Source organism: Girardinichthys multiradiatus, chromosome 15 (genome assembly GCF_021462225.1).
Source record: "Girardinichthys multiradiatus isolate DD_20200921_A chromosome 15, DD_fGirMul_XY1, whole genome shotgun sequence".
NCBI lineage: Eukaryota > Metazoa > Chordata > Actinopteri > Cyprinodontiformes > Goodeidae > Girardinichthys > Girardinichthys multiradiatus.
In genome coordinates this window covers 27,623,492-27,695,580 of record NC_061808.1, presented here as the reverse complement: position 1 = coordinate 27,695,580, position 72,089 = coordinate 27,623,492, and the positions used below count along the sequence as shown (strand labels likewise).

Genomic DNA, 72,089 nt, shown 5'->3' with positions numbered 1-72,089 from the left:
GACCTGAAGGCCAGCATGCCGAATGGCGATTTGTGCAAGATTTACAGGCAGTAAACAAAGCCATGGTACCACACGCCCCATCTGTCCCCAATCCCCACACTATTTTGTCCCAAATTCCTCCAGATGCAAACTTTTTTTCTGTTGTGGATCTTTCAAATGCATTTTTCTCCGTCCCATTGCATCCTGATAGCCACTTTTGGTTTGCATTTGAGTTTGATAGTAAACCTTACACTTTTACTAGACTGTGTCAAGGTTATTGTAAAAGTCCCACTATCTACAATGCTGCACTGAGAGATTATTTGGCTGATTTGCATCTTATTGAAGGTTCTGTCCTTCTTCAGTATGTGGATGACCTTTTAATTTGTGCACCAACTGAGCAGCAATGCAAATCAGACACTTTGAAATTGTTACATCACCTTTGTGCTAAGGGACATAAAGACTCCCTGTCAAAACTGCAATTTACTCAAAGTAAACTTACTTTCTTGGGACATGTGATTTCAGCTGCCTCCCATTCTTTGTCCACTGAGCGCACTCAAGCAGTCGTCAACATTCCTAAACCGCGCACAAAAAAATAAAATTATGTCCTTAGTGGGAATGACTTCTTATTGTCGTTCATTCATTCCCAGTTACTCTGTTCTGGAAAGTCCTTTGTCTTCTTTGATCTATGGGAAAAATCTCTCTGCCCAGGATTGCAATACCTGGACACCTGAGGCAGAAAAAGCATTTCAAGACTTAAAAAATGCACTCCAGCTTTGGTTTTGCCCCATCCTGCAAAACCTTTTATTCATCTGGTGGATGAAAAAAGTTTCATGTCCTCCGTCCTCCTACAACATCATGGTGGACACCTTAAACCTATTGCTTTTTTCTCTTCTAAACTTGATGCAGTAGCTGCAGGCTGCCCCAGATGTCTCAGAGCTGTGGCAGCAGCAGAAAAAGCTGTTGAGGCTTCCAGAGACATTGTGGGCTATTCTCCTTTAACATTGTATGTGCCACATGCTGTATTGATTATTCTCCTTGAACAAAAAACATCACATCTTTCAGCTGCACGTTGGCTGTGTTACACTTCTGTCCTTCTTGACATGTCCAGCATCACTGTAAAGCGTTGCACCACTCTAAACCCAGCCACTCCTTCCAACTGCTGATGATGGGGACCCTCATTCTTTTGCTGAAGTGCTACAGATTGTCTGTACTCCCAGACCAGACCGCTCTGATGAACCTATTCCAAACTCTGACCTCACCTTGTACATTGATGGGTGTTCCCGTCGCTCAGACTCGGGTGCAAACTTGGTGGGCTTAGCTGTATGCTCAGATTTTGAAGTCCTAATGTCAGGCCCTTTACCACCAAATTTTTCTGCACAAACTGCAGAACTGGTGGCTTTAACAAAAGCCTACAAATTGGCTGAAACGAAGTCTGTTACCATTTATACTGACAGTCAGTACTCATTTGGCGCATTGTGGAAACATCGCTCCTTTTTAAAGTCTGACGGTAAACCTATTCTTAATGCTACTCAGGTCTCTGACCTTCTGGATGCCATTTTGTTGCCCTCTAAAATAGGTGTTGTTAAATGCACTGCTCACTCACTCCTGTTTCCCTGGGAAACACCTCAGCTGACGCAGCTGCAAAAACCGCTGCTACTCTTCCTCTTTCGGCTGCTTTTCTGTCCTCACCGTCGACCCCCGAACCCTCTTTATTTTTAATTGAAATGCAGTTCTTTCCCTTGCCAGTAGAGAAACAGCTCTGACAATGCAATGGACGTTCTAACTCTGAAAAAGGGTGGTTTTCAGCTGATGGAAAACCTTGCCTCCTCAAAATTATTCCCCTGGTTTGCAAAGTGGAGTCATGAGTTAGACCATGTCTCCAAAAGGGGAATGCTTGATATGGTAACACAACAGTGGATCACAAAAGGATTTACAGTGGAAAACCACTGTAAAAAATATTTTATTTGTGCCTCGCACAATCCTAGTATAATTCAGACAGAAGGGTTGGAAGCTCATCCTCCACCTGAAGGCCCTTTTCAACATCTAATGATGGATTTCATTGAACTAACACCTTCTGCAGGTAAGAAATACTGTCTAGTGGTGGTTGACATGTTCTCTACGTGGGTAGAGGCGTTCCCATCAATCAGGCAGACAGTAGTGCAGTAGCAAAGGTGTTACTCTCTGAAAGGTGTTACTCTCTGAAATAATTCCCTGATGGGGAATACCACAGATCATCAGTAGTGATAATGGCACACATTTTGTAAATAAAGCTTTACAGGAAATGAGCTAAGTACTGGGTTTCACATCAAAAACACATTGTGCCTATCATCTCCAGTCTGGACGGGCTGTAGAGAGAGAGAATGGCACACTCAAGATTAAATGTTTTAAAATGTGTGGGGAGACAGGTCCCTCATGGAAAAAAACTGAAAAAAAGAATGCTTGGACACTGCTAGCATGATGGACAGGTTTATGGTGTGGCTCCCACAAAAACGTAAAAAAGAAAATGAAGTATCACCAAAACACCTTCCTTCCAAGCCAAAGGTTAGAAAATATGACAAATCATATCTTGTCTTTGGATTCACCTACACAATGGTGGGTAATGAGGAGAGACCACAGTGTGTTGTCTGTCTTAAAGTGCTAGCTTGTGACAATTTGAAGCCTAACAAGCTCAGACGCCACTTGGAGACAAAACATCCAGAGCACAAAGATAAGGCAGTTGGTTTTTTTCGTCAAAAACTCATAAACTGCAGTGCCCAGCAATGTCTTCTTACTAAAGTTGCATCTGTACCGGCAAATGCTCAACTCAGCTCATACAAAGTTGCCTACCGGGTGGCAAAGAGTAAAAGCCGCACACAAACGCAGAGGAATTAATACTTCCCTGTGCTATGGTCATAGTTTCAACTATGATTGATCACACAGCAGCCAGCAAACTACGGGCTGTTGCTCTGTCCAGTAATACTCACAATTGGTAGGTGCTTTAATGACATATCAAAGGACATAGAGGAGCAACTTAATGATAAATGTGTGACAACCACTTTGCTCTGCAGATGGATGAAGCAACTGACAGTAACAAAGACTGCTTACTGATACCTTACGTCAGATTCATAGATGGAGATGACATGAGGGAGGAATTGCTTGTCTGCAAACAAGTTCCCAGCAGAGCCACTGCAGAGGAACTGTTTAAAATCATTGACTCGTACTCAAAAGAGGCCAATCGGAAATGGGAGGACTGTGTGGGGATCTGCACAGACGGGGCGCAGGCTATGGCTGAGAAACGAGGAGGGCTGAAAGCGCCCTTCAAGTGGACACACTGCATGATACACTGTGAAGCACTGGTGTCTAAACAGCTAAGTTCCAAGCTTAATGAAGTAATGACCGGTGTCATCGGCACAGTCAAGTACATCAAAACACGACCCATCAAAGCCCGGGTTTTTTCTGCACTTTGTGAGGAAATTGGCTCTGAGCACACAGCTGTTCTGTTTCACAGCGAGTCCTGATGGCTGTCATGTGGGAAGGTGCTCTCCAGGGTCTTTGAGCTGCGAGATGAGATCCGCATCTTTTCGAAGGAAGAAGGCTGTGGACTTGCCCACAAATTTTCCTGTAACAAGTTCCTAATGAAACTTGCACACCTCAGTGACATGTTTTTAAAACTGAAGGAACTGAATTTGCAAAGCAGGGCACAAACACACACCCCCCACATCTGGCAAATAAAGTCACATCATTCATCAGAAGACTTGAGATGTGACAGCAGCGACTGAAAAACAGTAACGTAGACTCATTTGAGAACTTGAAATCATTCAATGAAGACAACAAGCTGCAGAACACAGTGATCTCATGCATGCAAGCACACAGCTCTGCCCTTCAGAAACATTTCCGCAGATATTTCCTGGTGCAGGATTCCAAAGAATATGACTGGGTCTATGATCTCTTCAGTACAAAATCACCTACAAACTTCAGCACATCAGAGGAGGAACAGTTCATTGATGTCACCTCTAATTCAACAATGCGGCTACAGTTTAAGTCACAGACACAGGCTGCATTTTGGATTGGAGTGGAGAAAGATTATCCACTGCTAGGTAAGAGAGCCCTGGCCATACTTCTCCCTTCTGCTGCATCCTACCTTTGTGAAATACGTTTCTCTGCTGTGGCCTCAATCAAGACAAAATACAAATCAAAGCTGGACATTGAAAACGAACTTAGAGTGGCAGTCTCACAACTGCAACCCAGATTTGAGAAGATCTGGAGCAACAAGCAGGCTCACACCAGTCACTAAAAAGATATGAAGATGAAAAATGTTATTTTTTTCACAAGAAACCTGTTTTTCCTCTCAGGGAGTTCATGTTTTTACACCCATTTTGCACATTTTTGAAAAACGGGTTAATAGCAATGTTGAATATTGTTATACTGTGAAAAATGTTACATATGAAATATTTACACTGTAAAGGCGATTTGTTGTTTTGTTACTTAAATGACTCTGTAGTTTATTTTATTGTAACCTGTAATTTACTGCAGTTTACTGAGTTATGAAATAAATTGCAATAGTTTGAAAACAAAATACGTGTTTTTCTGGTTGGAGGCTTGATATGTGCTAGGCAGGGGGGCAGCAAAATTTCCCTATGAATCAAAGGGGGCCCCATGAAAAAAAGTTTGGAAACCACTGGTTTAGTCTAAGCCGAACTGTCTGAAAATGGATATCAATATGTAAATTGTCTACAACTACTTGGTATTTAGGTCAAGATGCAACAGTAACACTTGATAAGCCTTTCAAAATACAGTGGCTTGTAAAAGTATTCATATCGCTTGAACTTTTCCACATATTGTCACATTACAACCACAACCACAAACATAAATATATTTTATTGTAATTTTATGGGAAAGACCAACACAAAGTGGTATACAATTGTGAAGTGGAACGAAACATGATTTATTTTTTTCTTTACAAGTAAAAAACTGAAAAGGGCATTGTGCAAAAGTATTCAAGCCCCCAATACGTTGTGGAACCACCTTTTGCTGCAATTACAGCTGTAAGTCTTTTAGGGTATGTCTCTACCAGCTTTGCAAATTTAGTGACTGAAATGTTTTGCCCATTCTTCTTTAAAAAACAGCTCAAGCTCAGTCAGATTAGATGGAGAGCGTTTGTGAAAAGCACTTTTCAGATCTTGCCACATATTCTTGATTGGGTTTAGGTCTGGACTTTGACTGGGCCATTCTAACACATGAATATGTTTTGTTTTAAACCGTTCCATTGTAGCCCTGGCTTTATGTTTAGGGTGGTTGTTCTGCTGGAAGGTGAACCTCTGACCCAGTCTCTAGTCTTTTGCAGACTCCAACAGGTTTTCTTCCAAGATTGTCCTGTATTTGGCTCCATCCATCTTCCCATCAACTCTGACCACCTTCCCTGTCCCTGCTCAAGATAAGCATCATCAATATGCCACCACCATATTTAACAGTGGAGATAGTGTGTCCAGAGTGATGTGCAGTGTTAGTTCTCCGCCACCCAAAAAGTTTTGCATTTTGGCCAAAAAGTTCAATTTTGGTCTCGTCTGACCAAAGCACCTTCTTCCACATGTTTGCTGTGTCCCCAACATGGCTTCTGGCAAATTGCAGACGGAATTTCTTATGGTTTTCTTCTTGCCACTCTTCCATAAAGACCACATTTGTGCAGTGCATTACTAATAGTTGTCCTATGGACAAATTCCCCACCTGAGCTGTGGATCTCTGCAGTTCATCCAGAGTCACCATGGGCCTCTTGGCTGCATCTCTGATCAGTGCTCTCCTTGTTCGGCCTGTAAGTTTAGATGGACAGCCTTGTCTTGGTAGGTTTACAGTTGTGCCATTATCTTTCCATTTCCAAATAATGGTAGGAACAGTGCTCCATGGGATGTTCAAAGCTTGGGAAATCTTTTTATAGCCTAAGCCTGTTTTAAACTATCCCTGACCTGTCTGGTGCGTTCCTTGGACTTCATGATGCTGTTTGCTCCCCAATATTCTCTTAACCAACCTCTGAGGCCGTCACAGAGCAGCTGTATTTGTACTGAGATTAGGTTACACGCAGGTGGACTCTATTTAGTCATTAGCAATCATCAGGCAACGTCTGAAGGCAATTGGTTGCACTCTAAGTAAAGGGGGCTGAATACCTTTGCACACCGCCATTTTCAGTTTTTTATTTGTAAAAAATGTTTTAAATCATGTATAATTTCTTCTCGTACTTGTCGTCTTCCGCTTATCCGGGACCGGGTCGCGGGGGCAGCAGACTCAGCAGAGACACCCAGACTTCCCTCTCCCCAATCACCTCCTCCAGCTACTCCAGGGGGGGCCCAAGGCGTTCCCAGGCCAGCCAAGAGACATAGTCCCTCCAGCGTGTCCTGGGCCGTGTCCTGGGCCTCCTCCCGGTGGGACGTGCCTGAAACACATCCCGAGGAAGGCGTCCAGGAGGCATCCGGTATAGATGCCGGAGCCACCTCAACTGGCTCCTCTCAATGTGGAGGAGCAGCAGCTCTACTCCAAGCCCCTCCTGGATGCCCGAGCTCCTCACCCTATCTCTAAGGGAGTGCCCGGCCACCCTACGGAAGAAGCTCATTTCAGCCGCTTGTATCCGGGATCTCGTTCTTTCGGTCATGACCCAAAGTTCATGGCCATAGGTGAAGGTAGGTGTGTAGACCGACTGGTAAATCGAGAGCTTCGCTTTTCGCCTGAGCACTCTCTTTACCACAATGGACCGGCACTGCGACCAGCACAGCGTTCTCATTACTGTGGCAGCCGCTCCGATCGGTTTGTCGATCTCCCGCTCCATTCTTCCCTCACTCGTGAACAAGACCCCGAGATACTTGAACACCGCCACTTGAGGCAGGAACTCCCCTCCAACCTGAAGGGGACAAGCCACCCTTTTCTGGTCGAGTACCATGACCTCTGACTTGGAGGAGCTGATCTTCATCCCAGCCGCTTCATACTCGGCTGCGAACCGCCCCAGCGCATGCTGTAGGTCTTGGCTAGAGGGGGCCAGCAGGACCACTTCATTTGCAAAAAGACGAGACGAAATCCACTGGTCCCCAAACCAGACCCCCTTGGCTGCGCCTAGAAATCCTGTCCATAAAGTTATGAACAGGACCAGTGACAAAGGGCAACCCTGCCGGAGTCCAACATGCACCGGGAACAGGTCCGACTTAGTGCCGGCAATGCGGACCAAACTCCTGCTCCGCTTGTACAGGGACCAGATGGTCCCTAATGAAGGGCCCCCGATTCCATACTCCTGGAGCACCCCCCACAGGGCATTATGAGGGACACAGTCGAATGCTTTCTCCAGGTCCACAAAACACATGTGAACCAGTTGGGCAAACTCCCATGAACCCTCGAGCACCCTGTACAGAGCTGTACAGAGCTGGTCCAGTGTTCCACGGCCGGGACGAAAACCACACTGCTCCTCCTGAAGCCGAGGTTCGACTATCGGCCGGATTCTCCTCTCCAATATCCTGGAATAGGCCTTACCAGGGAGTCTGAGAAGTGTGATCCCCCTGTAGTTGGAACACATCCTCCGGTCACCCTTCTTATGAAGGGGGACCACCACCCCAGTCTGCCAGTCCAGCGGCACTGTCTCCGACTGCCACGCAATGTTGAAGAGGCGTGCGTGTCAACCATGACAGCCCCACAACATCCAGAGATTTGAGGTACTCAGGGCGGATCTTATCTACTCCGGAAGCTTTATAACCACCTCGGTGACTTCAGCCTGGGTGATGAGTCCAACCCCGAGTCCCCAGTCTCTGTTTCCACCAGGGATGGCAGGATTGAGGAGATCCTCGAAGTACTCCTTCCACCGCCCGATAATGTCCCCAGTCGAGGTCAGCAGCCTCCCACCCCCACTGTAAACAGTGTTGGCGAAGCCCTGCTTCCCCCTCCTGAGGCGCCGGACGGTTTGCCAGAATTGCTTCGAGGCCAACCAGCAGTCCTTCTCCATGGCCTCACCGAACGCCTCCCAGGCCCGAGTTTTTGCCTCTGCCACAGCCCGGGCCGCAGCACGCTTGGCCTCACGGTACCCGTCAGCCGCCTCAGGTGTCCCACAAGCCAACCACAGCCGGTAGGACTCCTTCTTCAGCTTGACAGCGTCCCATACTGCCGGTGTCCACCACCGGGTTCTGAGATTGCCGCTGCGACAGGCACCGCAGACCTTACGGCCGTAGATACGGGCAGCAGCATCGACAAAGATGTGGAGAACATGGTCCACTCGGACTCTATGTCTCCAATATCCCCCGGAATCTGGTCAAAGCTCTCCCGGAGGTTGGAGTTGAATACATCCCTGGCCGAGGGCTCCGCCAGATGTTCCCAGCAGACCCTCACTATGCTCTTGGTCCTGCCAAGTCTTGTCCGGCTATAAATTCTTTCCACTTCACAATTGTATACCACTTTGTGTTGGCCTTTCACATAAAATTACAACAGAATATATTTATATTTGTGGTTGTAATGTGACAATATGTGGAAAAGTTCAAGGAGTATGAATACTTTTACAAGCCACTGTATATTATAAATGTGTTTTACTCAATGTTTGACAAGATGTGCTGTAGGAGCAGTATTTTTTCATGGAACTACTGATCTCTTCGTTCCAAGTAACAGTAATAAATTCTTGTTAAAAGTCACCTAAAGTTAAAGATCAAATGGCTGTATATTGCAGGATAAAATAGCGGGGCTTGTCTGTGCCTTTTTAAAATAGTTAAAAATTTACTAAACAAATGCTAAGGTTGTTGGTGTTTTGTAACTTTGTAAGGTCATAAAGCATTATTGGAGCTGTATAAATGGACGTTTGCTGTTTGATTTTTATATGACTTTTTTAAGAATTGACTTAAATTGCACGTCAAAGAAATATAAAAAAAATATGACCAAGATTTGGTTGGAAATAAAAGGCAGAATTTGGAAAATCGACTTCAAAAAGTTACTCCCATCTTCTCTGAGAGAGAGATGTGTTGTGATAATTACTATGGATATATTATTTAATATTGATATGTTAATATTTGATTAAATAATAATTTAGTCTGTTAGGTATTGTCTGGTGAATACTAGCCCAATAAGGTGGTGGTATGAGGACAATGGTGAAAGGGGTGAGCCAAGCTCTGACATTACTGAACAGGAAACTCTGTACACACAATGGAATAAATTCATAAAATTTCTTAAAATACAAGAATTTATTTATAAAAATAAGTCAAGTCAAAGTAAAACATATTTCAATCAACAAACTCTATACTATACTAGAACAATCCAACTAATCTACAAAGCAAACTGAAAGAATAAGGAATTTCTTAACCAAAAATAATTACTTCTGAATAGAAGTCAGAGATGTCCTCTTGTGTTTTGATTATGGGCTCAACACTCTTAATAATAACAATTAGTTATTTATCATTAATAATTGATAATTATTAAACAAAACCACTAAATGTCACTGTTTATTCAACCGCTTCACTGAAGGAGGGGGAACTTCGACCTTATTTTGACAGGTAAATCACTCACAAACACTTCTATTAATTATATATATGAAGATTTATTGAAGCCATATAGGCATGATATAACACAATTCTGTTCCAAAAACCTTTGCCTAACTAACAAGCACTATTCTACACTAAAGGGATAAAAGTGACTACCTAACAATAATAATAAAAGGAAATATATGCACATTGAGTGTCTATGAAGATCAAACCAGCAGTTTTATGGACAAAATGTGCAATTTGGGTTAACATTGAAAGAGAAGCCCTCCTGGTGCGCTGATGTCTCAATTGCGGCGATCAGCTGGTAAACGGTGGGCTGTGCCTTTAACCACTAGCAGCTGATTGCCCCAAATCTTGAACAAAGAGTCATAAAACTCTGAGGCAGAAACTCAGTGGAAAAACTCCAGTAATAAAACTGGAACAAAGGAATGGTCAGGCCACGAGGCCCAGACCGCAGCTGCTTTGAATGGAAAACTTTAAGAGTCCAACTTCTTACTCCTGGCTGATTTGGGATCAGCCGGACAAAACATGGACGCGCAGCTTCCTGATTGCATCCGCGCTGCGCGATACAGCTGCACAGCAAATTAAAATAGCTCATCCTAAAACACTTCAATCAGTATTGCATGCAACAGGTTGATACCTTAGATTAACTACTGGTGAAACTAAATCACCTTAACTATGCCTCATCCTGCCCAGACTTCTAAATGCACCTATTCAATTTAATATAAAAAAAAAAGAATCAAATTACTTGATGTTAATTTCTTCTCTCCACCGAGGATGGGTCAGGTTTGAAGGGAAACGTGGGGCATCACGTGTCTGTGATCAACTCAAAAGAAAAATGGTAAACTTCTCATCCTTCCAAAGGAGGAAAATATGAAGCCGTTTAGTCGACTGAATCACAAGGGGAAACTCCTCTCCTAGGAAATAAAACATCTGTGGGTTTTTCACTTGCGTCGGCGGGGTCTTCAATCACTATATGAATCTTCTGACCTTCTTGTATCAGACAGATTTCCAGCTTTCAAGCTCTCCCGGGAATGGCCATGTGGGGAAAAAAGTTTGCCTGCAAGCTTTTGTCTCTCCAGATATGCGCCTCCGTTGCGTCGTCCAAGTGAGACACGCTGGAAATGGCGGTTTAAAAGTTTGTTCCTTCAGCTTTTATAGCTCTGATGATGTCAGCTTCGATGTCCATCACTGCAACGAAGCCTGAGCTGTGCATGTTCAACTGCGCAGCCCAGTCGGCCCAAATGGATAACCCCAACAATACCATATGAACAAGTGAATAAAAGATGGTTAAAAACCATCACCAATAAAGTGATGCGACATTACCATTGCTTTTGAGTTTCTGAGTTCTTATTTCATTAAGCAGTTTCATCTTTAGTTTTATTCCATCAGAATTGTTGTGATTCATTTTGATCTCTGTCCCTTCAGATTGAATAACTGTAACATCTCAGGTAGAAGCTGTGAAGTTCTGGCCTCAGTTCTCAGCTCCCAGTCCTCTAATCTGAGAGAGATGGACCTGAGTAATAACAAGCTGCAGGATTCTGGAGTGGAGCTGCTGTCTTCCGGGCTGAAGAGTCCACACTGCAAACTGGAAACTCTCAGGTCTGAACATTATTAATATTGTTATGAACAAATACAGCCCTGTTTTATACCTGAATACATGCAGAATGTTTATGTGATAACGCACAGTGACTGAAGAAATGATGGATGACAGACTCTTTTGTAAGTTCATGTGAGGGGAGAGACTACATTAGTGATCACTTTCCAGTAAGTACAGTAATTAATTACAATATATTTAGATAAGGAGAATTCATATGAACAAGATGGAGCCTAAATAAAAAAATAAAGCTAACTGGCAAAATGTTCAATCAGTGAAAAGACAAGTCATTTGGTAACATTAAAGGGAAACATAGAAGTATGCACTAAACAGGTAACAGAACATCCATTAAATGTGAACACATACTTAGTATTCCAACAGAAACAATAAAAGAAAAGGGTGAAAGTGGTACCATGGTGGAATGAGGAATGTTGCAGAGCGGTTAAAGAGCGCAATAAAGCATTTAAAACATTACAGAAAAATATGACAGCAGAAAACCTTATAGACTACAAAAGGAAAAGCGCAGAGGCTCGTAAGATTATTAAGCATGCAAAAAAGAAAACATGGAGAGATTATTGCTCCACCATAAGATCAGAAATAAAAATAAATAAAATTACAAAATGTCTGGTAAATGTTTCCTGCAACTGTTTTAGAATTGTGCCGCTCCAGGTGATACCAGGACGGAGTAGCTATGTTACTTTTCATCCTGATTAATTCTTTTAAAGAATTCAAACTGCTCTTGTGGTGAATAGAGATTTATATTTTTGGATGGTTATCCTCTCCGGTATCAGATCCTGTGCAGCTAGAAGACTTTTTGCTGATACTTTTCTTCTTTTAAACATTTGTTATGATGTGCCATCATGGCAATGGGGTGGTTTTTTTTTTTACAACTGGTAGCATATGATTAATATCTTAAAAGCTCAAATAATACTTCAACTACAGCTCGAAATCCCTGATGAGTTGAGAAGGTGGCGCTGTGGATGCAGAGCACGAGCAAAGAGAGGAGAAGGAGGAAGTTCAAACCATCTCTTCCATCGATTCTGATGGGCAATGTGAGATCGTTGGGAAACAAGTTGGATGAACTCCAAGCCCTACAATGGAACCAGCCAGAGTATTGGGAATGCAGTATTATGTGTTTCAATGAGACATGGCAGACACACGTCTAAAGCAAGACCTCATTGTCCGAGCTGCTGTACTCTGTTGGTGGTTAGACGTCTCGGGGCTCCCCCAAATCTTTCCCCTGAAGCGACCACACTGTCTACAACACTTTCTCTTAAAGGAATGACTCTCAAACAGTACTATATTTTTAACACTTTTAATCTAAATAAGGCAGAGGAATGGTTACAGACATCAGCACTGAGCCTCCTGTCCTGGATCCGCTGGGTGATCTAGGTGGCGAAGCAGCTATGTCACTGGTCAGGTAATAAACCTTATGTATAAACCGTAGGTCATTTGTCCTTGTAGTGTATGTCAATGAGGATTCTTATCCATATCCTAACAAAAGTCAAAACATTAGAATTTATACTTTATTTTACTTTCCGCCTCATTATTTGCTATTTTTATTGAACCACTAGCGGCAGCAATCAGGCAAACTAAAGATATTAAAGACATAAAAAGCATGAATATTGAACATAAATCTCAAAATGGTTTAAACACAGTCCTCTAGATTAACCCTGGCTAGACATAGAACAGACATTATGGAATAATATTGAGATTTCAGACCAACCATTTATCGACTCAAATATAAAACGACATGTATGCTTTAAAAGCCTTAATATCAGCGCCTCTCTGACAGCATGGTGGGAATATCTACAAATGGCAGGGTCTTCATTAATCCCATGCAGACGTACACCCATGTGAAACAATCCTGACATCCTACAAAAAAATTTGATTTAACGTTCCAGATTGGAGGAGTAAAGGAATTGAACACCCGGAACATATATTTGAAGGATTTCAGTTCATCCCACTTAACAGATTAATTATACAATATGGGATGGACAAGAATACATTTTTAGAGTAACAACAAATTTAATCTATAATAGATAATAAATTTAGGCTTAAAAACGTTAGGTTACAAATGCCATGAAGTGCACTTGAGTTCCTAAAACTCAACCCCCCGAAATTAATGTCTAAAATATATAGGACACTGTCTAATATAGATGAATGACTTTCCCTTCCTATTACGAAATCGGAGGTGGATTTGTCAACTTTGACCAAACATTCTGGTCTCAGATATGTTCCAGAATTTTTAAAATGACTAGTAACCCCAGTTTACAATTAATACAATATAAAATCCTTCATAGAGTATACTATACAGGTCAGCGGATGTTCAGGATGGGTTTTGCACCATCTAATACTTGCTTACACTGCACAGGCAATATACCTAACAATTACGTCCACACTATGCTTATGTGCACCTGTTCAGAGGTTCTGGTGCCTGATATGTGAAGACTTATCAAAGTGTCTGAGATGTAATATTTCACCTTCCCCTTCAGTTTGTTTGTTGGGCAACTTAGATGATATCACCATGGAGACAAATTGCATGACATGGTTTTCAGTGCCTTATGTATCGCTAAGAAAACTATTCTCATGAATTGGAAAAATAAAAACCTTTTTAATATTATCCAGTATAGAAACCTTTTGTTTGATTATATAAGTTTTGAAACAGCCTCTGCCTCCATATCAGATCAATCTCTCTGGGCTCCTTTAATCGGCTCCATCACCTCGTAGGGCTGGGGCACCTTTGGCTTTATCCAATGGGGCATTGTGGCGGATACAGGGGGTGTCTGGGTTTAGAGCGTTTGGGGCGTCCCTGGGCGAGGGTCATAGGGGGGTGTGGCGCCAGGAGCCATGGCCCCCACCGGAGTGGGGCTTTGGTGGCTCTCTGGGTCAGGCATCTGGTGGCTGCATGCGATGCTTTTGGGGGCCTGTGCTGGCGAACCAAGGTTACTGACCTGGTGGCCGTGCTGCTCCTGGGCAGGTCTGGGGTGGTCTCGGGGTTCCTGGGGTGGGTCGCCCCCATGCTGGATTCTGTCCTCCGCTGTATGGCGTGCTGTGGTGTTGGGGTGGTGTTCCTGTGCGTGGCGGCTCTGGCCTGCGAGTGTGGGTGCTGGGGGGAGCCTCAGCGGTTGAATCGATGTGGTTGCTTCTCTGCTGGGTGGTTCCTGGTGGGTGGTGGGTGCTGGTGGTCTTCACCGTGCCCTTACTGACATATGGAAGGATGTGTGGTGTTGCTGTGGCGTTGGCTCAGGGGAAATACGGCTTGGCTTAACTCTATCTTTTTGGCTCTATGTTTTTGCTTGGCTGGCCTGGTGAAGGCCACCAGCCCCAGGTGCTTGCCGCTGGCCGGGGACCTCTTGCTTGGTGAGTTTGTCCTGTCTTGGGTGTGGGATCTGGGGTTCCATTGTGTGCACGGTGCTCGGTGGTGTCTGCCCTGTTGCACCTGTGAGTGGAGGTTGTGGTGGCATTGCACAGGGCCCTTGCGCTGCCGTCTCAACTTTAAAAACATAGAAAGAGAACAAACAGGGCACGTGTGCTGCTGATAGCCTGCTAGCACTAAGGTAGCCGAGTTTCACACAAACAAAACTTCATAAAATGAAAAACGATTAGATCATTTCATCCTAACTGTTAATCTGTCCAAAACACTTAACCTCATGAACCGTGGTGAGGAAACATTGTCCAAGGGCAAAGTTTGAAGAAAGTATCCACAGTCAACAAGCGGTTAGCTCGGTAGCTTCACGGGGGGTTGAAGGTGCGTTTGCTCTGAACAAAAGGGTTAGCTCCGGAGCTCTAGCTGGGTGGCCCGTCCTGTCCGCTCCTACAGGGCTCCGAGAGAAAGTCAAGCAATGCTTGTACCTTAATTACCCCCGTTCATGAATGAAAATACCGGATACTCAGACAGTATTTCATTCGTACTTATCTTTGCATATGATCGATGATTGAATGACACTCTTGGATCCAGTTTGAAGAGTTTATGTCTGTTTGCCAGCAAAGAGACATCAGCGCGCTTGTCTCCCCTATCCCGATGATCACCGGTGGAAGAGCAAGTGTGGAGCCAACAAGAATGCCAATCATGCAGATGACCTCCATCCTGCAACAGAGAAATCCTGATTATAGAAGGGAATTTTATGGGTGGAGTTGTTAGTAGTTAGTGCATGTTAGTGTGGGATTGTTTAACATTCACCTATCTGGCTGACCCTATGCATTATCCTCTCCTCCTTCCTGTCCGGAAGGGAGCCCTGTTTCTGTGGAGGAGAGTCTGTTGTAGGGTTTGATCTGGTTTGCATGAACCCATTTGTACACCGGGGCCTGTTTGGATTTTGAGATCCTTATTCTGTAAGCCACTGGTGAGAGTTTTCCCACAATTTCGAAGGGGCCCGCCCATTTTCATTAATGTCAGAGCTCGTCTCACATCTTTCTATTTTGTCCTAATACCATCGTCTTACTGGGCTGGTATTCACAGGACAACCCTTAACAGACCGAAATATTATTTGATAAAATATTAAAATATTAATATTAAATATTAAATAATATTCTCAGATTCATAATTCTAACACTGCTAAGCAAGTTCTCACATCACCAACCGCCAATTCATGTCCACTATACGCCGTCAGAAATTATTTGATCCAAATGGGCACTCCTTTTGTTGGATCTGGAGGTGTGGATCTCAGTGTACAGTGCCTTTCGAAAGTACTCGGCCCCCTTGAACTGGTCAACCTCTTGCCACATTTCAGGCTTCGAACATAAAGATGTAAAATTCACATTTTTTGTGAAGAATCAACAACAAATGGGACACAATCGTGAAGTGGAATGAAATTTATTGGATGTGTCAAACTTTTTTAACAAATAAAAAAACTGAAAAGTGGGGCATGCAATATTATTCGGACCCCTTGCATTAATACTTGGTAGCACCACCCTTTGCTGCAATTACAGCTGCAAGTTGCTTGGGGTATGTTTCTATCAGTTTTGCACATCGAGAGACTGAAATTCTTGCCCATTCTTCCTTGCAAAACAGCTGGAGCTCAGTGAGGTTGGATGGAGAGCGTTCGTGAACAGCAGTCTTCAGCTCTTTCCACAGATTCTCGATTGGATTCAGGTCTGGACTTTGACTTGGCCATTCCAACACCTGGATACGTTTATTTGTGAACCATTCCATTGTAGATTTGGCTTTATGTTTTGGATCATTGTCTTGTTGGAAGATAAATCTCTGTCCCAGTCTGAGGTCTCTTGCAGACTCCAACAGGTTTTCTTCAGGAATGGTCCTGTATTTGGCCCCATCCATTTTCCCATCAATTTTGACCATCTTCCCTGTCCCTGCTGACGAAAAGCAGGCCCAAACCATGATGCTGCCACCACCATGTTTGACAGTGGGGATGGTGTGTTCAGGGTGATGAGCTGTGTTGCTTTTACGCCAAACATATCGTTTTGCATTGTGGCCAAACAGTTCGATTTTGGTTTCATCTGACCAGAGCACCTTCTTCCATGTTTGGTGTGTCTCCCAGGTGCCTTGTGGCAAACTTTAAACGAAACTTTTTATGGATATCTTTGAGAAATGGCTTTCTTCTTGCCACTCTTCCATAAAGGCCAGATTTGTGCAGTGTACGACTGATTGTTGTCCTATGGACAGACTCTCCCACCTCAGCTGTAGATCTCTGCAGTTCATCCAGAGTGATCATGGGCCTCTTGGCTGTATCTCTGATCAGTCTTCTCCTTGTTCGAGATGAAAGTTTAGAGGGATGGCCGGGTCTTGGTAGATTTGTAGTGGTCTGATACTTCCATTTCAATATGATTGCTTGCACAGTTCTCCTTGGGATGTTTAAAGCTTGGGAAATCTTTTTGTATCCATATCCGGCTTTAAACTTCTCCGCAACAGTATCTCGGACCTGCCTGGTGTGTTCCTTGGTCTTCATGATGCTCTCTGCGCTTTGAACAGAACCCTGAGACTATTACAGAGCAGGTGCATTTATACGGAGACTTGATGACACACAGGTGGATTCTATTTATCATCATCAGTCATTTGGGACAACATTGGATCATTCAGAGATCCTCACTGAACTTCTGGAATGAGTTTGCTGCACTGAAAGTAAAGGGGCCGAATAATATTGCATGCCCCACTTTTCAGTTTTTTATTTGTTAAAAACGTTTGACACATCCAATAAATTTCATTCCACTTCACGATTGTGTCCCACTTGTTGTTTATTCTTCACAAAAAATGTGAATTTTATATCTTTATGTTTGAAACCTGAAATTTGAAAAGTTGACAGTTCAAGTGGGCCGAGTACTTTCGAAAGGCACTGTAAGCTAGAGTGCTGTATGTGAGTGTCTACATTCGCCCTGCAGCATTATAGGTCTGAATTAAAGGCATGTTGGCAGCAGTATCAATTCTATCAGACATTTCAAATACAAAAATAACATTTTTCTGAAAGGATCCCCCTGACAATGTTGGCCAGTCGGTGTCAGGGCATCCCGGATGGAGAGGGTAACCAGGACACATTTTTCCTGTCAAGTCAACATGTAGTCAGGCCCAAAGAACCTCCCCCCCACCAAGTTTTTCCTGACCCACAGAAATACATATGTGTTTGTTGGCTATTCATACTTTAGAAATCCTTCTTCCCTCTGTGATGATTGTACCACCAGGTTCCAAAGCAGAGACCTTTTTTCAAATTTACTGGCACACGCTCTTTCAAACTCAACAAATAGAATTTGTATTATTTATTTTTTTATCACATTCCCTCTTTTGTCTTTATCACATTCCCTCTTTTGAAGTAACCAACCCCCTAAGTCCAAAGATATCCCATTAGTACTCCCTCAGGTGCTTTCTGATTTCTCTGAGGTTTCTTTCAGAAGATAGCCCTCCCTTAGTTTGTCCCTCATCCAACCAAACCTTCACACAGTATGTGGTGGAGCTTACCACTTTAAAAGGTACACCTGTCTGTATATCTACTGCCCAGGTCCAATCTGCTCTGGAGTCTCTCCCGTTGGTTCTCTGGTTTGGAGCCTCCTGTATGTTATGAGACAAAAACTTCACCCTAGATTACTTATTAATTGTTGAACGTTTCATATTAATTCCTCTCTGTGAATCCAGCTTGGGTGCACAGCCACACTTGGAAAGAGAAGATGAAAGGAGAAGGCATGGTTCTTCCTGTCAGCAGCTCATGTGGTGCTAAACCCATGTGCTCAGTTGGTGATGATCTCATAGAAAACATCACCAAGGGCAGCGCATCCAGCCATGTTATGTTGGTATCAGCACAAACAATTGTTCTTTGGTTATGAGTTTAGCTCTCTCAACTCACCTGGTGAAAGTATCAACTGTTATATATGGATAATCTAATAGACTCATCCTCTCACCTTTAACCAGAATCATATTTATTGTAGCCCAGTCAATTGATAATTTAGTCCTTCTAACCACTAGTCAATGTTAGATATGTCCAAACCGTTAATTTCCATAATAATTTTGAAATCATCCCCAGAACAAAATATTCGATTAGTTTTCCAGAGTTCAAACAGGACAAATTGTTGGTGCACGTCTTGCTGGCGCATCTGTGACCAAGACAGCAAGTCACGGTATCCAGGGTAATGTCAGCATACCACCAAGAAGGACGAACCACATCCAACAGGATTAACTGTGGACACAAGAGGAAGCTGTCTGAAAGGGATGTTCGGGTGCTAACTCGGATTGTATCTAAAATACATAAAACCACATCTGCCCAAATCACAGCTGAATTAAATGTGCACCTCAACTCTCCTGTTTCCACCAGAACTGTCCGTCGGGAGCTCCACAGGGTCAATATACACAGCCGGGCTGCTATAGCCAAACCTTTGGTCACTCATGCTGATCCCAAACGTCGGTTTCAATGGTGCAAGGAGCGCAATTCTTGGGCTGTGGACAATGTGAAACATGTATTGTTCTCTGATGAGTATAAAAATATTCAATTAGTCTTAGATCAGGAAACAGTTCAAATTATATTTATCATGCCACATATACCCAAAGTTTTAATTGGCATGAAACAGTCATTCATTCCACAAAAATGAACAGACAAAATGAACAGATATTGGCCACATATGAGTTCGGTTAAACTGTAAATACCAAATTTGAAAACAAAAAATAAAAATCTCATCTCCACCACGTATTGAGTTAGCAATGCTGTATTCGACCTTATCTTGTTTTAACTTAGGATCCTGTTTAAAAATAAGTGTGCAAAACTTTAGAGAGTGAAACCACTTTGTTTCTCTAAATGGTAAAAAATTGACTGTTGTTTTAAGTTGTTAAAGCATCTTTTTGGGGAAAGCTTGCTAATATTCTTTTCCTCCCCGTTTCTCATGCTTGCTAGGCAGGGAACTCATTGTCTCGTTATATCTGTCATTCATTCACTTCACACACACACACACTTTCATACGCTCTGGCCAACCAGCACTGTTTCCTGGTTCAAATGAGAGCTTGTTTCTTTAACTCTCAGACACCAAAGCTTATTCACAGTAGACTTTATTCAGTGAGCTAGCGTCCGTTAGCTTAGCATCCACCAGTCAAGATCCATCAGTGTAAAGTGTCCCCCATATGTTACTTCCCAGAGCTCACTGTCATTGACTCACACACGTACACTGGCCAGTTGATGTTACAATTTTATATTCTCACAGCTGTTCACTCACAAGGAAGTCAGTGGATTTTAGATTTTTTAAGAAAGCTATCTACTCCTCTCGGCAGTATCTTTCCAACTTCTTAAGGAAGTTTCAGGACCCAACAGACCTTAGCCGAGTGTATGTGTCTACAAGGAATTGGGCACCTTTTAAATCTTGTAAGAAGTTCAGAGGGCTGTTTAAACACAAAACACTTCCTCCTGGCAGTATTTTTTGAACTTCTTAAGTAAGTTACTGGATCGACAAACCCTTGCACAGTATGCGTGTCTATGTGGAAGTGGGCAGCATTTAAATCTGGTAAGAAGATTAGAGGGCCGTTTAAACTTAAAACACTTCCCCCGGCAGTATTTTTTAAACTTCTTAAGGAATTTATTGGACCCGACAAATGGCCTGCCGGCCGGCCGGCTCTTAGGCATAGCCTCACATTGCCCGTGGCCGATTGATCCCGTTGGGCCGCCCCGTGGCCCGAATGTTCCCGAACGGCCGCGAGGGCCAATATAACCCGTTTCATACGCCGCCTTTAGTTCCCTTGAATGCCGGACCTCCCAGAACGAGAATAGGTGCACCTGGGGACTTTTGGCATACATTTAAAGGTGGTGATATGGATGAGAATTGGCCCAAAAGCACTGGGCTTTTGAGACTTTTGGTTAACGTTCAAAGGAGGTGATATGTATGAGACGGCCGTACATTATCATTGGGGAAGGTGTAGGGGAAAAGTCAATGGGATACATGTCAAAAACTTGGCAAACTGTCCCATTGGCCCACTGGGACTTTTCCTTACACTTTCACCAATGATAATGTGTGCCAAGAGTCTGGAAAGTAAGGTGTTTTGGGACTTTTGTCATACATTATCATTATGGAAAGTGTCAGGAAATTCCAATTGGACTTTTGCCTAACAGTATTCTGTGGAGTAATCCTGGGGATTTTTCAAAAAATCCCGTGTCAAAGAAACAGGTTTGGAGGTGGGAAGCATGGATCATGCTTACTTAGGAATTTGACACTGGAATAGCGAAGTAGAGGCCGACACACGAATACAGTCCGAATCACAAATGATGACCCAAAAAGATTTCAAGTGCAAAGCTAGGGCCTTTGCTGTCCTTTCTTAAACTACCAAAACATGCATCAGCCCCAAACAAAATCACACAATATACTCATCGGGGTCTCAATAATTACTTGGAATAGTGTTATTTGTGGAAATTGATGGGTTCTCTCCAGGGTCGTATAGTCCGAAGACACCTAAGTTGCCCTTAGGTGTGTGAATGAGTGTTTGGTGTGTTTGTTTGTTTGCTTGGTTGTTTGTTTGTGTGTTGCACTGCAATGGACTGGCGACCTGTCTGGAGTGTACCCCACCTCCCGCCCATAGACTGCTGCAGATAAGCACCAGCTTCCCCGCAACCCACTATGGACGAAGCGGTGGAAAATGATTGATTGACTATAGATATCTATATATAGAGAGAGAAGCTCTGAATTATCTAAAGTAAACAGAATACTTTTATAATCCCAGAGGTTGTGAAAACCATTCAATTGATCTATTTTGAAATAATCATTGTATTCCAGCATCACTTTTGACCAATGTTAATCTTATTTTTCCTACTCAAATAAATTGCCAACTTTGCTTGACCTTGAGAGAGAGAGTGTTGTAAAGTGCAAGCACAATAATCTACAAAGAAGAAAGCAGTAGCATACCTGTGGAGGAGGGCAGAGACTAGTTAGTTGGCAGTCAGGGTTTAAAAACTAAGGACCTTGCCAGGTCCTCAGGTGTCCCATTTCAGTAAACAGTGCTGTATATGAAAGATAAATGCCCAACCCAAACACATGGGTCCTGCAGGGGTCGTAACAGTGGAACATAAGTACCGACCCAATATAGGGTTTCTAATTTTATCTGAGCAAACTTTGATCATCCTGACTGTTCATGGATTGAGAAAACATTTTACGTACAAATAACATCTGTTTGTTTTTATTTTGACTTGTTTTGTTTTGTCTCTCAGACTTAGATCCTGTAACCTCTCAGGAAGAACTTGTGAAGTTCTGTCATCAGTTCTTAGCTCTCAGTCCTGCTGCCTGAGAGAGGTTGACCTGCAGAACAACAACCTACAAGATTCAGGGGAGTTTCTGTCTGGTTCAGACTATACACTGGAAATATTCAGGTAAAGATTCATCAAACTGTTTCTTTTGGGTTTTATTGAGGAACAGTATTCTCTGTTTCAGAAATTAAAATGGTTTAAATGCCAAGTTGATGATTTTCTGGTAAATCCTTCTGAGTCATTATTTTCTCATCTGGAACAGACAGTAGTTAGTTCATCATCTGTTTCATTGTCTTATTTAGAATCATGTGGGACCAAGATCAAACCCTGTCCTGGTCACTTTGACTGGACTTTGGTTTTATATAAAGTCTCTTTAAGTTCACTCTTCTAGCCAAACACTTTAGTTCTAACTGCTTACAGAACATTTACTCATCTACTCACCAATTCCTGGAAAGTCTGTATACTCAAGATAGCCTCCAGAGATTCACCTCATGTCAGAGAACAAAGCAGGAGGACACAAATAATGACAACGCAAAGACAGGTGAATCTGCTGGAGTCAGAACCTGAACCAGTGAACAAACACGCCATCATCCAGTTCCCAGCGGATGGTGTTTGTTTGTTCCCCAGTTTCTGGACATGAAACTGGATCATCTGTGTCCAGAGAAAAGTTACAGCAGAACATCAGAGATTTTAACCTTGTCTGCTTCTCTGAGGCATGGAGAACCCCAGTGGTTCTGGACCTCACCATGATATGGTCCAATTGTTTAACCCTCCACTGGGTGGACAGAACAGCAAAGGCAGGAACATCAACAGGTGGTGGAGTGCGTGTCATATCTAACAACAGATGGTTTGATGGTGTGAACATTGGGATTTTCCCATTCTGATTTAGCACATCTGGAGCATCTGTCCATCAGTTTACCTGCTCTGACCATCCTTCTGGAATGTTTGCATAATGTGCTCAGTGATTATCAGAACAGTCACCTGGATGCTACTCCTGTCATAGCAGATTACTTTAATAGTTCAAGTCTCAGACAGGTCAGGACTCGTTGCATTACGATCTTTAAGCAGATGAAGCTGCCGCTGTTCATCTTGTCCAGGAGGCAGAGCCAAGATGCTGAAAAACCTGCTTGATTGTCTCTTAATCGCCTTCTATCTCAGTGTGGATGTTGAACTAAATAAACCTTGATGATGTGCCTGCTCTTCAAACTGGAGATAAAGAACCAGACTGGATGGTGTCCTCCTTCCGCCTGTTTCAAAAAGATGAAATGAAAAGAATGAATTCAAATTGGGCTGAAACATGACAACTACAGGACAGGATTTTGGAGACGCTCCTTTCAAATGGATGTGTCCAAATGTTGGACAGTTGTATTCTAAGTGCAGAAGAACTGAGCCATGTAACGTCTGCTGTGGCAGAACCTTCAGTAATGAGACACCTTGGTTGATTTTGACTTTTAATGTTAAAAGCAGGAAATTAAGAGAATTGGGTCCAGAGGTCTGGCTGACAGCAGCTTGGCTGACACAGACATGAGCCAAGGTTCCTCAGTCTTGAGTTAGTTTTATACAGCATAGTTCATTGTTAGCAACTAACAGACAGTACAGACTGTGTCATGTTGTCTTGGTTGATATTGCTCTTTAAGTTAAGGTCTCTCCCACAATGGACCAGGCAACGTATAAAGCAGGTCAGAGTCCAAATGACCCAGATCCAGTTCTTCCAGCAGCATGTCAGAGTGGAATCTGATCTGATCAATTACAATGTCCATGTTTGCTGCTGAAAGAGACTCATGGTCTGACCCTTCTCCTCCTTTCAGGGAGCCTGCTGGAGTCCTATGGTTGAAACCAGATCTGAGGAAGTGTAAGTGTTTTTGATTCATGACAACAAAGCAGCTCACATTCCACCATCTTCAAACTGTCCATCACTCATACGGGAGTCATCATCAAAATGTCAATACATGATCAATAAATGTCAATAACTGCAACTGTATTTTTTTTCTCTCAATCAGATTCCTGTCAGCTCACAATTGACACAAACACAGTGAACAGAAAGCTGAAACTGTCTGAAGGCAACAGGAAGTTGACACGTGGGGAGGAGCTTCAATCATATCCTGATCATCCAGACAGATTTGATGTTCCTCAGCTGCTGTGTAGTGATGGTCTGACTGGTCGCTGTTACTGGGAGGTTGAGTGGAGAGGGGAAGTTTTTATATCAGTGAGTTACAGAAGAATCAGGAGGAAAGGAGACAGAGATGATTGTTGGTTTGGATATAATGATCAGTCCTGGAGTCTTAGCTGCTCTGATGATGGTTACTATGTCTGGCACAATAACCAGAGAAAACCCTGCTCCTCCTCATCACTCTCCTCTGATTCTAACAGAGTAGCAGTGTATGTGGACTATCTTGCTGGCATTCTGTCCTTCTACATAGTCTCCTCTGTGCCGATCCACTTGCACACCTTCAAAACCACATTCACTAACCCTCTTTATCCTGGATTCAGAATCAGTTCTGATTCCTCTGTGTTTCTGTGTTGAGTATAGTCTCCCCTTGTTAGAGAAACAATCTCACTGTTGATGTCTCTTTCACTCAGAAACATTTTCATATTCACTCGGTTTGTTTCTGAAACTTTTGTTTCATCTTCCTTGTAAACTTCATCCTTTTCCAATCCTTTAAAGTTGGAAGTTGGGATTACTCCAGCATTCAAAGATTTTGTTCTGTTTGCCGTGAAAGCTTCATTTAGGGTTTTTCTAGCAATGTGCTTCCTGTGCTATACCAAGGTTGCTGCTAGAGTTGATTCTTTACTGGCTCTGTACGACTCTTCCAGTAAATGTTTGATCCTGGTTCTTAATCTCACCATCTGAAGACGTTTTTACATTTCTATCTACAATCTTTTCTGTCATGGTTCTTGTTTGTGTCACTAATGTAGTTTTTCTTTATTTGATCTGAACAGTTTTGTACTTTAGTCCCAGATAAACAGACTGCCTCCTCAGGATCTGTGGGTTGTGAAGCTCAGGGTTTCTGGAACTGATTTGTGATAAAAAATGATGACATGAGTGGAGCTGCTGTTTTACCTGCCCAGATGGTTGTTCAGTTCCTCACTGTTAGTATCTGCTATGTTTTAATGAGCCAGATCAGTTCACAATATGACTTCTGATGAGACTGTTCCTAAAGAAGAATCATTCCAGACCATCTGTGGCTGAACTGCAGATGATGGAAATGTGAATATTGGAGAATAAAACAGCATTTGCTACCAGGCGTCCTGAGTGTTATTTTACAGAACATCAAATATGTCTAAAAGATTAAAAACAGTGATGGACTCAGCAAGTCCCAGGGGAAGAGGAGGGGGTGTCTGTCCCAGAAGTCATTAATTGACTACAGATGGAGGACACAATGGACAGGTCACCAGTCCATCACAGAGTCAGGGCTGGATTTAACTCAACAGTCTAGATTCTGATTGGGTCAACTGGACCAGCTTTAAAATACTTCAGAAAATGATGCCAAGTATGTTGTTCAGGTTCTATTAATTCAAGTCCTGTACATCAGAATCTGGATCAGCAGAAACCAGTCCCACTGCTGTGGGTAGGGAAGGCTGTCTTCCAGCAGGAATAGTTGTAATAAATAAATGGAAGAAAAACACAAAACATGAAGAGAACATTGTTCCTCCGGGTTCTTCTGCCACAGTAGATTAACACCTGACTTTTAAAGGTATCAAGAGGAGACATCTGATGGACAGGAATACAGAGGATCATTTTCTGTGTCTCTTTAGGTTCCTGTTCTAGTTTATTTTTGAGAAACATGCCCGTAGTCCAGATCTATCTCCAACTGATGCTTGGACCATCCTGAAGAAACTAGAGATAATGCCATCCTGTTAGTGGACCACGAGAGAGATGATGATTGTCATCTTGAGTGTTTTCAAAGTACATCATCCCACTTTGTTAGTGGAGTCTTCCTGGCCCTGCCCCATAAAGGGAAGAGGAAGCCTTCACTTCCTGTTTGACCTTTCACCTGAGTTGGTTTGGATGGAGGAAGCACATGGAGCCAACATTTGGGTTATTGCACATTGATATCAATCGACTTTAAATCTGTAGCTGTATTAATGTGTGTTTGAATATGGAGATCAGATGGTGAGTGAAGAGGAGAAGGTTTAGATGTGAGGAGACCTGAAAATGCTGCTATGGTTCTCCAATGTCTGGATGAGCTCAATGAGATTGGTTTAAATGTTAGATTTAAATGAAAGTTTATTGCTTTGAAACACTAGCTGAGGTCATTTAGATCCAACTTTTTTGCTTTAAAACGGTCTTCTGAGATGGTACCCGGAGCTCTCACCAGAGAAGAACTCATGAACATCAGGGCTACTACATCAGAGGAGTTATTTCCCACTTTTCTGCCTACTGCTCTGGAATTTTTGGACATTCTGGTCAAAGGTGCGCTCACCTTTGTTCACGCGGTGAAACGCCGGAAGAGAGGGAAATGGGCTAGGGTGCTGGTACGTCTTCGCCAGCGTGGACTACGAACACCGTTACCTGGAATATTTCTCTCTAACGTGTGCTCACTTCCCAACAAAATTGAGGAACTACAACTGTTGTTGGGGAAAAACAGGGACTTTAATTCATCGGCAGTTTTGTGCTTCACGGAGACGTGGCTGTGTGGATTAATACCGGACTCTGCGCTGCAGCTGGCAGGATTCCAGCTCTACAGAGCGGACAGAGACACGGAACTCTCCGGCAAAGCGAAAGGTGGAGGAATCTGTTTTTACCTCAACAGTGGTTGGTGCAACGACGTGACAGTGATTCAGCAGCACTGTTCTCCAGACCTGGAATCCTTCATCATAAACTGTAAGCCTTTCTATTCCCCCCGTGAGTTCGCTTCGTTCATCCTGGTCGGTGTTTACATCCCGCCGCAAGCTAACGTGCAGGTCGCACAGCGCATGCTCGCCAACCAGATACTGAGTGTGGAGCGGACCAACCCGGACTCCTTAGTAATCGTCGTTGGTGACTTTAACAAAGGTAATCTCACCCACGAACTCCCCAAATATAGACAGTTTATAAAATGTCCGACCAGAGAGGACAACATTCTGGATCACTGTTACACCACCATCAGAGACGCTTATCATGCCGTCCCACGTGCTGCACTGGGCCAATCCGACCACATCATGGTCCACTTGATTCCTGCATACAGGCAGAAACTAAAGCTCTGCAAACCTGTTGTGAGGACGACAAGGAAGTGGAGCAGTGAGGCTGTGGAGAATCTCCAGGCGTGTTTAGGCTGTACAGACTGGGATGTGTTCAGGACTACTACCAACAGTCTGGACGAGTACACAGAGGCTGTGACTTCCTACATCAGCTTCTGTGAGGACAGCTGTGTACCATCATGCACCAGGGTGAGTTAGAACAACGACAAACCCTGGTTCACAGCTAAACTCAGAAGGTTAAGACTGGATAAGGAAGAGGCCTTCAGGAGTGGGGACAAAGACATATACAGAGAGGCAAAGTACAAGTTTGGCAAGGCAGTGAAAGAGGCCAAACGACTGTACTCTGAGAAGCTCCAAAACCAGTTCTCAGCCAACGACTCTGCGTCTGTCTGGAAAGGGCTCAAGCAAATCACCAACTACAAGCCGAAAGCCCCCCACTCCATCAACGACCGACGCCTCGCCAACGACCTGAACGAGTTCTACTGCCGCTTTGAAAGACAAAGGGACAGTCCTGCAACCATCCCCCACGATGCCCCCCAACAGCTGCAGCCACAATCCACCACCCCCACCTCCCCAACCTCAAGAGGGGCCTTGGCACCTCCAACCCCCACCCTGAAGTTCCCCCCCACCAGCCCCCTACCCACGCCGAGGACGGCTCTTTCCATCCAGGAGAGGGACGTCAACAAAGTCTTCAGGAGACAGAACCCCCGGAAAGCTGCTGGTCCGGATTCTGTCTCACCAGCCAGCCTGAAGCACTGCGCTGATCAGCTGTCTCCAGTCTTCACAGACATTTTCAACACCTCACTGGAGACATGTCATGTGCCTGCCTGCTTCAAGTCCTCCACCATCGTCCCTGTTCCCAAGAAGCCAAGGACCACAGGGCTTAATGACTTCAGACCCGTCGCCCTGACCTCTGTGGTGATGAAGTCCTTTGAGCGCCTTGTGCTCTCACACCTAAAAGACATCACCGACCCCCTCCTGGACCCCCTGCAGTTTGCCTACAGAGCCAACAGGTCTGTAGATGATGCAGTCAACCTAGCCCTTCACTTCATCCTCCGGCACCTGGACTCCACAGGAACCTATGCCAGGATCCTGTTTGTGGATTTCAGCTCTGCCTTCAACACCATCGTCCCAGTTCTGCTACAGGAGAAGCTCTCCCAGCTGAGTGTGCCCGACTCCACCTGCAGGTGGATCACTGACTTCCTGTCTGACAGGAAGCAGCGCATGAGGCTGGGGAAGCACGTCTCTGACTCCCTGACCATCAGCACCGGTTCCCCCCAAGGCTGTGTTCTCTCTCCTCTGCTCTTCTCCCTGTACACCAACAGCTGCACCTCCAGTCACCAGTCTGTCAAGCTTCTGAAGTTTGCGGACGACACCACCCTGATCGGACTCATCTCTGATGGTGACGAGTCCGCGTATAGATGGGAGGTGGACCATCTGTTGGACTGGTGCAGCCAGAACAACCTTGAGCTCAACGCTCTAAAGACAGTGGAGATGGTTGTGGACTTCAGGCAGAACCCAGCCCCACCTGCCCCCATCACCCTCTGTGACTCCACAATTGACACTGTGGAATCTATCCGCTTCCTGGGAACCATCATCTCCCAGGATCTCAAGTGGGAGCCTACCATCAGCTCCCTCATCAAGAAAGCCCAGCAGAGGATGTTCTTCCTGCGGCAGCTGAAGAAATTCAACCTGCCAAAGACTATGATGGTGCACTTCTACACAGCCATCATTGAGTCCATCCTCACCTCCTCCATCACCATCTGGTACGCCGCTGCTACAGCCAAGGATAAGGGCAGGCAGCAGCATGTCATTCGGTCTGCTGAGAAGGTGATTGGCTGCAGTCTACTGTCGCTCCAGGAACTGTACACCTCCAGGACCCTGAAGCGGGCAGGGAAGATTCTGGCTGATCCCTCCCACTCTGGTCACAGACTCTTTGAGACTCTCCCCTCTGGCAGGAGGCTGCGGTCCATCCGGACCAAAACCTCACGCCACAAGAACAGTTTTTTCCCATCTGCCACCAGCCTGGTTAACAAAGCCCGGAAACCACCCTGACACTCTCCCTTTCCCCCACACCCCCCCTGTTTTTGCTGACAGGACACCTGTAACCTGCAACTCTATGCGTTACATTAACGTTCAGCATGGACTCCTGCTTTACTTGCACTGCCATACTTGCACAATGATCACCTGCACTGTTGTATTGCTCTTGCATCTTATACTGCTCTATACTTACTCTCACTCACTTAAAACTGTGCACATATATTTATATTATATTGTAGATATGTTTATACTGTTTAATTTGTATTGTATTGCACCGACTACGCCAAAACAAATTTATTGTATGTCCAAAAACGTACTTGGCAATAAAGCTTTTCTGATTCTGATTCTGACTTGTTCTTGCTCAGCTTTGGCGTTTGATCTGTGTGCTGAAGAACTTTCACAACATGTTGGTGTTAGCATGTGGATTAGAACATGCTAACTAGCTTGAACTGCCTGAAGATGTTTGACTGTCTTCAGAGACTTGTGTTCAGTTGTGATGTTGAGTTTCTCAAGGTTGGTTGAATTTCTTTTAGCGGTTTTGCTGAATTTAGCATGTTGTTCTCCAGATGCTAATGCTAAGATGCTTTGTAAGTTGCTGCTGAAGCTCATATCAGATGTTGGTGTTGAACCAATCTGGATGATCTGTTTTAGAGTTTCCATGTAGGAAAATTAGGTTTGAATCCAGCTTTGAAAGCATTTTGATTGAGAAGATCCAGAAGCTGAAGAAAGAAAGCAGCAGCAGATTCTACTCAGCTCCAAAGTTTTTCCTAATGTTCTCCCAGTAGAACCCCACATTCCAAGTAAGTGTGATACAGTTTCAAGTTTAAAGTCACTGGTATCAAAGTTTAGTTTAGTCAAAAGCAATCAAGTCCAAGCAGTGAGTTTGTGTCAGTGCAGAAGATCCAGAATGTGCAATAAAATGTTGACCCACACCATTGGGTCCACTCCCTTCCTCTCTCATGTTTCTTCTCTCAGCGCTTTTCAGTTTGAACCCTGAACTCCCTAAAATACAGACTATGAAGTAATTTACAACAAATAAACTCCTAAATGGTTCTCGATAAGAAGTTGAACCCAGACCTTTTTGGATTTCCACCCTATGGTCTATTATGATGAACTATTGGCTTACACTGGTTTAATTCTTTGAAATGTTGTGATAGGTTCTCTCAAATTGTTTAGTTTTTAAAATCATAGAACCTCCCTGGTTTGATCCCATGACCTCCATGTGGCTGATCTATGAGCAAACACCTTGAGCTAACAGCTATATAACCAGACACAGTGCTGTTGTATCCTAAAGCCTTTCAGTCATGATCTCTGATTTATCGGCTCAATCTTATGGATCAGTTGCTATCTTTTTTTGGACTTTTATCTTTTTATTTTCATGGTTGGACTGAAGTTAATGTCACCAAAGACTTTGATTCAATGCTGTCTGAGCTTTACTCCCTTCCTTCCTCCCCTTCGGTTATGTTTTCACATATTGAAATCATGCTGTGGTTTGCTTATCTGCTGGCTTTGAGCACAGGTGACATCCAGCTCAACAGTGTTTGGCTTCAGCTGGAAAACATGGTTAACCTTTCTAAAAGGTAAATGTAAATTTGTATAAAGTAACAGGTCGTTTCTATACTAAGCCGGCCAAGGAATCATTTCATGTGTATTTACTGTAACATTCTGTTTTTATTTGCTTTTATCCATGCTGTCGTTTTTTACAGCTCTCATAGTGGGTGGAAATGTGTTGTTGTTTTGTTATTTGACCTGTTTTATTTTCAGTCTAAATAATTGAAAAACACATTATGAAAAACACTTGAGTTCTTTCCTTCAGCCTATCATCTTGTTTTAGTCATGTTAAATGTGTTTGTCAGTGTTTGGTTTCTTTATCCTCCAATTATTAATATAATGAGTTATTGAGTCAGAAAGCTGGGTGTTACTTCCTAAAACAATTTGAAGAAAAACAAGGAAATAAAAAACAAAACAGATTTCTTTTTTCAAAGAATTGAGAAAGTAGTCAAGTAACACTGAATGCAGTTATTTCATCTTTAGGTTTGAAGCAGAACCTCGTGGACAGTTTAGTTGTGGCAGAAGGTAACTGAGTTTGGGACACTGCACAGATCATTCTTGATCAGCGTCTCCAATAATCAGATGTTTTCTGTGTTTCATACCCTGTCTGTCCTTTCTCCAGTTTGCTGCGTTTAAACCCTGACACAGTTGGTTTTAGATAAAGCCCATGCAGTATGTACTAACCAACACCTTGACCTACCAGGTCATAGATGATACATGAAACATGTTTCAAACTTTACACTCTGAGGTCATCATCTCCAACAGTTTATCAGCAATGTTTCTCTCAGATGACCAGATGTAGAACAAAAACATTTCTTTATCTCCATTCAGAGAGAAAACCTTTGAGAACATCCGGTCAGTTTGACACAGTCGCAGGTTCAAAGTTAATGGAATCAAAGTCAAGCTCACCAAGTGAGATAAATTCCCGGCAGTCAAAATGTCTCAGTACAGAACCTCCTGTTTGTTGGTGTCAGCAGCCTTCATATAGTGCAATAAAAATTATTTGTCTTTAATGTGTAATACTATTTGGGTCTTCAGTCAGAACCATTTCAACTTCAAATTGGTCTCATCAACTAAGACCATCTTTGTGATATCCTGCAAAATTGCAAACAGTAAGCCATTCTCTTAGGAGGAGTTTGTCAAAGAGTTCTTGGTGGACTCCATTTCGATTATGGCCTGAAAAAAAGAAGCATTTGTGCAAGTCCTGCTGTCCAGGCAAACCGTGACGAGAAGGATTGAGGACATCACTGAGAATCTGGACGTTCAGCTTCAATGTCAATTGGCAAGTTTTGACTGCTTCTACTTGGCTTCGGATGAAAGCTGTAATGTACTCAATACAGCCCAGCTGCTCACATTTGTCCGAGGGATAACGGACTTTAAAATTACTGAGGAGCTCGCAGCAATGTGGCCAATTAAAGGAACAACGACAGGAAGCGATCTGTTCACGGAGGTAAATGGATGCATGGACACGCTAGGACTGAAATGGGACCGACTGGCAGGTGTCACAACAGATGGTTGCCCAAATCTGACAGGAAAAAATGTTGGACTTTTGAAACTTATGCAAGATAAAGTGACTGAAATAGATGCTGATCAAAAGTTGGTATTTTTGCATTGTATAATACATCAGCATGTGTTGTGCAGGTCAGTTCTAAAAATCACCCATGTTATTGGATTGTGACTAAAAAACTTCATCAGGGCACGAGCTTTAAATCACAGACAATTTGTTGTACTTTTGGAGGACCATAAAACTGAACATTGTGACATCGGCTACCACACATTTGTCAGATGGCTCAGTCTGGGAAAAGTGGTAAAAAGAGTTTGGGACCTGAAAACAGAGATTTTACAGTTATCTGAGAAGAAGGAAAAAACATCCCAGAGCTCACTGATGAGGACTGGTTGGCAGATTTTGCATTTGCTGTTGACGTGACTGTATTGATGACTGAACTGAACACCAAACTGCAAGGCAGGGGCCTTTTTATTCCCGAAACGCACAGCCTGGTGAAAGCTTTTATGAGAAAGTTGCAGTTTCTTTCAAGCCAACAGGAGAGCAACACTCACTCACAGGAAAACCCTGAAAGAAGTCACGCCATCAGCAGATCCATGTTAGGAGCACTGCATAGTGAGTTTTCAAGGCGATTCGAAGATCTGAGAACAATGGAGAATGTAATGCTTATGATTTCATGTCCCTTTACCTGTAATGTGGATAATGCACCCAGCGATGTTCAGCTGAAACTTATTGACCTGCACTCTGATGCAATACAGAGCACTTTAAGTCAGTATCACTGCTAGATTTTTACTCTTCTCTCAAGGAGAGCTTTCCAAACATAAGAAGACATGCTCAAATGATGCTGGGTCTCTTTGGCTCTACCTATATTTGTGAACAAACATTATCAGTGATGAAGTTTACCAAATCCAGATATAGATCCTCTCTCACTGATCGTCTGTCAGCTGCGCTTCGCATCTCCACTTTAGACATTTAACCTGACTTTGATCCGCTTGTTAAAGCTCAACAGAGACTAAATTTGTTCCCAATACCAGGAAACACCCCTGGTGCTGTCAAGAGCAAGTACTTACAGTAATCTGATATCAGGTATGATTCTCTCTTTACTCAGTTTATAAGATCCAAATTTATTGGGAAGGAGAGTATTTGGGAATAATCTTGTTTTAAAAGTACACCTGTACAGACAGCTGCCTCTTTGATTTCTCAGTCACATTAAATATCTTTGAAAAAAATGCATTCATAAATAACATGCATTTAATTTACAGATGTTATACTGCTAAAAAGAATGTATTAATGGAGATGGAAAAACACATTATTTTTAAGGCATGCTTCTGGATATTTTAAGTGATCAAAGCAAGAAGATACTAATACACCAAAAACACTGCATTATTATATAATTATCTAAGAACAGCCAGAGGGGATCAAATACTTTATAATTCCCATCTATCTTAAAAGTTAAAGTTGTTGTTTATAATATATATATATATATATATAAAATATGTCAACATACATTAGCCATAAAGTTGCTATCTCTTTGTTTATTGGCTAGTTAAATCAAACATCTTTTTTACCTGAACATGATTGTCTCTGGATTGTACCTGGAATCAGAAATTATAATGCTAACTGAATTATAAATAAACTTTTAAAACATATAGCACATTTCTTCATTAAAAATTCATATTGAAAAGCTTATTTATTCTTAATCACACTCTCCAGCAATACAGTTGGATCACATAAAACTGTCCATTTATTCTGGTTAACCTTAATATCACCTGAAATATTAAATCGATTTTCAGTAACAATTAAAATAATAACATAAACTGTTAGAAATCACTTGTGTTAAACGTTCACTGTGATGACTGCCAGCGGGAGCTTAGTGCCGATAGTCCGGTCAGATCTCTACCGGGCTAGCTCACCTCACCGCCGGTAGGGCTGGCGAGGCGAGCCGGTTACTACGTCGGGAACGGAAAACTCCGAACACGTCGGAGCACGTTTGAAATTAAGCGATGTCTTGATAAATCAAGCAGATATTTCACGTCTACATAGTTATATTCCCGCACTAAAACATTGTAGAACTTAATTTGTGTCACAGAAAATGTAATTTTCCACAATTTACTCACAGCTTTTGTTGCTATGGTCCGCCATGGCTTCCCCTGCTTGACCAATCCGCTTCGACCCGCAATGAATGATGGGAAATGATGGGCCGCGAAGGATACTCACAACGCATCCTTCAAATCGGGCAAAATAAGGACACATTTGTCGGCAGCATTTGCTCGGAATGATTCATGAATTGGGACAGCCTTCCTCGCCGCGCTGTAACGTAATCGGCCAACAAATACGGTCTTCTAAGGATGCAGCCCTGAGGCTGATTTCCGGGTCAGCCTCGGCGTTGGTACATTCCCTTTCCGGTTGATTTTCTGAAATGTAAATTTGTTTTCTGAAATGTAAATTTGTTTTCTGAAATGTAAATTTGTTTCGCATCTTGTTAAATTGTTTTCTGAAATGTAAATTTGTTTTCTGAAATGTAAAAGTGTTTTCTGAAATGTAAATTTGTTTTCTGAAATGTAAATTTGTTTTCTGAAATGTAAATTTGTTTTGCATCTTGTTAAATTGTTTTCTGAAATGTAAATTTGTTTTCTGAAATGTAAAAGTGTTTTCTGAAATGTAAATTTGTTTTCTGAAATGTAAATTTGTTTTCTGAAATGTAAATTTGTTTTCTGAAATGTAAATTTGTTTTGCATCTTGTTAAATTGTTTTCTGAAATGTAAATTTGTTTTCTGAAATGTAAATTTGTTTTCCGAAATGTAAATTTGTTTTCTGAAATGTAAATTTGTTTTCTGAAATGTAAATTTGTTTCGCATCTTGTTAAATTGTTTTCTGAAACGTAAAAGTGTTTTCTGAAATGTAAATTTGTTTTCTGAAATGTAAAAGTGTTTTCTGAAATGTAAATTTGTTTTCTGAAATGTAAATTTGTTTTGCATCTTGTTAAATTGTTTTCTGAAATGTAAATTTGTTTTCTGAAATGTAAAAGTGTTTTCTGAAATGTAAATTTGTTTTCTGAAATGTAAATTTGTTTTCTGAAATGTAAATTTGTTTCGCATCTTGTTAAATTGTTTTCTGAAATGTAAATTTGTTTTCTGAAATGTAAAAGTGTTTTCTGAAATGTAAATTTGTTTTCTGAAATGTAAATTTGTTTTCTGAAATGTAAATTTGTTTCGCATCTTGTTAAATTGTTTTCTGAAATGTAAATTTGTTTTCTGAAATGTAAATTTGTTTTCCGAAATGTAAATTTGTTTTCTGAAATGTAAAAGTGTTTTCTGAAATGTAAATTTGTTTTCTGAAATGTAAATTTGTTTTCTGAAATGTAAATTTGTTTCGCATCTTGTTAAATTGTTTTCTGAAATGTAAAAGTGTTTTCTGAAATGTAAATTTGTTTCGGTACTTGTAAAAGTGTTTTGCACCCCACGGCCACCGTAAAAATCAGCTCAGGAGACGTGTTCAGACACACCTCCTCCATATAGACCCTCCTCCCCATGCACTGGTGCACCCACACTGCCCCCTGGTGGATTGTACCCCATATTGGAAGTAGAAAATGGAACACTTGTACTGCATGGCTCACAGATTTGAGAACGGGGGAATGAATCAGTCAGTGGAACTTCCGGATTATCTATGCCAGCATCTGATGGGTCATTTCAGGATGCAGAAAAAGCAGCCTTTCAGGACAGAGAGGTAAGAGAAAGACAAGAACAACATCAAAGAAGCCTGAGCAAGACAAATCCCTTTCGCTCACCCCCACAAGAATCCTACCAACCACCTTCTCTAATTTCAGAGGCTGGGGCACGGGGGCCAGGCTCTGGCTTACAAGGAGCAGGGACTGATCCGGTGGGTTCAGTGGCTTTAATGCTAAGTGGATCCTGGAGGCCAGATAGGGTTTTGTGTCCCAATTCTTTTCTCACACCTACACCTTGTTACACCTCTACCCCAGCTGTAGAGCTGCAGAAAAACAGCCACAGCACACCACAGGAAGATGGAGAAGACAGAGCAGATCCGCAGCACAACCATCCTGAGGACGGATCCCCAATACGCAGTCAGACAGTTGGACAGTTAAGAGAACATTTAACCCGCAAAGCTGCAGCTAAACCAGAAGGCTTTAGTTATGCCCCAAAAAACAATTAACCCCTTTTACAGCAACAAGGCTCTGGAGCCCCCTGTAGGTATAAACCTTTCTCTCTGGACGACATTACGGCTCTCTGTGACAAGTTGCACCCCATAACTGAAGGAGCAGCAGTGTGGCTCCAGACTTTAGACACCCTGACGGCAGGCACCACGCTAGCATTGGGAGATTATAGAGCAGTGGCAGGACGGTGCATGCCACACCACACATGTAGAGAGATTGAGAATGCTGCCTACACCTCAGGAGCCCCGGATTCTGACCTCTTCACCCAGCATGTCCACTGGCTAGGTGATGCATTGAGAAAAGCATACCCTGTAACCAGGGCACGCACCATCCCTAAGTTTGAATGGGACCCTAAAATTAACCCCAGGGAGTACCTGGACCAGTGCAAATCCATGTGGCAAACTCAGACAGGAACTAACCCAGCTAATGAGGGGCACAGCGAGACTGGTTCAGAGATGCTGTCCTTAAGGGACTGCCCCAACAGGTGAAGGCCAGTATGGACGACAATCCTGACATGCTTGGAGCGGACACTGAAACTTGGGATCGCCATCTGATTCACCACCTGTCCAAAATAAGAGAGGACCATAAGAAAGATGAGGAGGAACTTAAGACCCTGCAGACCCAATTGCTAAAAATGCAGTTAGTCGAAGCAAAGCAGAAAGCAGGAGAAAAAAAGAAAGACAACAAAACTCCCAAAATAATGTATGAAGGTGCGGTTTCTCAGGGCCCCCAGACTCCTCCCTTTCCTGGCCATCAGGACACGATTGCACCGAGGTCTGCAACCTCTGGTCCTTATTATGCCCAACCAGGCCGGTTCAGGGGCAGAGGCAGGCCAAGGGGCCGTGGATTCCGTGGAGGACAACCAAGGCGATGGGGGGGTGCTGACGCTTGCTACTAATGTGAGGAGCAGGGTCATTGGAGCCGAGAATGTCCGTACAACCTTGAGGCATATGGGCGTGGGTATGGGTGCCACCATTTTATGTGGACCTGATGGACTGTCAGGAAAGCTTTGCTGAGGAGCTGGAGGGGACTTCCTGGGAGATCGCCACCACAGACATTTATGTAGCCCCTGAAGGTGTCGTAGCCTCCGTGCAGCTGTCTACAGAACAGGAGAACTGGTTAAAAATGTGGTCTGATGGTCAGTTCCCCCTCTATAACATGGGAACAAATTCTTTTTTCAACAAGTCCTTCACTCTGTTTATTTCTCTCATCATGGACAACAAGTCCTGTGAATTTGGAAACATTTGCTCTTTATTTGCCAGAGTTACAGGGGGGAACATAATATTTCAGACAGCTGAAATAATCAGTTCCCCCTCTATAACATAGGAACAAAATAACTTACAGGATTCATGGATGTTACATCTAGTGCATTTTGAGACTTTGGGTCTTTTCTTCCCCTAGTTACCTTATACAAATGTTTTGTGAAGAAAAATATCAAGCTTATTTTTCAAAATGTAATTTATTGACTTTTAGAGAAAGTCTAAACAAACAAGCACACCACAGCAGACACACAAACCTAAAAAGAACATGCAAAGCACTTAAATGTGTTTTCTGTTGGTGGGCTTCCCACACACCTCAGGCACATCTCACATTGGATCTAGAAAAAGGACAAATAATATAAGACATTTTCAGCAAAAACATCTGTTTACAATTATAACATCCATTCATTTTCTATTCCTTCTTATTCCAACTTCGGTCCGCAGGAGGACAGGATCCTATCAAAGCTTACTTACGCAAGTTAAAATTACAGTTTAGGTCCTCTCCATTTAACCTCCTAACAATACATGTTTGAATACAGAAGTGGCACAAGTCTTCAAAGTCATCTGATAAGAATAAATGTGAAGTATAAAAATATACCTATATATACAGTTTTTCTTGTTTTTGCATATTCACTCTGCAAATCTTTTGTGATTCAAAGTTTGTTTGTCTGTGGAGTTCAGTGACTTGCTTCAAGATGCAAATCTGGTCACTATCTGGTAACTATTAAATAGGATGTGGTAAGCACAAACACAATTTATTCAGGAGCTGTCTATGAGAATGTACCACGTTTGGACATAATTAGTGATAAAAGTAGCATTATGAAGTTTAATAACAACAGAAAATAAAATGGTTGTATTTATTTATTTGTGGACAAAGAGGAAAAATGTTCTTAAACAAATGTTATTGCAGACCCTATTGTCAATGTAGTTATTTTTGGCTAAGTATTCCTATCTTTGTAGCAACAACTGCAAGCAATTGTAATTGTGATAACAATTAATCCAAACTTTAAAATAAGAAATCTTTGGTAGAACAATATTAGATTTCTCACCACTGTTAAGGAGAAGTTTCAGAGCAATGTCAAACCTGAGACTGTTAACCGCCTCTGTGGAAACAGGGAAATCCACAGCCTCTTTTGCAAGGAGTCTTTCTGCAAACGGACACATAAAGCTTTATTTAATGGCTTTAAATTAATAACAAAGTTTAAATGTTTCAAAATATGCATCATAATCATACATTGTGTGAAAATTTGTATGGATCTTCAATGCAAATACTCCACAAGATGTACTGTCCTGTTGTTTGGGATGTTTGACAGTATCACATGTCCACCTTGACACACTGAATCCCTTCTTCCTCATAAATGCCCTGTTAATATAGGTATATTAATAAGAAGAACCGTCATCTGAATTTAATGCTTAAGTTAACGTTTCATATCTACCCATACCTTGAGCTTTGCAAACATTTCTGGATGTCTTGCTTTGACTCCCCCAGTGGATCCAAGAACAAAGATCTTTTGTCTTGTGGGTAGATCATCTAATAAGTGTGCAATCAACCGTCTTCATGTGGTTTTTGCTTATGACATAACTATTATATAAGATATTTTTAAAATATAAAAACAAATTCTTACCACTAATGTCCAGTGGTTGTGATGATTATTAATTCCCAGAATTACTTCATAATCCATTGGGTTCATCTGTGCTATTAAAAAGCAGTAAACATGTTTTGATGTCACCAACCAAAAATGTATGTTTAGTAATACAAACAATGTACCAAGATTAGAATTTGCTCTAAGTGCTACAGCAAAACCTGGTAATATATATTCAAGAATAAATATCACAACCAATAACATATTATCTTATCATTGATTCAAAACTAGTATTACCACATGGAAAACTCACACATAAACACATAGTAGAATGCATGAGATCTACCTTTAATCTTGGACTTTTTCCCTGCCACATTGCTGTCATTGCAAATGAATCAATAAAAGCAGCCTGACCTGTATTCTGGATGTTGTAATCCTTCACAATTACAGGTCCTTATCAAAATATTAGCATATTGTGATAAAGTTCATTATTTTCCATAATGTCACGATGAAAATTTAACATTCATATATTTTAGATTCATTGCACACTAACTGAAATATTTCAGGTCTTTTATTGTCTTAATACGGATGATTTTGGCATACAGCTCATGAAAACCCAAAATTCCTGTCTCACAAAATTAGCATATTTCATCCGACCAATAAAAGAAAAGTGTTTTTAATACAAAAAACGTCAACCTTCAAATAATCATGTACAGTTAGGCACTCAATACTTGGTCGGGAATCCTTTTGCAGAAATGACTGCTTCAATGTGGCGTGGCATGGAGGCAATCAGCCTGTGGCACTGCTGAGGTCTTATGGAGGCCCAGGATGCTTCAATAGCGGCCTTTAGCTCATCCGGAGTGTTGGGTCTTGAGTCTCTCAACGTTCTCTTCACAATATCCCACAGATTCTCTATGGGGTTCAGGTCAGGAGAGTTGGCAGGCCAATTGAGCACAGTGATACCATGGTCAGTAAACCATTTACCAGTGGTTTTGGCACTGTGAGCAGGTGCCAGGTCGTGCTGAAAAATGAAATCTTCATCTCCATAAAGCTTTTCAGCAGATGGAAGCATGAAGTGCTCCAAAATCTCCTGATAGCTAGCTGCATTGACCCTGCCCTTGATAAAACACAGTGGACCAACCCCAGCAACTGACACGGCACCCCAGACCATCACTGACTGTGGGTACTTGACACTGGACTTCCGGCATTTTGGCATTTCCTTCTCCCCAGTCTTCCTCCAGACTCTGGCACCTTGATTTCCGAATGACATGCAGAATTTGCTTTCATACGAAAAAAGTACTTTGGACCACTGAGCAACAGTCCAGTGCTGCTTCTCTGTAGCCCAGGTCAGGCGCTTCTGCCGCTGTTTCTGGTTCAAAAGTGGCTTGACCTGGGGAATGCGGCACCTGTAGCCCATTTCCTGCACACCCCTGTGCACGGTGGCTCTGGATGTTTCTACTCCAGACTCAGTCCACTGCTTCCGCAGGTCCCCCAAGGTCTGGAATCAGCCCTTCTCCACAATCTTCCTCAGGGTCCGGTCACCTCTTCTCGTTGTGCAGCGTTTTCTGACACACTTTTTCCTTCCCACAGACTTCCCACTGAGGTGCCTTGATACAGCACTCTGGGAACAGCCTATTCGTTCAGAAATTTCTTTCTGTGTCTTACCCTCTTGCTTGAGGGTGTCTATAGTGGCCTTCTGGACAGCAGTCAGGTCGGCAGTCTTACCCATGATTGGGGTTTTGAGTGATGAACCAGGCTGGGAGTTTTAAAGGCCTCAGGAATCTTTTGCAGGTGTTTAGAGTTAACTCGTTGATTCAGATGATTAGGTTCATAGCTCGTTTAGAGACCCTTTTAATGATATGCTAATTTTGTGAGATAGAAATTTTGGGTTTTCATGAGCTGTATGCCAAAATCATCCGTATTAAGACAATAAAAGACCTGAAATATTTCAGTTAGTGTGCAATGAATCTAAAATATATGAATGTTAAATTTTCATCATGACATTATAGAAAATAATTAACTTTATCACAATATGCTAATATTTTGAGAAGGACCTGTATAGCAATAAATGCATTAATAGACTGCAAATGTATTAAAAGACCAAAGATTAGCAAAATAATGTAACAACTTTGAAATTTAAAAACAATATAACTGAACCTTTCCTCCAAAGTAACTCTGGCAAATAAAGAGCAAATGTTTCCAAATTCACAGGACTTGTTGTCCATGATGAGAGGAATAAACACAGTGAAGGACTTGTTGAAAAAAAAATGTGTTCCCATGTTATAGAGGGGGAACTGATTATTTCAGCTGTCTGAAATATTCTGTTCCCCCCTGTAATTCTGGCAAATAAAGAGTAAATGTTTCCACATTCACAAGAATAGTTGTGTATGATGTGAGGAATGACCCACCCAAAATATATGGTGATTGGTTAATCCCTGTCCCATGGGGCAACAAAACATTACGAGGTGTGAGAGTCAGGCTGGAATAGTGTTCCCCTATGATGTTCCTATAAATATTTTCCCCTCTTTTTAAAAGAGAGGAAATATGTTCTCATACATGACAGGGACAATATGTTTAATATAGGAATATGTAAAATACTTAAATAATACTAGAGCGGATTATTTTAAACAAAAAAACATCAGACAGTACCATTATCAAAACAGTAAAATGTCTTTTATAAATCCAGTATTTGGTCATATTTTACGTTAAAACGCGATTTACCAGAAAAATAAGCTACACTCTCATCTATTCAGGAAGCCAACAGAGTGAGCATCCATTGTTTTATATCAGTAATAAAAAAGTAGAAATAAACACTATGTGTTGGAAAATAGTGTTTGGTGGCTGACTGATGACCGTCAAGTTAAAGTGAACATGACACAAGTTGGAAAAGACGTGGATTCTTTCGGCGAAACAACACGAAACTGTGCAAAAACAACCTCACAAGACCAGGTTCAATTTGTATTTATTAATTTTTTCTAGGAGCTGTTGATTAAAAATGAAGTGACAACATTGACATGAATACGTTTCCTCGTTTTAACGACAAATCGATCAAAAAAGCTGTGAAGACGGTCGGATCCGCCTCTCTGGCTGCAGTGCGCGCTCCCGACACAGGGGGAACAGAATATTTCAGGGGAACAGAATTTCGCACAACACCGGCCACCACGACTGAAGAATTCTCACCCTTCTGTCTTCCAGAAAATCGCCTGATTTCTGGAAAACAGAAATCCTGTCAGCCAATAAAACGAGGACGACCCCCACTTCCGTACAACTCCTCTCTGATTGATCGTAATGTCGTGCCTGTGTTGCATTCAGCGAAGCCGGGAAATGATAAAACTTCCTTCTTGTTTAATATCATAGGGCGGCTCAGTTCATGGAGATTTCTTCTTTCTCTGGTGAAAAACAGATCTGGGGCTTGATGAGAATCATTCGGGGCTAGAGCCGGGAATGCCCAGTCCAGGTAACGCCACTGCACAGCACCATCTAACTCACCTCAAATGCAACATGAACTTTGATTGCACTATTTCTGTGTCAGAGTTAAGGGGGAGGGACCTGGATTGGATCTATTTCTCACTGTAAACATGTTCTCATATCTCCTTGACAGTGTTGACTAAAATGGCTGTTTTACACCTACTGCTGGGTTTGCTTGGTAAAGCCCTCTTCCTGCTGTCTTGTCTACTTTTCGTTGCCTTCCTGGGTTACTGCTTGTACCTCAAGTACATTCACATGAAATATGACCACATACCAGGGCCACCGAGGGACAGGTAAGCCAAGCTGGGTTGGTGTTTGTTACTGTTCTCTGCAAACATTTGTTCTGACATTGTTTCCTTTTTCTTTTCCACAGCTTCTTCTTTGGCCATTCACCAACACTTTTGAGGATTATGAAAAGAAATGGAGTAGTGCATGACAAATTCCTGGAATGGTAACCACAGTAGGTTTACACAGTACTTACTTAGTGCACTCAGCTTGCCAGGGAATGTGTGCTTCACTAAAAATGTCTAATCTGTTTAATTAACTAATAGTTTAGTATTAAATTTCCTATTTGCCTTTGTGCTAGATTTATAATTCACATTTTAAAATAAATATTAACATGTCATTTGCAGGTCTGAGACATACGGACATGTTTACAAGATAAATTTTCTGCATTACGTTAGTGTGTTTGTGACCTGTCCAGAGACAACAAAGGTAAATATACCAGAGTTTTGCAAGAGAAGTGGTGTGAGAGTGCAGGCACAATGAATGTGTGTCTGCAGGGGAAGGTAAATATAAAGCCTGAAGTCTGGAAATCTTTAAGTATTTATTATTTTATTCATTCCTGTTTCAGGAAATTTTGATGTCCCCAAAGTATCCTAAGGATAAAGTAGTCTATAAAAGACTCTTTAATCTGTTCGGACAAAGGTAGTGTCTTCAGATTGTTCTTATATATATTTATCATAAAGAACCAGTTTTTGGTGCTTTTATTCACTGAGTTGGTGAACCAAAAGTTGCAAGCATTATAGTGATGCTAATCCGCGGGCATTTACAGGTTTTTTGGCAATGGCCTGATAACAGCTCGGGATCATGAGATGTGGTACAAACAACGTCGGATCATGGACCCTGCCTTCAGCAGCTTGTGAGTCTTTTATGTCTCTTCTCATTATTTGATGTTGGGCCAGCCCAAGGTATAAGAAAAGTAAGCATTTTTTATGATTCCCCAAACCAAGGAAGCCCCCAAGAGCACAGATATTAGCTCTCAGAGTAGTATGTCTGGACGTTCACCAGGCCATTCTAACACATAAATACGGTTAGATCTAAATCCTTCCTCCTTGTCCTTCTGGGCTCGTATTCTCAAATATTCTTAGAGTCCTGTCAGAAAGCTCCTACCTTAGTCTAAAAATTCTTGCCATTGAGTCTTAGCTTAAGAGTGTTTCAGGTCGCTGCTGTGGGCAACTCTGAGCGAGGAGATGCCAGAGATTCCTATCTTAGAGAGGATGTGTGGTTGACCCCATTGGTAGATGTGACACTGTCTAAAAGCTGTGATTGGTTGTTGCAAAAAACAAAATGCCCTTCTGGTAATCAGTGGAGAGATATTAACCAATGATAGAATTTAGACTGGATTAAGAAATGTGTGAATCATGATTTTTAAAACTAAGTACAATTAAATAAATTTTCACACAGCATCACAATGGTTGAACATTATTTACATGCTCATCATTATTTTGGTGTGCTTATTATGTTTACTCACTATGCTTGTCATTTTCGTACCTCATCTATTTGATATTAATGTGGACACTCAGCTGTCAGCATTTTACTGTGATTACATTATTGTATAAAGAGGTTTCATTTGGAAAAACAACCAAAAAGGTGGAGAAAACCAAACTGGACAGTCCAGCAAAGCCTGCTGTTAGCACAGCTGATAAAGAAGAGACTGTTGAAAGGTAGATTTGGTCCCAGGATCATGGTCCGAACAAACAGGCATACTTAGAGCTCATTGCCAAGCCATCAATGCATTATTCTCTCTGCTTTTACGCACAGACCTGGAATGTGACAAGCGCTGGTACCTGAAGCTTGAGAGGAGATTGCAGCACACAAACAAACTTCTTCACAGACAGGTGGGGGTGTTGTAGATAACCATTGAGGCCAAGGCTACTGACATCACCATGTACAAAATAGCAAATACTTATTCACCTCATTTACATCATTGTTTAAGTGTCTGACCCATACACGAATGCTCTCAAGAAAAGAGAAAAGTTTTAAAGAGTTTATGGAGAAACATTGAATTTGAATGTGCAGGTTGTCTTAATCCAGAAGCTTCCTGGGGAAACAGGTCAGCAGAGCCACTAAGGGAAAGAAGTAAAGATAAGCGGAGGAATATATACTGGGAGGAATGTTATGAGGAGGAGAGTGAGGCTTACAGGTTGAGTAGGAGATGAACGCAAGAAAGAGTGAGCGAGAATCCAGGGGGAGAGGCCCGTGTGCCGGTTTGTATGTGTGGCCAAGTGGTATCAAAAAAAGAAAGAAACAAAATGCAAATAATTGGACTAAATAAAGTTAACTGATAATTAAGATTTAACAACACCACCTAAGACTTACTGGGCTAGGACCCAACTCCTCTGCACAGGTTAGAGACACGGGGTGAGCAGTGTGAGAAAATAAACCAATATTTTAAGAGTTCAATCATTTTATTACAGTTGGGTGTCAATATCATTAAAAACAAAATTCCTTTTCTAAAATTGTCCCAAACAAGCCGAAATACTAAAAAGACTTTACAGTAATAAAGGTTGTAAGGTTTATGATTATTGATTATAAATATTTATCAAAAATTATAATTAAAAATCATAATTAGAAGAAATAAATTCTAACCAAAAATCATTTCTTACTGATAAAGATCAGAGAGACACTCTGGTGGTTTGATTATTGGGCTCAGAGCACTTCATAATTGCAATTAGTTAATGATCAAGTAATAATTGATGATTATTAACCAACAGCACACCAAATGTCACTGTGTTATCTATAACCTGTTTCACCAATGGTAGAATTCTAACCTTATCTTGACAGATAATCCACTCTTACACAAAATAAACACAAACACTGTCCCTTTATCTATTCATTTATTAAACCAATAGTCCCTCTTACAATCAAACTATTCTGGTCCAACAACATTCACCTAATTAGGCATGCACTCTTCTACAAAAAGGGGTACACTAACAATCAAAAATAAGGATATGTGCTGAGGAAAGATGGAGGTCAAACCAGCAGTTTTTGGACAAATGAGAATAATACAACAATTTGGATTAACTTGGAAAGATGATCAAAAACCACTACACTATGAAGCCTTTCTCCATGTGTGTTTCTTGACCGCAGCTATCAGCTGGTAGAACGGTAGGTACACGCCCCTTAGCCACTAGCAGCTGACAGCCCCAAATTTTAAACAGAGGGTCATAAAATTATGAGGCGGGAGCTCGGTGGAAAAACCCCAAGGGTAATAAAATGATGGAGCGAACAATAGAGTGGCCAGGCCACGAGGTCCAGACTTCCAAAGTTCAGCTTTAACTCCTGGCTGATTGGCAATCAGCAGGACGAACCCATCCAAACTTGAATGCAACCGCTCGTTGCGCTTCCACAGTATTCAAACAGTAAATCAAAACAGTTCAGTATAAAACACTTCAATCAATATTGCATGCAACAAGTTGATACCTTGGATTAACTACTGGGGATCCCAATTCATCTTAACTATGCCTCAGCCTGCCCAGACCTCTAATTACACCTATCCAAGTTAATATAAAACGAATGAAATTACTTTGACGTCGATTTTGGATGGGTCGTAGGTCTAAGGAAAAAACTGTGGGCAACCAGAATGTCACACGTCCGTAATCAAGTCAAAAACTGTAAACTTTTCATCCGTCCAAAACGGGGAAAATATGAGGAACCTTTGCAGTGGACTGAAAAACAAAGGGAAACTCGCCTCCTTGGAACAAACCATCTGTAGGTTTCACCTGCACCTGGGTTGCGTCTAACGGTCTTCGATCGGGGAATATAAATCTTCTGATTTTCTTGTATCAGACAGATTTCCAGCTTTCAAGTTTTTCTGGGAATGGACAATGTGGAGGAAAAGAAAACCCGCCTGCGAGCTTCTATTTATCCAGAGATTGCTTCCTCACCGTAGTCTCGTAGTCTGCATTTGGAAAGTTTGTTTCCTCAGCTTTCTGATGACGTCAGAGCTCCGATGCCCATCGCAGCAGCGCATAACGAGCTGCGCATCCCAGTGGTTAATCTGACCAAAATGGCAGGTGTGCCACCAACAAGGTGATAAACAGTCTTAGCCGCTGGGGATGTGGTCCTTTGTTTGTGTCCTGGTGTCTCCTCTGCAGCCTCGATCCTAAGCGGTCCTCACAGCCTTTCTCACAGTGGGCGGTCCCTCAGTGGCGTCTTCTCTGCTGACTTGATCCCCACTGCGATCCTCAACTATATTGCTTCCCCAGATTGCCTCTCCACAGATTGTCTCCGTCCTGTGCCTGTACCGTTCACTTTGTCACCACTGATTCTTGGCACCGTTTTCGCAGCTTCTCGCCAGTCCCAGCTTGTCCCCGGCTGTCATTCTACCCGCGCACCCTCTCTCTGTATTTCTATTGTCCTTCTCCTTTAACAGTGGGTACGGAAAGTATTCAGACCCCTTTAAATTTTTCACTCTTTGTTTCATTGCAGCCATTTGCTAAAATCAAAAAAGTTCATATTATTTCTAATTAATGTACACTCAGCATCCCATCTTGATAGAAAAAAACAGACATGTAGACATTTTGCAAATTTATTAAAAAAGAAACTGAGATATCACATGATCATAAGTATTCAGACCCTTTGCTGTGACACTCATATTTAACTCACATGCTGTCCATTTCTTCTGATCCTCCTTGAAATGGTTCTACTCCTTACATTGGAGGCCTGCTGTGTTTAATTAAACTGAATGGACTTGATTAGGAAAGGCACACACCTGTCTATATAAGACCTCACAGCTCACAGTGCATGTCAGAGCAAATGAGAATCATGAGGTTGAAGGAACTGCACAAGGAGCTCAGAGACAGAATTGTGGCAAGGCACAGATCTGGCCAAGGTTACAAAAGAATTTCTGCAGCACTCAAGGTTGCTAAGAGCACAGTGGCCTCCATAATCCTTAAATAGAAGAAGTTTCAGACAACCAGAACTCTTCCTATACGTGGCCGTCCAGCGAAACTGAGCAATCATGGGAGAAGAGCCTCGGTGAGAGAGGTAAAGAAGAACCCAAAGATCACTGTGCCTGAGCTCCAGAGATGCAGTAGGGAGATGGGAGAAAGTTCCACAAAGTCAACTATCACTGCAGCCCTCCATCAGTCGGGGCTTTATGGCAGAGTGGCCCAATGGAAGCCACTCCTCAGTGCAAGACATATGAAAGCCTGCATAGAGTTTGTCAAAAAACACATCAAAGACTCCCAGACTATGAAAAATAAGATTCTTTGGTCTGATGAGACAGAGATTGAACTTTTTGGCGTTAATTCTAAGCGGTATGTGTGGAGAAAACCAGGCACTGCTCATCACCTGCCCAATACAATCCCAGCACTGAAACACGGTGGTGGCAGCATCATACTATGGGGGTGTTTTTCAGCTGCAGGGACAGTACGACTGGTTGCAATTGAAGGAAAGATGAATGTGGCCAAGTACAGGAATATCCTGGAAGGAAACCTCTTCCAGAGTGCTCAGGACCTCAGATTGGGCCGGAGGTTCACCTTCCAACAAGACAATGACCCTAAGCACACAGCTAAAATAACAAAGGAGTGGCTTTGGAACAACTCTGTGACCATTCTTGACTGGCACAGCCAGAGCCCTGACCTAAACCCAATTGAGCATCTCTGGAGAAACCTGAAAATGGCTGTCCACCAACGTTCACCATCCAATCTGACGGAACTGGAGAGGATCTGCAAGGAAGAATGGCAGAGGATCCCCAAATCCTCTGAATCCTTGGGAATGAAAAACTTTCACTCCCAAGAAGACTCATGGCTGTACTAGCTCAAAAGGGTGATCCTACTCAATACTGACAAAAGGGTCTGAATACTTATGACCATGTGATATTTCAGTTTCTGTTTTAATACATTTGCAAACATTTCTACATTCCTGTTTTTTTTCTGTCAAGATGGGATGCTGAGTGTACATTAATTAGAAATAATATGAACTTTTTTGATTTTAGCAAATGGCTGCAATGAAACAAAGAGTGAAAAATTTAAAGGGGTCTGAATACTTTCCATACCCACTGTATTTCCCTTTCAGTTCCGCACGACTACCATCAATAGAACACCTGGGTAAGTAGCAAGTTGACGTCTCCCACTCGGGGTGTGTAGTGGCCTGGGCTCAAAACAAAATAACATGCACAAAAAAAATCGCACAAATGAATTGACATGAACCACAGCAACTCGGAGAAATCTAACTAAATGCACAGCTACTAAATCATGCAAAACAAAAGGTCATATTCCCACATCTGGAGGACTGGAGGGAGATGGTTGAGAGAGCAACCGTGGTGGAGTTGAGAGTGTCAGAGGGCGGACAGGTTTCCTGGGTTGCCAGTCGTGGAATGAAGATCAGAGGTTTGTCTTTGACTGCAGGAGTTGTACAAACTTGAGATCCTGGAACATACTCGGAGGAAGATCTCGATCTCAGTATTGGAGGTTAGGGAAACATAAGAACCTTAAGCCTTGAGAACCAACGACACTCAAGCAAACAGTGACTGGCAGCCAGCTCCTCATATACACCAGCAGATGGTTGATGAGAAACAGGTCTGCAGCTGTACACCTACTGAGGTCCACCCTCCGGTAAAGCTGGTTCCGCTGCATCCTCCAGTGGCGACCCAAGGTTTCAGGAAAACACAAACCAACCACTCAAACACAAACCATGCAATTCTTGATATCACCTGTTAGTGCTGAGTTTGTGCTAGACCAGATTCTCTTGCAGCAGTAGATGTGATGTTGAATGGAGGAATGGAGAGATTTTTTTTTATTAAGTCAACTTTATTTATATACCGCTTTTCAGCAACAAGTCACTCAAGGCGCTGTCCATAAGAAAAAACATTACAATGATACAGAAAATTAAACAACAGAAAAACAAATCAAATGACATTAATAATCCTTGGGGGTTTACTTGAAAAAATACAGTCCTTCTAAAAAATCTAGGAATTCTTCTAAGCTGGGTCACTGCTATAACACATTTTTAGTCCAAACCTTCAAATACTAATAATGTTTGGCTTTCACTGGTATGAAATAGTTGTAATACAATCCTTCTAAGAAATCTAAAAATCCATGAATCCTTCTAAGCAATCTAAAAATCTATGAAACCACATTTATGTAAAAAGAGGATAAGAAGAAAGACCACCTTTGTAAGAGGAGGGAAAAAAATCATTTCACACTTTATCCTTAGCAGGATACAGTTTGAGATATCAAAAAAAACTTCAGCACAAATAAGCAACACATATAAGAAACAACACATTGCAGGGATACGATGAAGGCTGTATGTCATGGGTGCGTGTTTATATGAGCATGTGCGTGTGTGCATGTGAGTGTGTGCAAAGTAAATCCATGTAGCACTGTCACAGAGGCCATTGTCCTTGACGGTACAATGGAATGTTCATCAACTGGCCACACAGTTCTGACCAGGTCCACAGATGTCCTCAGGGAAGGGACGGGGCATAGGGAGCAGAACGTTATGTTTACATAACTTCCAGGAGAAGTTGAAAATGGCCAGACATCAAGGCTGTGCAGGGGAGCCAGATTCAGAAAAACAATTATTTGGGTCAGGCTGACTCTTAATTTTCCGACTTGAGAGTCTCGCTGGTGCTTCTCAATGGCGAATCCAAACAGCCAAATTCCTGGTCTTTTGCCAGATCCGAGCGTGCAACTTCTCCAAGATTTATCCCATTTTACCTCTGAGTCCAGCAACCGCAGCCAGCCTGCAATCTTGTACGATCACATCCAGTTTGCGATTCTGCTCCCTTAACATTTCAGTCTGAGTGTTGATAGCTCTGCAGATCCCTTCACATAAGCCGGGCAGCCTTGCAATTGCCAGAACTGCTGCCAACGTTTCCCAATTTCACGATATGCCAGGTAACCGCCAACTCCGAAACGCTGAAATCCTGTTATCAGAAATCCAATTATGTACACATCTTCCACGTCCTCGACTGACATCATTGTTAGACACACAATCCTCCACTTCTGCCAGGGGTCCATTGTGTATCCGGAAAAGAATGTCCCATCTGGACAAGAGGGCTTTCTCTTACCCTGTCTTCCCGCCGAGAAAATTTGATAATTTTGTTGAGAGACCAGCTGACCAGATCCATAATTCACAATTCGGGAGAGGCTCAGAAAGAAGACAAGACACAGAGCAGGAGCAGGGCAGACAGGGGAGGGTGCGGGAGACAGGAGAAAATCGTCTTCCTCCACCGAGAGCAGAAACAGAAAATAGCAGGGAATAGTGGATGTTGATAGGCTTAGGAGAGATTGTTAGCAGAGGACACATGGGAATTATGAGCATGTTTAATCCAAGCTAAGAACTGACGCATATCAGATGGGTTGGTGGAGGTGACAAATTTTGAGGGAGGTTTTGAGTCCCTGATTCTTTCTTTTCGTTTCACTATTGGATTAGGGATGGAAACCAGACGTTAGACTAACCTTAGCCTCCAGGGCGGTGCAGAACTGTTTCCAGATGTGAGAAATGAACTGGGAACCACGATCAGATAGGATCTCCTAGGGTATACCATCCTAGGGTATACCTACTTAATCTGGAAAAATAGCCTACTGTTGTACAAAAAGACACTTCGCCAAGCTAGAACAGTTTATTTCTCATCATTAATAGAAGAGAAGAAGAATAATCCAGGTTTCTCTTTAGTACAGTTGCTAAACTTACACAGAGTCATAGCTCTGTTGAGCCATCCATTCCCTTAGCTCTTAGCAGCCATGACTTTATGGGTTTCTTCTTAAATAAAATTGATTCTATTAAAAATAAAATTTTTGACATACTCCCGAAGATGATTACTTCATCCTCAGCAAGTGAGACAACATTGGAAATAACTGCAGAACCTGATTTGTGTTTGGACTGTTTTGATCTTGTGAAGCTTCCTGAGTTATCAGAAATATTAGCTTCATCTAAACCTTCAACTTGTATGTTAGACCCAATCCCAACCAAATTATTTAAGGAAGTGTTCCTTCTGATTACCAGCCCCATTTTAGATATGATTAATCTATCTTTAGTAAATGGATATGTACCACAGGCTTTTAAGTTAGCTGTAATTAAACCTTTACTTAAGAAACCTTCGCTTGATCGAGATGACTTGAAAAATTACAAACCTATATCCAATCTTCCATTCTTATATAAAATTCTTGAGAAAATTGTTGCTAATCAAATGTGTGAGCATTTATACAGCAATGACCTGTTTGAAGAGTTTCAGTCAGGTTTCAGAGCTCATCATAGCACTGAAACAGCTCTGCTGAAAGTCACTAATGATGTTCTTATGTCCTCAGATAATGGACGTGTCTGTTCTGGTTCTGTTAGATCTCAGTGCTGCATTTGATACAGTCGATCACAAAATTCTCTTAGAAAGGCTGGAATATGCTGTAGGGATCAGGGGAACGGTGCTAGGCTGGTTTAAATCTTATCTGTCTGACAGATTCCAGTTTGTTCATGTAAATGATAAATCATCTTTAAACTCCAGGGTTAATTGTGGAGTACCACAGGGCTCAGTACTTGGGCCAATTCTCTTTACTATATACAGGTCCTTCTCAAAAAATTAGCATATTGGGATAAAGTTCATTATTTTCTATAATGTAATGATGAAAATTTAATATTCATATATTTTAGATTCATTGCACACTAACTGAAATATTTCAGGTCCTTTATTGTCTTAATACGGATGATTTTGGCATACAGCTCATGAAAACCCAAAATTCCTATCTCACAAAATTAGCATATTTCATCCGACCAATAAAAGAAAAGTGTTTTTAATACAAAAAACGTCAACCTTCAAATAATAATGTACAGTTATGCACTCAATCCTTGGTCGGGAATCCTTTTGCAGAATTGACTGCTTCAATGCGGCGTGGCATGGAGGCAATCAGCCTGTGGCACTGCTGAGGTCTTATGGAGGCCCAGGATGCTTCGATAGCGGCCTTTAGCTCATCCAGAGTGTTGGGTCTTGAGTCTCTCAACGTTCTCTTCACAATATCCCACAGATTCTCTATGGGGTTCAGGTCAGGAGAGTTGGCAGGCCAATTGAGCACAGTGATACCATGGTCAGTAAACCATTTACCAGTGGTTTTAGCAAAGTGAGCAGGTGCCAGGTCGTGCTGAAAAATGAAATCTTCATCTCCATAAAGCTTTTCAGCAGATGGAAGCATGAAGTGCTCCAAAATCTCCTGATAGCTAGCTGCATTGACCCTGCCCTTGATAAAACACAGTGGACCAACACCAGCAGCTGACACGGCACCCAGACCATCACTGACTGTGGGTACTTGACACTGGACTTCTGGCATTTTGGCATTTCCTTCTCCCCAGTCTTCCTCCAGACTCTGGCACCTTGATTTCCGAATGACATGCAGAATTTGCTTTCATCCGAAAAAAGTACTTTGGACCACTGAGCAACAGTCCAGTGCTGCTTCTCTGTAGCCCAGGTCTGGGGAATGCGGCACCTGTAGCCCATTTCCTGCACACGCCTGTGCACGGTGGCTCTGGATGTTTCTACTCCAGACTCAGTCCACTGCTTCCGCAGGTCCCCCAAGGTCTGGAATCGGCCCTTCTCCACAATCTTCCTCAGGGTCCGGTCACCTCTTCTCGTTGTGCAGCGTTTTCTGCCACACTTTTTCCTTCCCACAGACTTCCCACTGAGGTGCCTTGATACAGCACTCTGGGAACAGCCTATTCGTTCAGAAATTTCTTTCTGTGTCTTACCCTCTTGCTTGAGGGTGTCAATAGTGGCCTTCTGGACAGCAGTCAGGTCGGCAGTCTTACCCATGATTGGGGTTTTGAGTGATGAACCAGGCTGGGAGTTTTAAAGGCCTCAGGAATCTTTTGCAGGTGTTTAGAGTTAACGCGTTGATTCAGATGATTAGGTTCATAGCTCATTTAGAGACCCTTTTAATGATATGCTAATTTTGTGAGATTGGTATTTTGGGTTTTCATGAGCTGTATGCCAAAATCATCCGTATTAAGACAATAAAAGACCTGAAATATTTCAGTTAGTGTGCAATGAATCTAAAATATATGAATGTTAAATTTTCATCATTACATTATGGAAAATAATGAACTTTATCACAGTATGCTAATGTTTGGAGAAGGACCTGTATATGCTTTCAATAGGTCAAATTATTAGGCAGCATGGGATAAATTTTCACTGTTACGCTGATGATACTCAGCTTTACTTATCCATAAATCCTGATGAGCCCAACCAATTAGATAGACTACAAGCATGTTTTGAAGATATAAAAACTTGGATGACGTTAAATGTTTTGCTTCTAAATTCAGACAAGACAGACGTTGTCGTCTTTGGACCGGAGTCTTTAAAAAAGAAACTGCTTAGTCAATCACTTAACCTGGATGGCATTAAATTGACCTCTGGTAATAAAGTAAAAAACCTTGGTGTTATTTTTGACCAGGACATGTCATTTAAATCCCATATTAAACAGGTTTCTAGGATTTCCTTCCTATCCTATCTAGGAGTGACGCTGAAAAACATTTGTTACTTCAAGGCTGGACTATTGTAATTCTTTACTATCAGGATGTCCACAAAATGCAGGTAAAAGCCTTCAGCTGATTCAAAATGCTGCAGCAAGAATTCTGATGAAAATTAAAAAGAGAGATCATATTTCTCCTATTTTAGCTTCCCTTCATTGGCTCCCTGTTAAGTCCAGAATAGAATTTAAAATTCTCCTCCTCACATATAAAGCCCTTAATGATCTAGCTCCATCATACATCAGAGATCTGATTGTTCCATATGTTCCTAACAGAGCACTTCATTCTCAGACTGCAGGTTTACTGGTGGTTCCTAGAGTCTCTAGAAGTAGAATGGGAGGCAGATCCTTTAGTTATCAAGCTCCTCTCCTGTGGAACCAGCTCCCAGCTTTAGTCTGTGAGGCAGACACCCTGTCTACTTTTAAGGCTAGGCTTAAAACTTTCCTTTTTGATAAAGCTTATAGTTAGAGTGGCTTAGTTTATCCTTCTTATTTCCAATGGTTATAATCAGTCTGACAGAGAGAAGTATCCCAATCATTGTGGTTTTTAGTATAACAATGACCATCAGTGGGACCCTTTGTGAGGTGCCTTGAGACGACATTGTTGTAAATAAGGCCGCTTAACTAAATAATCTGAACTGAAACTATCTGTGTAGTTATGCTGCTATAGGCTTAGGCTGCTGGAGGACATAATGACCACTTTCACCCTCTTCGCTACATTCTCACACTACTCTCCAAATTTGCATTGTTTGCTGTTATTTCAGCTTTTAACCTTGTTCTCTCTATTCTCTTCCTAGAAGCTACACCTGGCCTGGCTCTGTGTCTGCCTGTGACACCTTTCTGGAGAGGGGAATCGTCCGAGCTTCTGCTGGCAACAACTTAATGCTCACCCTCTACCGATGATCCACATAGCCCTGTCTTTTAGTGTTTAACCCTTTCTCTCTCCTAGACATGGAAATTGACTGCGCTTTTACTGTAACTAATTATATGTGCTCTCTTTCAGACTCTAACCTTGAAAACTGGCTCAGAGTTTATCTGTTCTTTCTTTCTAGGTGAAACGACTAAAGGAGCTACATCCATTAACATTTACCTTTCCTTCCCATAGTAAGTACTCCTGGATCAGTGCTTCTTTGTTCTTTTTGTGTCTCTGCTCTGTTCTCTCAAACCCCCAGTTGGTCGTGGCAGATGGCTGCTCACACTGAGCCTGGTTCTGCTGGAGGTTTCTTCCTGTTAAAAGGGAGTTTTTCCTCTCCGCTGTCGCTACATGCATGCTCAGTATGAGGGATTGCTGCAAAGTCAACGCCAGTGACTGTCCACTGTCTCTACATGCTCATCCGGGAGGAGGGAATGCTGCAAGTCACTGACTGGATGCAATCTGCTGGGTTTCCTTAGATAGAAAACCTTTTTATCCAATTTGAATAAAAAGCTAACTCCGACTGCACTGTTCAATTGTTAGGATTAATTGGAATGTATGTACCTGACTGTTGTGAAGTGCCTTGAGACAACATGTGTTGTGAATTGGCGCTATATAAATAAACTGAATTGAATTGAATTGAATAGAAGGAAGACTTGTTTGATGAGAAGTTGAGCCGTTTGGAGTGAAGTGGGCAGTTTTCTGAGTGGGATGAGATGACAGGCTTTAGAAAAACGGTCAACTAAAGTGAAAATGGTGGTCATACCTTTAGAAATGGGCAGTCCAGTGACAAAATCGATGGCAATATGAGACCAGGGACATTGTGGATATGGCAAGAGGTTGCAGAAGTAAAGATGGAGGTTTATTTCCGGTTTGTTTCTGCGCATATGAAACAGGCGAGGATGTAATCTTTTACATCCTTGTGAGTATTGGGCAGAATCTTCTGTTGATGAGAGTGATTGTTGGACTAGTTCCAAGGTGACAGGAGAATTTAGAAGTGTGGATCCAATGAATAAGGCGTGATCTGACTGATGATGGCATGTAGATACGGTTTGCTGGACCTGCCCCAGGGACGGGTTCTTCTTGTTGGGCTTGTTTGATGACTTCCTCGATCCCACAAAACACAACTGGGCAGACGAATGGGGGCTGGAGATTTGTCGTTGTCATTTGAGGCAAACTGGCTAGAGAAGGCATCGGGTTTGACATTCTTAGATCCTGGTCAGTAAGAAATGGAGAAAAGAACAGAAACCAACGGGACTGATGGAAATGTAGGCGTTTTGCAGTTCTTGTGATCAGTCCAAACCAGCACAGGATGTTCAGCAGCCTCCAACCAATGCCGCCACTCCTCAAAAGCCAATTTTATTGGAAGAAGCTGTCAGTCGCCCACGTCGTAGTTCCACTTTGTGGGTAATAGGCGGCGAGAGAAGAAGTCACAAGGATGAAGCTTAAAATCAGGTTCAGAATGTTATGGTAGTACAGCTCCGACCCCTATGTCAGAAGCAGCAACATCAAGAATAAATTGTTTGAGGCGGTTGGGGTGAACTGAGATGGGAGCCTGGGAAAAGCTCTCCTTGAGTTTAGAAATGCTTCTTCTGCTTCAGGGGTCCATGTGAAGGTGGTCTTGGTGGAAGTAAGGGAGATGAGAGGTGCTGCAATTTGACTGTTGTTCTTTATGAATCCGCGGTAGAAGTTTGCAAAGCCTAGGAATCTTTGTAACAGTTTACGTGTCTGTGGTGTTGGCCAGTTTATGACTGCCTTGGTTTTCTTGGTATCAGTACAAACCTGTCTTTCCTCGAAGATGTAACCCAGGAATGTAAATGATGGTTGAGAACTAACACTTCTCAGCTTTGACATATAACTGGTTTTTGAGGAAGCTTTGGAGAACTTGGCGGACATGTTTCTTGTGGTCGGCAAGGGTCTTGGAGTAGATCAGGATGTCCTCTAATTAAACAATCACAAAGAGGTTAATGAAATCACGAAGGACATCGTTTACCAGAGTTTGGAAAACGGCTGGAGCGTTGGTGAGTCCAAATGGCATGACAAGGTACTCCAAAATGGCCCAGGGGGATTCTGAAGGCTGTCTTCCACCCATCTCCTTGGTGCATGTGGACGAAATGATAGGCATTACGGTGATCAAGTTTAGTGAAAACAGTTACCCCATGGATGGGTTCGAAGGCGGATGAGATGAGTGGGAGTGTATATTTGTTCTTGACTGTGATTTAGTTTAATCCCCTGTAATCGATGCATGGCCGAAGTGAACCATCTTTCTTCAAAATGAAGAAGAATCCTGCCCCTAGTGGCAAAGATGAGTGGCAGATTATTCCAGCATCAAGCAAGTCATTTATGTACTGTTCCATGAATTCTCTTTCACTCTTAAGGCTCACTAAAGGTCCTCCTCTCTGCTCTTAACATGTGCTCACTTTAGGAGCTCTCTTAAGGCCTAAGGTGTTTTGTGAATAACTGATTTTACCAAGGTGAAATTCTAAGAAAAATCTTAGAATTCGAGAAATTCTAAGATTTTTCTTAAATTACATCACTAGGAGCTACTTTTAGTCTTAGGGCTCTTTGTGAATAAGGGCCCACATTTGCAGAGGGCAAGGCTAATATTTGTCCTTTCAACAAATTCACCCACCTGAGCTGTTGATCTCTGCAGCTCATCCAGAGTCACCATGGTCCGTTTAGCTGCTTCTCTGATTAAAGCTCTCTTTGCTTGTATTATTTGGTTAGATGGTGGACCATGTCTTGCAATTATGCCCTGCTTTGTGTTGGTCCATTACATTTTATCTTAATAAAATACACGGAAATTTGCTGTTAACAGATTTGATGTGAAAACATTTCAAACAAAATACTTTTGCAAGGTTTATTTTTGGTGTAATGTTTCTTGGTCTGAAAAAATGTTTTCTGTCAGGTATTTGAGAGGCCTAATGAGAACCTTCAATGAGAGAGCAGAGAAACTGATGGAAAAACTCTCAGAGATGGCTGATAATAATACAGAGGCCAACATGCTTCAACTTGTCAACTGTGTCACGCTTGATGTCATTGCTAAGGTATCCAGTATTTTTGCGGCTTGTTCTGCAAAATGTGTGGAAAAATGGGATAAAATCCTGTCTTAAACACTAATCATCTGGCTTAATGAAAAATATGTGCCTTTTTATTTCCTTGTCAAACCTTAGGTTGCTTTTGGTATGGAGTTAGACCTCCTGAATCATTCTTCACCCTTCCCCAAGGCCATCGAGACTTGTCTAAAAGGGATGCTGCATTACGTTAGAGATGTCACATTTGAGGTAATAGTTCAGTTTAGTTTTTTAAATGTGCACAAAAGATAACAAGCTCTTTACCAATAGAGTGTGTGACAACTTGAGTTTGCTATTCCAGTACATTCCCTGGAACAGAACATTCGTTAATGAAGTGAGGGAAGCTTGTCGCTTCCTGCGCACAACTGGAGCTCAGTTGATCCACAAGAGAAAGATCGCCATAGAAAATGGAGAGGATGTTCCGAAAGACATTCTCACGCAGATCATCAAGACTGCTGCCACAGGTTGTAATGAAAAGTTGAATGATATGAAAATTTTTTTTAGAGTGTCATGAATATTATTGGCTCGCTGATCTATAAAGCTACATTTATTATTGGATAATTTTACACATGTGGGCTACTTCTGAAAATATCCAAGAGAAGGGCGTCAATTTGATGAATTGTCCGTTTTATCATATTGCAGAGGAAACCATGACTGAAGAAGACGAGGAGTTTATGTTGGACAATTTTGTAACATTTTTCATTGCTGGTGAGTATTTTTGCTTCCCTTTTTGTTCCTTTGCCATGGTGCTTTCTTTACTCTCAATACTGAGAGGTTAAATATAAACTTGGGAAAAATATAGGCCGATTTAGCCCTAGGTTAATTTAACAATACATGGGTGTTGGACCATGTTTTGCTGAATATTGGACCATTTGCACATTGCTGGACGCCACCAGGCCTTCTGGCATCATCGGCTATTTTGTATCCCAGGCCAGTCCGCTACTACAAATCCCAGCGGCCACCGCGGCTGATAAGACGGGGGCTTCGCAGCTCTGATGCCACATTCAACTATATAACATGAAATAATAATATGAAAACGGCCCACCATTGCTTTCCAGCTGAAACCGAGAGGCGGTTATCACGCAACTGGAGCATCAATTCTGGAGAAGAAATCCCGCGTGGACTTTCATTCATTCTCCCCGTTGGCCAACAAAAAAGAAAATTCATGAAAAAAGTTTCTGGAATAGGAAGGCCAGAAATTTCCTTTTACCAATCGAAGACATGAGTTTAACACGTAACAGAAGAAAAAAACCCTCACAGAGGTTTCAAGGAGACGGATTGCCACCCTTGCCAAGGAGGCCAGAGGACGAAGATTGACCGCTCTTCTTGGAGTTAACTGTGGATGCGCAGTAACTTCCCCCCTCCTCTCTCTCTCTCCGCTCAGAGAAGACTTCAACACATAAAATCCATCCTTTTATTTTTATTTCTTTATTAGGAACAGCGTGGGCAGGGTAGAGTAGGTTTTAATGCGATTTAGAATCGCCACTTATAGTCTAATGTGTTCTGAATTGTATGTGCATGCCACTGTTTTGAAACTTGATTGCTGTTGAACTCTGAAGCCGCCCGCTTCTCAAGTTGTGTTTTCACTGTGTGACACCTGGAGCAGCTGCGCTGTTAAAATTGAACTGCTATAATAACTTCATGGTGAAAATCAACCATTTTCTTTGTCTTCGACACTTCATGTTTTATTAGTTGCCACCAAAAAGTTTACAACCCTTTGTGTGCTCGGACTTCCCCAACGGTGGGGGATGTTTCATGGCTCACAGTAACTAAGCTACACTTTCTGGCGGGCTGCTCCCCAAAACTCCATTCAACATCATATTCCTCTTGTCATATTATCACTTGTGGCCATAACTGCTGGTTTGATTTCCTACACACTCAATGCTGTTTTACTTTGTTTAGTTAGATATTTTACCCCCTTTTGTGTAGAACTTTGCATGTTTGATTAGGTGAAGATTAGTGAATCAGAAGAGCGAGTGTACCAGGGCTGTTGATTTAATCAATATTCACGTAGATAAAGAGAAGGCGTTTGTGTTTATTTTGTGCAAGAGTTATTAGTCAGTCAAAATAAGGTCAAAGTTCCCCATGTTTTGACAGAAACGGTTGATTAAACAGTGACATCTAGTAATAGTTATCAATTATTACTGAGTATTTAATGGTTGTAATTATCAAGGGCTTTAGGCTACAATTACAACACCAGAGGACATCTCTGGCTTCGATTCATAAATAAGGATTTTTGGTTAAGAAATTAATTTTCTCAAATTATGATTTTAAATTATAATTCTTGATAAATATTAATTAATCAATAATCAAAATCCCAACATGGGGTAGTGGGTTGACCCAGCATACTGGGATAGGTTTTTAACCCAAGAAATAGGTGAAGGTGAATTATGTCACATTTAAAGGCTACAAAAGAGTGGGTTTAAAAGAAAAACAAGTAATATTTCATTATTATTATTTTAATAATTTTAGTTTGATTCTGCATTAACATGTACAGCCAAGACTTGGCCTCACACATTTCTGTCATTTGTATGATGATCTTTTATTACACGGTGTCAATCAGTGGGTCTGTTTTTTAGGGATTAAAGTTTCCAATCATCTAAATTAAGGTTAAGTTAACAATGTTGATATACAGCTGCAATAAAACCTAATGTAGAAATAAATAAAGCTCCTAAGCCTGTTTATACTGGCTTTATGACCAGCTGTTGGGTCAAAGTGTGAATGTTTTACATAGCCTGCACTAGCCTATGCTTACTACTTAGCAGGTCATAGGCTAATACATGAACAAACTTGTTCTCTAATGTGAACTAAAGTTATTAAAACTACCCCACTCACTTTAGCATTATTCTACAGCATTATTTTACCAGGTTACAAATTCTTACTTCATCTCGTGGAAGAGATTCAGATCGCTAAAAAAAAGCTCCCAGGTTTTGACCCAAGTTTAGTTAAAGCTACCCAACTTCTTTCCCAACAGGATGAACCCATCATTTGGGTTAAAGAAACAACCCAGCAGTTTTTTTTGTATGTTTGGAAAAAGCTGCATTTAAATAATGTATATGTCAGGTATACAACTAAGGTATGCATCATACAAGGTCTATTTAAAGAAAAAAAGGAGGATTTATCTATCTTTGAATCATTCGTGTATTGTTGCACCATAAATTGTAAATCGATATTTTATATGATAGACAAAGTAAGTAAGTAAAATTTTATTTATATACCACCTCTCAAGACACAGATAACAAAGTGCTTCACAACACTAAAACAGATTACAATTGGAATAATATATTTATATATGTAAAATAAAAAAAGATAAGATAAAATCAAAAATAAACTAACCAAACGCAAGCCTCAAAAGATGAGTTTTTAGCTGTTTTTTAAAAGACGCCACCGAATCCGCAGTCCTTATACACAAGGGGACAGAGTTCCAGAGTCGGGGAGCTACTGTTGCAAAGCTCTATCACCCTTAGTTTTCAGCCTTGTGTGATGTACAGCCAGTAGGACAAAGTACTTCAAAAGGGGGAAGTGAAAAAACTGTTATCACAAAAAATGTTATCAAAGCATGTGTTTTTTTTAAATATTAATATTAAATTAGTTTTTTGGATTATTTCAACTTGATGTTTTAATTCGGATTTGCTAAAACTGCACCTTTCTAGGTCAAGAAACGACAGCCAATCAACTAGCGTTTTGCATCATGGAACTCGGAAGAAATTCTGAAATCCTGGAGAAGTAAGAACTAAAAATGAAGTGCCCATTCCTGGTAGTACAGTTAGTGAACCATGTTTGTTATGGACTGTTTATACTTTACAGAGCAAAGAAAGAAGTGGACGATGTCATTGGGATGAAACAAGAAATAAGCAATGATGACCTCGGGAAGCTGATCTATCTCTCACAGGTAATTTTTAACACCTGCTCCTTTATTCACTCTCTTCTGCAAGTTTATTTCTAATTTCTTTTTTAGCAGTCTTTATTACCATGTTTATTATTTTAATTATTTTGGACAGGTGCTGAAAGAGACTCTGAGAATTTATCCTACTGCTCCAGGAACATCCCGTGACATAGAGGAGGACATGATGATCGATGGTGTCCACATACCAGGGGGAGTCAGTTGTGGGGTGAGTCTTTTGCTGTTAAATGTGATTAACTAGAATGCAGATATGGATCACTGCAAAAACTAAGCACAATACAATTACTCAGTCTTACAAGAACTTAAGTTATAAGTCATAAATTATTGTGTTAATCCTAACTGACCTAAAAGAGGAGACTATTAGTCTGGTTTAATTTCTAACAGGGAGAAAAATATGTAAATATCTGGTTTCAACTGTACATGAAGCAAGGTATGTTTCTCATTACGTGTGACACTTTACTCTGATTCTCAGTTCAGCAGCTATACTGCTGGGAGAATGGAAAAGTTCTTCAAGGACCCTCTGAAATTTGATCCAGACAGATTTCATCCAGATGCTCCAAAGTAAGTAAAGCACAATCATCGCATATTGTCCGCTCTTTATTTCTGTGCGACTTTTGCACATCTTCAGCATGCCACAAGAAAGTATGAAACATGTTCTCTTATCTTGTTTTACAAGACCCTATTACTGCTACTTTCCCTTTGCTCTCGGTCCACGGTCGTGCCTGGGTCTGAACTTTGCTCAGGTGGGTTGGACAAAGAATCAACATACAGTCCCAACACAAATACAAACGCTCAGACTTAAAGTTTAAAAAATGCCAATGTGTTTTTAGATGGAGGCTAAAGTGGTGATGGCAAAACTGCTCCAGAGGTTCGATTTCAGCCTTGTCCCAGGACAGAGCTTTGACATCCAGGACACTGGGACGCTGAGGCCAAAGAGTGGAGTGATCTGCACCATCAAACACAGGAAATACAAAAACTAAGCGACGTTAATGCTTAACAACAGAAATCACAGCAGTCCTTGTGGTAAAACGTAATTGCTGGTGTAATGGAAAATTCTTTTAAAATGCTCTGATATTCCCTTCACCTCTCTCATTTGTTTCTGTGTTGTATCACTCACAGGTGACCTTCCATCTACCTCTCACCTCTGACCTCTGTGTTTTATTAGTGTTCTGTTTTTATTAGCAGATGGACTCTAAATTCAAATGCTGGAGAGTTTTATGGTTAACCCTTCCTGAAGTGTATATTTCAAGGGAAGGTAGATGGGTGGCCTCATAAATAACTTTGTTAACTCTGACCCGGGGAGGGTCTAGGGGCCATATTTCTAAAACTCCTTGAAGTTGAGATAACACCCTCATTTGTAGTATAAATACTGTTTGTGATTTCTGTTCGTGGCTCTGTTTCACTGACTAACCTCAGTGTCAGGGTCTTCAAACGCTGAATGCCTTTGAATAAAACTTATAAGACAAAGTCCGGATTTTCTCTTGTTATGAGTCAACTTCTACCCACTTTGATAAGAAAATTCCACAACAATTTTAGCGTCACGAACAGGATCTAACGTGCCAGAGGAGACCGCAGGATGGGACACGGACGCCTGGCCAGCCTGAGAGTTGTTCTCAGTCCACCTCCATATTACGGTAGTGGAGTCCTCATGCCCGCCTGCGGCGTCTGGCTGATTAGATCCGAACAATTTGTCTTCAAATATATCTGGGTGAGAAGTTGCTCTGTATGATATAATGTATATTATTATTTTTATTACACATTAACCATCATCTCCTAACTAATTAATTAGGTTCCAGAGTTGCGAGAGGGAGGACATCAGCTGAGGGCCCGGTTACCCTGCAAAAGGAATTGCAGGGAGGTTCTTATTGGTAACAATAAGATAAAGCAAAACACAGGGTTTTGCGGGTGGTTTTTAGCAATTTTCTACACCTCATAAAGGAGAAAAGCCAGTGGGCAGACGTGCCGCTGAACAGGTAAAAAAAATGGTTCCGGAACCTTGAGGCATCAGGGGTGTCTCCTTCTTCAGACTCTGATTTATAAAATAATGAAAGGAAAAAGTGGGGATGATTGTGTTAAATGTGCTTTAATTTGGAAGATAAGTTTGGTTTTTCACAGCGTGGACGTTTGAGTGTAAATAAGTTAAATAGTTAAAAAAGTTTCAAGTAAAACAGTTGATGGAAAAATAAAAAAAATAAAAACAAGAAAAGATTAAAAAGCACAGAGTGCATCAATTAAGGGGTTAAAGAGTTAAAACTTTCCTGAAGGAAGTTTCGTTTGTCTTAAATATTGCGATCAGTCGGTAAAGAAGGTAAAATTGAAAAAGGACATTAGAGATGCGAAAATAAAGTTGTTTTAGAAAGGAGTATAGTTCATGTTGTGGAAGGAAGTGACAGGCAGGGGGACAACTGACTGACTGACTGATAATATGTATTTGTACAAAATTTGAACCTATACTAAACTTTTCTTCTGCCTCTCTCACACACAAATACACACATATATGGGATTTAAGTTCAACATCTGCGTTTTTGAGTCTGGATTTTAGAAACCTGCCCTTCTCCATGGCTACTCCACCAGAGACGCTTCTCCAGCACGGCCTGAAAGAGAGAGATCTGCCTTCCTGCATGTTGAAAATCGCAGTGTGACTTTCTACAAGAAAAAAAAACGAAACTCAGAAGAAAATCCGGATTCTCTGAGATGGACAAAGATCCATGCTGTTTGCAAGAGCCAGAAGAGCGATACACTGGATTTATATTGAAAGCACATCTTATGTGGGCAGAAGAGAAACCGGAGCAAAGTTTCTTCTTTCTCCCTCCTGGAGAAGTTAAAGTGGACAAAGAATGATTGAATGTCTCACCAACAGACCGGGGAAGGGCCTGGTTGTTTTTTGGACTGATAGAGGACTGTGTGCCATGACAGTCTGACTCTGGAGCGATTAAGAAACTGATGGGGGTAACGTACAAACACACATTTGCATAAATCTTTTCCTATTTTCTGCAACGAAGAACGCTTATTAACCGCTGCTCATGTTACGCTTGCTTGACGTTGACAGATATAGCGGGTTAAAATATTATTTTAGGGTTAGAAAAGTATCTTTAAAAGGGTGATAACTTAACTCATTTGATACTTTCCAGTTAATTCTTTCAGAGAAACAAGTTCTCTTTCGTCGTGGAATATTCAGGATCAATTATTATAGTTATTAAAAGTTATGAAAATGCAGAGGAAGTTACAACATCTCCAAAACTCAGCAGTAACCAAGTGTTTCTATGTTATTCTCAGGACAGATCTCATGAAGGAGCATTTTTAAAACCAAGCGCATGCGTAAAACCTGATGGGTTTCTCCTTCAGATATTATTTTCTGTTGTCAGAGTTTGTATCCCATAAATCTAATGGGTAGAGACCTCATTAAAACAGGCTTAGTTTTACTGCAGATGGTCTTCATACAGTCTCTGACACAGTATTTACAGTTTGGTGCAGTTTTTGTCCGCAAGTGCTAACTGACGCTTATGGAAAGTACAAATTCATTGTTTTTCACAGCAGCTGCTGGGAAGAGGTTGTATTAGTTTTTTCTTCCCTCTTCTGATTCATGCAGCGTGTTGATTTACACTGTACCTTATATCAGGTCCTGACAAAAACTATGAAAGGTTGGTTCTGCAGGTTCTTTTTTTCTCCCTTTGGAGAAGGAAAGGACACTTGATCAGTTCTGTGTTGCATAGAAATATTAAAACACTTGTTGTTTTCTAAGATATCACCAGCTAAAAACTTTAAAAACTTTTGAGAGTAATTGGCTTTGTTAAACACATTTCTCTTGGTAAAACAAACCTTTAAAATGAGTATGAAAAAATTGGGTTATTTAGAAAGAATCTGATTGGACAGTGGTACCACACAAAAATTAAACTAATCTCATGCTTCCTAAAAGACTCTGCATGAAAAGGCCTTCAGAACCGTGGAGTTATTTTCCACCACAGTACCAAGTTTTTTAAGCATGCTTTTTCTTTATTTTAAAACAGATCTGGTTTTTGTTTTGTTTTTGGTTTTTTAGCATAATGTTTGTCTGAAGCTTCTTATGAACTGGGTTCGAAGCAAATATGATCTGAGGTAAATTAGGAGCTGTGAACTAATAATTTTAAATCTGATTATGGGCCAAGCAGAAATAATATATTTAGCCAATCCTTCAATCTCTGCAGAAAGTTAACACCATTGTTCAATGCAGTAGTACTCAACTTGTGGTTCCTGGACTCCTGAAGCCTGTAAGCCATAGATTTTGGGTCCATGAAATTATAAGACTTAATTAAAGGTAGGCTGATTACCTATTAAAATAGATCTAAGCCAATGATGAGTTCCAGTCATTTGGTGACTTTGAAATGCAATAATACTCAAAATTTCTACTCTGGGGAACACAGATTGGGGTTGAAGAGTTTAGTTTTGGAACCAAGGTTAGGACTTGTATAACGGAATAAAGACAAGTAAAATCCTTTATTTTAGGAAAAGAAAAGAAATAAAGGCTCTCTTAACAGTAAGAGGATGGTCGGCTCAAACTCAAGTCTCCTTGTTTGATTTCTTAGGGTTTAAAGATTAAAGGAATACATAGGAGTACAAAGGTACACAAGGTAATTTCAGATTACTAAGAGATAAAATATTGAAACATTTATCAGCATTTGGATTGTAAAAGAGGGGTTCTAGTAATAAGTTTTCCCCAACTCTCAAAATTTAAATAGCCAAATTAAAGAAAATGATGTTTGTTCTTCTTTAAACACTATGTGGGAAAAAGTCCAGTTTGGAGACAAGCTTCTTATCTTAATTTCTGATTAAGTCAAACACTGCAGTTTTGTTTAGTTTGGGTATAACATGAAAATGTCAACGCTGACTTTTCTAATTTCCCCTCGGGGATCAATAAAGTATCTTTGAATTTGAATTGAATTAAATTAAAAATACTTCTTTGCATTTAACTTGAAATTCTGCAATGCAGCTGCGATCAAATTGAGCCAAACAAAAAGAGAACTATAACAATAACTCTCAGGATTGTAGTTATTATTACAGAGTTACAGTACAAAGAATTAGCAAAAGGTTTCAGCATCAGTAAATTTGGATTCATATAAGAGAAAACTGTTGCTGTGCTTCTAAATACTTTGAGATCTCTTTGGACTATGTGCACTCATTTTAAAAAGGATCCTGCTTCTAAATACTTTGAGATCTCTTTGGACTATGTGCACTCATTTTAAAAAGGATCCTGACGATTGTCATAACAAAATTGATCAATTATAGCATTAAAAGATATGGTTGAGAAAACATATTCTGAAAAGAGATTGTTAAAAATTTCTTTGAATTCTTGAAGCTTCAAATTTGGCCATTTGTCTGTCTTTGATGTTTTGTCTTTGTTTTGTTGGAATTAATGTTTGTTTATATGTTGCATGAAACAATAATCCATGTTTAGAATAATGTTTCTAAATCTCAGATTGATTAAAACTTTGAGTTTTCAGGGGAGTTAAGAAGCAGCTTGTTTCTGAGGTAGGTTCATGTTAATAGCTTTGCAGTTTAAGTTACACTAATGTGGGATGGGATGAAGAAACTGTGGGTCTGCCCATAGGCTGTCAATCAGAGGTTAGTTCTGCCTGACTCCGCCCACCTACTAGGTTGGTTCATGCCTTTGTTGTCATGGTAACGCTCAGCACCTCCCTTCCTGAGTTTTAACACTGTTTAAGAGACAATAGAATCAAAATGCTTGTAGTGATTGTTGCCTTAAAAACATGTTTTTTTTGTATAATAATTAAGGATGTAGCATGACTTTTAGATTTATGTGTTTTATTACTAAAAGGTTAATAAAATAGTTTAAACTAGTTTGAAGAATTAGTTTTGCATGCAGAATCATTGGTGATTTATTAGATTGAAAGTTTCCCTGGTGCCATTAAGCTAGCTGACAGTTCAAGATATGCAAAAGTAAGGAATATATTTTTGATAAAGAATCAGAGTCATGCCTTTATACTTGGTGGGAATTATTTATTTGATTCAATTTGTAGGGTTTATTCATCCAAATTACATTGGATGTCCATTAATCTAATACTCATCTTTGTACAAGACAAATTAGGATGATGTGTGACTAATTTCTAAGTGAGACATTGATGACGTGAATAACTAAAGTTTGTGTTTAGTTGTTGATGGAACTGAATTGCAGTTAAAAACATCTGGATTTTCTTTATGTTGCTTTCGTTAAATTCATAGTGACACATAGTTATGTCAGAATTCATTTCTTTGGTTCTATGTAATATGATCTTGGTTACTAGAAGATTTTTGTACAAACTTTTTGCTGGATTGTCGCATGGGTTGGACCCTGCGCCAGAAGAGGGGAATGTCAGAATAAAGTAACATGGGGTTCCAAAAGTTTTAGTACTCATGGAAAAAAGGGTAGCTCAGACCTCCAGTGAGGACTTAGTGACAATGCGAGAGAGACGTTGTACTTTGTTATATAAATGGTGCATAGCTCCCTAAGACCACATTATGATAACCTCTCTGAAATTATGGTGTTGATTCTTTTGTGAAATTTTACATCTCCACAGATTAGACCATTTTTGAAATTCTTTTTGGGTTTTCTGAAACTATGAAATGTTGACCTGTAATCAGACCTTCCTCAAACATCAGGTCACATTTTTGATATTCAGAATATTTAGCTGATGGTCACTGCTAGTATATCAGGTGAAGTCAGAAGATCAATTCTTTGGATTTTGTTGGATGTTTTGATGAAGTTCATGTAGTTAAGCACTTAGGTTTGAGAATGGGACTTTGAATTGAAAATTAGCCAAGTGTTGTGAAGGCTCTACCTATTGTTCTCACTTATATGAGATTGAGACAAAGGACACAGGCAAATCTCAGTCCTTTTGAAGTGCTGTGTGGCAGGTCTCCTAATTTGGACATGGGGATATTGCCAAGATAATTTTCTTCCACATCTTTGTGTGAAGATAGGATGTTGTTTTACTGTCAAAACCTGTCCACTGTGTTTTCTCAAGTTTCACAGACGGTGAAGGCTGCATTACCAGAAACAGCCACTTCCACCCTCCAGTCCTTTATTCCTGGCGACTGGATTCTGGTCAGAGAATCTAGGAGAAAACACAGGAAGTCCAGGCGCTGGAATGGCCCATATCAGATCCTACTAGACACCCAGGAAAGCTGCAGGAAAGCTGCAGGAAAGCTCCAGCTCCTCCAGCTTCATCTGGCTTCCAGGACACAAGTCATCTTCCAAATGGATCATCCACGGCCTGAAAGGTGTGAGGACAGCGGACCACCACAAGATAAAGAACTGTAAGCTGATCACTGGCGAGTGATTGAACAGGTGGTTGAAGAACACTGTTCTTACAAGGGCACAATAATCCCTTGGGCAGTGCAACGTTATTTCAGAATCTACTTAAGGCCATCGCATTGCCTGAAAGTTAGAAATCATAAGTTGGACTATGGAAGCCTGACTTCCAGCAGGTTAGAGTTCCTGTTTCTAAATATATTTCTAGAGGAGCTTCCTACGACCGCCCACCTGTACCAGACTGGTGACAGGGCAGCTTGAAGCGCAGAAGCCACTCAGGAGAGGCAGCAGGATTATTAATTTTTTTTTAAGTTGTTTATAATTTGTTTTCTTTGAGAAAAAAAACTGTTTGCTTTCAGTACCAGAAGAAAGGACATTCCACGTCAAGGTCACGATGCAGTTAAATGGAAGATGGTCTGTTCTGATGCTAATGATTGGTATTTCAAGTATTTTTATAACTCTTGTGTTCATTTGGGAAAAGGTACAGCAAAGACAATGTAAGGCTAATTTGAGGAATTGTGCTAATAATACTCATCAGCGGATTCGAAGAGAGATCCATCACTTTTCTGACTACTATGATCATGCTGATAATGTCTGGTGGCAACTGATGCATCAAACCGTGAGGAAGATAAGAAATGATAGTTGCTATGTTTGTTGTTTGATTCCACGTGCTATTAATGATCAACCATTTTTGGTACCAGTTCCTATTGATGCTACTTATGCTCTAGCTACTTTCTTTCCAGATAACCGGTTGGTGGAGGTCATTTTTCCTTGGGTGATGGTTTTGTAGAATTTTCTTTTCGTTTTGTGATTATCTTGTAATCAGAAGAAAGGAGTGTAATGGAAAATTCTTTTAAAATGCTCTGATATTCCCTTCACCTCTCTCATTTGTTTCTGTGTTGTATCACTCACAGGTGACCTTCCATCTACCTCTCACCTCTGACCTCTGTGTTTTATTAGTGTTCTGTTTTTATTAGCAGATGGACTCTAAATTCAAATGCTGGAGAGTTTTATGGTTAACCCTTCCTGAAGTGTATATTTCAAGGGAAGGTAGATGGGTGGCCTCATAAATAACTTTGTTAACTCTGACCCGGGGAGGGTCTAGGGGCCATATTTCTAAAACTCCTTGAAGTTGAGATAACACCCTCATTTGTAGTATAAATACTGTTTGTGATTTCTGTTCGTGGCTCTGTTTCACTGACTAACCTCAGTGTCAGGGTCTTCAAACGCTGAATGCCTTTGAATAAAACTTATAAGACAAAGTCCGGATTTTCTCTTGTTATGAGTCAACTTCTACCCACTTTGATAAGAAAATTCCACAACACTGGCTAGGTTTGTAGTCCTGTCTCAGCTTATAGATGTTTATATTGAACAGCAAGTTTCTCTATGTATTTTCTTTTGATCATGCTTATAATAATCTTTTAGTTTCTGATAGAATTTTTGGGTTATTTGGCTGATCTTGATGACTGACAAAGTGTATTTTGGGTGCAGTATGCTATGTATAATGCAATCAGTTCACTATAATTTGACCATTGCTGACAATCTACATATGTGGGGGCGCTGTGATAAAAGCTGAGTAGCATATGTTTTAACTGCATAGGAGGCTAAAAGTCCATTAGAAATTTTTTTAAATGGGATCTTCCATTTTCTATAGGTTGAATAATGATAACTTGTGCTTGTTCTGCTCAATCCAAACTACCGGACACCCTATTATGTTTTCATGGGATGTAATATGGACACCGTGGCCGGAGGTTCACAAACGGATTAAATTTAAGATTCAATCAGATTATCACTCCTTTTCCTGAGACAATACCACCTTTAGTTCAATTCCATGATAATATTTAATGTTATTTTGTACCCAAATTTGTGCAGGGTTACAAAGCCCCCAAGTTTTTTTTTGTAATTTTTTTAACATACTGTAATTATTTATGATATTTTAAGTTGCTTAAATGAAAAAAATAATACTACAGAAAATTTTGCTCTGAAATATCTGCTCAATGAACTGATGAAGAAGTGTCTCAGAGTGGCTTTTTTCACTATGTTATTTTCTATCTGACTTTTTGGTAATATTTTACTTTATATCTTTGTTTATGCTTGCTTGAATTTATAACAAATTATTAAATAAATAAAACATATTTTGTGTGTCATTTTCTCGTTAGCTTAGCCATTAATGTAGCTAACTTTTGATTTTAAACTGAAATATGGACATTTTCAGCACTTCCTTTTGAAAACGACACCCTTATATTTAGTCTGTTGCTGTAAAGCAACGATTTACTGAAACGTCATTTAATGATAAATGTATTTCATGTAACGTGTAGAGGGCCTCTCCCTGGGCTGCCACCTAACAGCGCTTTGAGTGTCTCGTTGCTGAAAGGCGCTATATAAATAAACTTACCTTGGAGGAGGGATTTGAGTGTCCCATTGATCCTAGGAGCAATGTTGTCAGGGGCTTTATGACCCTGTTAGGGTCACCCAAGGCAAACAGGTCCTAGGTGAGGGATCAGACAAAGCGCAGCTCACAGACCCCTTGTGATGAATGCTATAAGTGGAAACTGTGTTCCCTTGCCCGGACGCGGGTCACCGTAGCCCCACTCTGGAGCCAGGCCTGGAGGTGGGGCACACTGGCGAGCACCTCGCGGCCAAGCTTTCACCCATGGAGCCTGGCCAAGCACAGCCCGAAGAGGAAACGTGGGTCCTCCTCACGATGGGCT

The 72,089-nt window shown here is 41.3% G+C and overlaps 2 protein-coding genes and 1 long non-coding RNA gene across 4 annotated transcripts in view; 2 read left to right on the top strand and 1 right to left on the bottom strand.

The window, feature by feature from the left end:
* The window catches only part of LOC124881738 (stonustoxin subunit alpha-like), a 27,002-nt gene extending 2,058 nt beyond the window's left edge, over positions 1-24,944 (top strand). Inside the window, exons 3-6 of the mRNA XM_047387487.1 lie at positions 10,875-11,048; positions 21,666-21,824; positions 23,510-23,553; positions 23,702-24,944. Coding sequence (XP_047243443.1) covers positions 10,957-11,048; positions 21,666-21,824; positions 23,510-23,553; positions 23,702-24,225 — 819 coding nt within the window. The 5' untranslated portion in view covers positions 10,875-10,956 and the 3' untranslated portion in view covers positions 24,226-24,944. The remainder of the gene's footprint in view (positions 1-10,874; positions 11,049-21,665; positions 21,825-23,509; positions 23,554-23,701) is intronic.
* LOC124881739 lies at positions 14,969-18,793 on the bottom strand. 2 transcript variants are annotated; one of them, XR_007041733.1, is made up of 4 exons: positions 18,778-18,793; positions 17,954-18,665; positions 15,227-15,287; positions 14,969-15,133 (listed from the first exon to the last, which is right to left on the bottom strand). It is a non-coding gene; the product is annotated as an uncharacterized LOC124881739 (long non-coding RNA). The 2 variants fall into 2 exon arrangements; XR_007041732.1 differs by lacking the exon at positions 15,227-15,287.
* Positions 24,945-42,151: 17,207 nt separating the features above from the next.
* LOC124882576 (cholesterol 24-hydroxylase-like) lies at positions 42,152-71,513 on the top strand. The gene is made up of 17 exons (XM_047389050.1): positions 42,152-42,450; positions 42,595-42,754; positions 42,835-42,912; positions 43,094-43,175; positions 43,315-43,388; positions 43,516-43,602; positions 58,024-58,162; positions 58,289-58,399; positions 58,491-58,653; positions 58,832-58,897; positions 61,843-61,915; positions 61,997-62,081; positions 62,191-62,301; positions 62,566-62,654; positions 62,770-62,836; positions 62,924-63,133; positions 70,706-71,513. Exons 1-16 carry the CDS (start codon positions 42,438-42,440, stop codon positions 63,071-63,073), a joined length of 1,548 nt encoding a protein of 515 aa, XP_047245006.1. The 5' UTR covers positions 42,152-42,437; the 3' UTR covers positions 63,074-63,133; positions 70,706-71,513.
* Positions 71,514-72,089: the final 576 nt, after the last annotated feature.

Excerpts from the sequence above, each read along its gene's own strand:
- LOC124882576 (XM_047389050.1), top strand. Across the intron at positions 62,302-62,565 it reads CAGGGGGAGTCAGTTGTGGG|TTCAGCAGCTATACTGCTGG; the intron begins GTGAGTCTTTTG and ends TCTGATTCTCAG. Across the intron at positions 62,655-62,769 it reads TTTCATCCAGATGCTCCAAA|ACCCTATTACTGCTACTTTC; the intron begins GTAAGTAAAGCA and ends TTGTTTTACAAG.